Source organism: Durio zibethinus, chromosome 23, assembly GCF_047325235.1.
Source record: "Durio zibethinus cultivar Kanyao isolate XHJ-2024 chromosome 23, ASM4732523v1, whole genome shotgun sequence".
Classification (NCBI taxonomy): Eukaryota; Viridiplantae; Streptophyta; class Magnoliopsida; order Malvales; family Malvaceae; genus Durio; species Durio zibethinus.
This window is the reverse complement of record NC_143184.1, coordinates 10834745-10895692: the sequence shown is the minus strand read 5'-3', so window position 1 is coordinate 10895692 and position 60948 is coordinate 10834745. Positions and strand designations below refer to the sequence as shown.

At 32.0% G+C, this 60948-nt stretch overlaps 1 protein-coding gene and 4 pseudogenes across 4 annotated transcripts; 3 read left to right on the top strand and 2 right to left on the bottom strand.

The window, feature by feature from the left end:
• The first annotated feature begins 16619 nt into the window (after positions 1-16619).
• Positions 16620-17386, top strand: LOC149512204 (lectin 8-like). Its single transcript, XM_089752624.1, has one exon. The coding sequence runs from the start codon at positions 16730-16732 to the stop codon at positions 17384-17386; it is 657 nt and encodes a 218-aa protein (XP_089608750.1). The 5' UTR covers positions 16620-16729.
• A 57-nt stretch (positions 17387-17443) lies between these two features.
• On the top strand, positions 17444-18508 carry LOC111313171 (L-type lectin-domain containing receptor kinase IX.1 pseudogene; annotated as a pseudogene). The gene has a single exon (XR_016332595.1). The product of XR_016332595.1 is annotated as an L-type lectin-domain containing receptor kinase IX.1 pseudogene (transcript).
• An 8307-nt stretch (positions 18509-26815) lies between these two features.
• Positions 26816-29452, top strand: LOC111313174 (L-type lectin-domain containing receptor kinase IX.1 pseudogene; annotated as a pseudogene).
• A 2035-nt stretch (positions 29453-31487) lies between these two features.
• LOC111313169 (LRR receptor-like serine/threonine-protein kinase EFR) lies at positions 31488-40937 on the bottom strand (annotated as a pseudogene). Its single transcript, XR_016332387.1, has 5 exons — positions 40926-40937; positions 40676-40856; positions 32493-35258; positions 31910-32338; positions 31488-31731 (listed from the first exon to the last, which is right to left on the bottom strand). The product of XR_016332387.1 is annotated as an LRR receptor-like serine/threonine-protein kinase EFR (transcript).
• Positions 40938-42724: 1787 nt separating this feature from the next.
• Positions 42725-48135, bottom strand: LOC111313574 (WPP domain-interacting tail-anchored protein 1-like; annotated as a pseudogene). The gene is made up of 5 exons (XR_016332570.1): positions 47938-48135; positions 45439-46965; positions 44540-44721; positions 43161-43391; positions 42725-43011 (listed from the first exon to the last, which is right to left on the bottom strand). The product of XR_016332570.1 is annotated as a WPP domain-interacting tail-anchored protein 1-like (transcript).
• Between the last annotated feature and the right edge of the window lie 12813 nt (positions 48136-60948).

Genomic DNA, 60948 nt, shown 5'->3' with positions numbered 1-60948 from the left:
GAAAAGCTTAAAAATGGGATTACACTTATAGGTAAGCTAAGAAATGAAATCAAGAAATGTAGTTCAATCTACCCAGAAAACCTCAAACTTCTTTCGGTGTGCTCGAAGGTGACAAATTTTGAATGAATTGTATTTTCTCTATAACGACTTCAATCGCTCTTTCATTGACTATAAAGCCTAGCAACTTTTTTGACTTTGCCCCAAAGGTGCACTTAACTGGGTTCAACTTGAGTTGAAATTTTCTTAACCTTTCAAATAGCTTTCTGAAGTTGGTGACAAGATCTTTATCTTCTTGAGATTTTGCAATTATATCATCCACATACACTTCAATCCCTTTATGCATCATATTATGAAAAAGCATTACCATGGCTCTTTGGTATGTTGCCCTAGCATTCTTTAAACTAATGGGCATGACTTTGTAGTAAAATGTTCTTTACATAGTCACAAAAATGGTCTTTTTCATATCGTTTACAGTCATTTTTATCTTATTATACCCTGAGAACCCATTCATAAAAGAGAACATCGAATGCTTAGCTGTGTTATCCACCAATGTGTTAATATGAAGCAAAAAAAAGTTATCCTTTGGGTTAGCCTTATTCAAATCACGATAATCTATGCACATTCACACTTTTCTATCTTTTTTGAGGACTGGTACAATGTTGGCTACCCATTCTAGATACTTGGTCACTTGTAAAAAACCTGTATCAAACTATTTCATCACCTCTTCTTTGATATTTAATAGCATTTTAAGTTTCATTCACCTCAATTTTTGTTAGACTGATTTATATTCTGGCTTTAAGGGTAGTCTACACTCTACCATTTTTGTACTGAGTCTAGGCATATCCTGATAAGATCAAGCAAACACATCTACGAATTCTCAAAGTAGATTTTCCAATCATTGCTTATTTTTTTATGAAAGTGAAGTGTCAATTTAAACCTCTTTCTTATTCTCCTCATCTCTTAAATTCACCAATTCAATTATCTTCTGATAAGGCTCAATCGATTTACTTTCTTGCTCAATCAATCTCATTAAGTCTGGAAGAATTACATATTTTTCATAATCATCTTTGTTATTAGGTGCATTAGTGTTAATTGATTTTTCAAAATTAACCCTTTGATCGTTATCATGATTATTTTTCTGTTCATTTAAAGACTTAAAATTGAATAAAATGAAATATATTGGCAAAATGTATGGAAAAAATGGAAAAATGTAGGCACTAGAAAAAGTGAATGAAAATGCATCCTTCCTAATTTTTATTAAAATAATAAGAGATAAATGGCCCAAACAAGAAAGACCACCCCAAGGCCTTGGGCATAAGCTATTAGGATATACAATTATATTGAATTGATCTCAAGAATAACAGATATTTTGATAATGCTCCAATTGTTTAACTCATAATCTGGCGGACAAAGGCGAACCCACACTTCTTGCTCACACCTATTTTCATTACCAATCGCTTGGATAGACAACTTAACAAAAGCCCTCTCCATACTTTGTTCTAAATCTTCTTCTATAGTTGGGTACAGAAACCTTCTAAGCCTGAAAGTATCATAAAAGTATGGGATGACCATTAGTCTTATTATTTTATTGGCTTGTCTTCCTTTGATTTCCCAGTCTTTTACTTTATAGCCAAGACCCAGCCTCTTATTGTTGTCCATTATTATTGGGAGCTCTCTTATCCCTTGTAAATTTTTGCTCAGCCTTACTCTAGGATACTAACCTTTGTTGATGACTTAGCTTACCATTATCTTTGAAAATTATTGGCTTTTAGGTCCTTCACCTATAAAGCTAACTAACTCAAATGGTCAATAAGAGCATTCCATTGCTTCTTTAATAGCTTTCACATATGAAGCATTCAATGGTTGAGTTACCAGCATGTCTTTTTTTTTAAACACTATCACCAACTGACCTTTCATATTGAAGTTGATCCTTTGGTGTAAGGTAGAGGGGACAACACTTGCTATATGAATCCATGGTTTTTCTAGCAAGTAGCTATAAAGTGGGGAGATATCCATTATTTGAAATTTTACATTGAAAATGCATAGCCTAATTTAGAAGGGCATCTCTATATCTCTTAAGACTTTTCACCTGGTCCCATCGAAAGCTCAGACAATCATTTGGCTATCCTTTATATGTGAGTAGTCAACAACTAGCCTTGCTAAAGTTGACATAGGCATGATGTTAATAGCAGAGCCATTATCGATGAAAACCTTAGCTATAATGTGGCTCTTGCATTTAACAGTGATATGCAGAGTCTTGGTACTTCTCTTTTCATTTAAAAGAATCTCATCATCACTAAATGATATGCAATTCGGCATGACCAGGTTTTCAGCTAAGTGGTTCACATACTCAACAGACACATTATGTGCTACATATGTCTGGTTCAGCACCTTCAGTAAGGTATTTCAGTATGATTCCAAATTTAATAGTAATGATAACAATGAGATTTGCACTAACATTTTATTCAATTGTTTAACCATAGAATATTCATTGTGTTTTATTAGCTTTAAAAATTCACAAGCCTCTTTTTCTAACATCGACTTTTAATGTTCTTCATTAAGCACTACTTTCAGATCATTTTGTTCTTTTTTTTTGGCTTTTTTTTTCTAGCCCTCTTTAGCATTTTTAAAGTGTAGCATTTTTCACTTCGGGTGATGCCCCTTACGCCAATTATATTAGCGACATCAAACTTAAGTACATTTTTCTCTTATCCCTGGACCATCATATCATAGTTATATTTTCATGGCATAACTCTATTGTTCTTGTAAGGGAATGGAGTAGAGACTTTAAAAGTTACTGGCCTGAGAATGAACTTGTTTATGTTGACTTTGACTTATCCCCACAGTAAATTGTTACTGACCGTAGAAATAGTTTTGATGGTTGGTCAGTCATAGACATTTCAACATTTTTTGAATCCTCTATTTCTTCATAGAGTTCAATCTGGTAAGAATCCATGAGCTTTTGTATCTCCTGGCAAAATTGCTTATAAGTTTTGTTAGAATAGCTAGATGTCCCACTATGATACTTGCAATTGCTATCCAATACATATTTTTCATGGTAATTGTGTGGACTCACCAACTATATCATGTTGTCTTTCCATAAAGCATCAAACAACTAACTGAAAGGTATCTTAATTTCTGTCACTGTCTTTTTTAGGTGATGCTCCCATTCTTCACTCAAAGCATTCACATTGTGGTCAGGCAAAAGATTACCACCAATGTTTGGTGCAGTTACCCCTCTTGTATCAAAATTGATCATTCCATCTTTGATCAATTATTGCACTTTATGCTTTAAGACAGTGTAATTTTTAGTAGAATGACTAACAGTCTTATAGTGATAGTCACAATGGGCTATAGAGTCATACCACTTGGGGTAAGGTAGCTTGAGTGGTTTTACTCGGTTAGGAGCAATTAAATGACTATTGTGAAGCTCTAGATACAATTTCGTATAAGTCATGGGAATTAGGTCAAATACTAGTGTTTTACGAGTAGTTTGTTGCTCTCTTGAACCACCTATTAGGCTAACAGGATGAGTCTGAGGTCTCAAGAGAGGTTGAGTATTAGAACTGTATATAACAGTCTAAGGTCTGAAAGAGGGTGGATAGGTCAGAGGGTAGAACGGCTGGAGGTTTGGCTAGTATGGGTAACGGGAAGCATTTTTCATAGTAGGATAATATGAAGAATAACCTTGTGATGGGTAGGGTTGATAACCCTTGAATTATTATCTATCAAAGCTTATAGCTTGAGCTTTAGTCTTTTTCTTCTTTGGGGCTTTTTTAATATATTCTTCCTTTTTTTCTAACTTGTCATTCTTAATGGCACTCTCAATGATTTCACTAGAGATCAACATGTCGATGAAATTCTTTGTTGCATTCGATATAATCTTTTCATAATAGAGAGATTTCAGAGTACTGACAAACAACACTATAGTTTTCTTTTTGGTTAAAGGTGGTTGTACTTGAAAAATTATATCCCTCCACCTCTAGACATATTCCTTGAATGACTCATTTACCTTTTTCTCTATGTTCTGTAAAGATAAATGATCAGGAGCCAAATCTATGATATGTCAATATTGACTGATAAAGTCACGGGCCATATCACTCTAGGAATGGATGCGAGTTCTATCCAGTTAGTTATACCATATAACAGCAGAGCCAATATGGTTATCTTGAAAGGTATGCATTAATAGCTTTTTATTATAGGCATGGGCAGCCATTTTACGATAGTACATTGTAATGTGGGTCTTCGGACACTTCATACCATCATATTTTTCAAACTCTAGTACTTTGAACTTATGAGGAATAACAACATTTGGGACCAGATAAAGCCCAGCAGCATCTATAGAGCCATAAAACCTAATTCTTTCTATAGCCCATAACCTCTTTTCTAGTATACTAATCCTTGAGTCTTCTAGAAATTCAACTACTTTTGCCTTCTCTCTCTTTTTTTCTCTCAAATCATCCAGATCAGGAACTTGGATAAGTTCAATTGCTTTTTCAGTAAAGACAAGATTCACATAGCTATGGTAATGCCCTAAGTTAAATGCTGTGGCATTTTAAGATATGTAGGATATGTGAATTATTGTGGTAAAACTTCTTGTGTAGATTGGGCTTGAGGTGGACTAAAATCAAGTGGATATAGGGGGTCAACCACCTCTTGTAATGGATGGTCCTATTGGCTAGTATTCTTTTCTATTCCTTTCTTCTTGTTTAACTTGTTTAGAGCATCCAGAATCTTACTCAACTAGTTTTTAAACTTTTTTTGGGCTTTTTCTATCTTCTTAAGATAATAAGAGTTTTCATACTCCATTTGTCTAGCTCGGGTTCTTGTGTTGTATCGCTGAGTGGGGTTTCTGCTAGGTGGAGCTATCTTTAAACCTTAAGTACCACAATTATATGATTATTAGAAATTATGTGCTCTATGTTTGATATGTTAATGCATGCGTGAAATGTACTAATATTTACTACATCACTATTATTGATAAAAGAAATCTCCATTTGAAATTTTATTTAATAAAATTTCAAAATTACATCTTAATAAAGCCAAAGCATCATCCTTTATTTCTAATGCCTCTTTATAAATTTTCTAGCTTGCTAGTAATGATTTTGTGCCTCGTCTAAAAAATCAAGCAATCACCGCCCATGAGCTCCCACTAGTTGCACTATAGCCTTCAAAATTTTCACTTTTTCTTTCATTTCAGATGCTTTATCTGTAGCAATGTATAACTGATCGAACAAATGTCTTAGATGCTTTTGTTTTTTTGTGCACATATCTTTCTATAGCTCACTCTGTTTATATTGTCTTCTACATTTATCAAACAAGGCTTCTACTTATATTGTGCATCGATCCACTATCTCCTATAGCATCTAGCTATGTCTATGTGCCCTAGCAATGGCCTTTTGTCTTTCTTTCACCATTGCATTTAGTAATTCATTTTCTTTTAAAAGTTGAGTAAGCTCGGGTGTAATTGATAAATGTGTCATATTTAGATCATTAAATAAAGCTTTTCACTAATCTTTTTGCTCTGTAAGGTTCTTGATTTTCAGTTCTTGAAGTCGTAAACTCTCTTTCATTTCTAACTTCAATCACTTATTTTCTTATTCCAACTTATCTTTCTCGGTTTGGAGTTTCCCTTTATCCGTTTCCAATTTAAGCAAAGGATCTTGAAGAATGGGCTTTGGGGAGTGGCCAAATGTTTGTTTTTGAGGAAACACAATGTCCTTACCCCTCATTGTACACCACACATTATACTTTAGGGTGACATCATAAGTAAGCCTCTAATGGTTTGTTTTTATGCTTTTAAGATATTTTCAATCATCCCATATACCCTTTTATTAGTGAATGAAAATTCCCATTGGTTAAGACCATAAGTTTCTAGAATAAACTATTCATATCCAAATTGTCTTCTTACCAAAGTTGGGGTGTAAGTAACAACACCTTATAGGCCTAATAGAAACATTCAGGGTTGATTTCCATAACTATATAATACTATGTCATGACGCATCCAAGAAGCTCTCCAGATTATCCCTTGACTATCAAGGGCTCAAAAGTAGGAAACCCATTTTTCTTTTAACTTTACTTAAGGCCATGTGCTGTAACAAAATCCCTTGATTTAGACACTGAAACACAGGTATGGTTTACGAAACTAGCTTTTTTCACACTCAATGTGACTCTTCATTCATACATAAAGCAATTGTAAGCACCATTAAATCGACCTTTACATTTCTACTATAAAAGTTTAGAGAATGAATGGTTTCTACTAGAATAGTTGATGCTGCATTGACTTGGTATACTAACTGGTCGACGAAGTCTATCACTACGACATCAACATACCAGATGACTTTTGAGAAGATCACCAATCCATATAGAGCTATAGCCATTGCTACTAACCCCTTATTATCATCCAAATGCCCTTGGATGAAATCTCGTAGAAAACTCCGTAGGATAGCCTTACTTTCACTTTTTGTCTTGACACATACATTAACTTGAGGCAAACTAAGTCTAAGTATTTGTACCAATTTTTTACGATAGCCCACTTTATTTGACCAATAGATCTTTTTCAAGTTTGACAAATCGAAGCGAAGTAAGACCATATTCTCTTTAATTATGGGCACTATATCTGCTTTATTGAAGATGAAACATCTATAAAAAAGATCTTAGAACTGAATGATGGCTCTAATTAGATTATTGTCCATATCCACTTGGAGTAATGATGCTATGTCTCCATGTCTATTCTCAAATGCCTCATGCCTTATTCTACTCATGCATCCCCAAACACTACTTAGGTCAGCTAGATCATTTTGTTAGAGATCAAGATGAACTCTCTTGGGCAATGATGAGATAAAACCTTCAGACAAGTAATCACCCTATTTTTTTTTACCTTTATCTGACTTGATTTTCAATCAATGAACAGATTTATGATGGCTTGATGTAGACTTTGATTGCATTTGGCTTTCCATGGATGTAAGTATGAGATCTAATATATCAATAATTGATATATAGCAAATATTTCTTATGTGAGAATGATGCAAATGACAATGTTAAATCATGAGTATGAAAATGATGCATAGAATGAAATGACATGGAAATGATGTAGATGCACAAAATCAGACAAACAAAATGGTTAGATAAGCAATATACAAGTTGTTCCTTTTTGTGTTCTAATTTTAGGTTATATCTATCAATGGGTATGAAGGGCTCTATCTTAGAAGTGGCCTCTTAAGAGCGAACTATATGCAAGGTTAGGTGATTTTGGCCAGTAAAGGTTCCCAAATTGTTTCTTACATCATCATCCATCATAGACTAATAAAGCAGTTCAATCTTCACCCATCACAGGCCACTAACGAAAAAGATTCAATTTAAGTAGAAGTATTTTGTTGGCCATTGCAGAGATTATCATCTTATGAGAGCGTATGTACTTTACTCCCTCTTAAGAAGGACGAAGCTCAGTATAGAGCTCATTAATGCAAATACACGTGATAGTGTGTGTGAAGGAACATATAGGTTTCATGTCCCAAAAAAAAAGGATAAAAAAACAAAACTGTTAGTAAACAGATAACACAAACCATTACAATTTAAAATCATTAGGCTAAAGAATAGGATAAATTTAAGAGGTTATGGCTTTACTCTCTATAGACTCCCTAGTGGGGTCATCAAATTATCATAATATATAGATCCGAAAATCTATAGCTAGACTTAACAAAAAGAGTTGCAGCCAATCTTTTTTAACTAGGTGTGATTGGTCACCTAAGAAATCTATCTATTTAAGGAGCTCTTAAGCTTGACTAAGGGTTCCTAAAAGAATAAGTTTAGGTCTACAAACCAAAATATGGTTCAGGAGTTTGGTTACATATGAGGAAGGTTATAGCACCTCCATATGCCCATCCATAGGATGGTACTATTTTATTTTAAATTTATCCTAAGGTCTTAATTCTAATGGTTTCAAATTTTTATGTTAAATATTGGAAATAATTCTTAAGACTCTTCATCAATCTAGTAGAATTTTTAAAAATATTTTCTCCCCTCAAGAGTATTCAAGAATCTCATTTATTTTCTTGAAGAGGCTCTATCATCCAAAAAAAAATTTTTTTTTTTGAAAAATACATCAATTATTCCACAATTTGGGCCAAATTAGAAATATTTTTTCTTTTGAATTTCTAAATTTTTCACCATTTGAGCCTATTTAGAAACTCTTTTTATTTTATTTATTTATTCATTTTTTTTGGAAAGAAAAAATATGAAAATTATTTTTCTTAAAATTTCATTTAAATTCTTTCACAATTTGGGACAAATTTAAAGAAAATTTCACACCTAGAGATTTCTTAGAAATTTACAATTTGAAATTTCTATGAATCTCATCCTTAGATAATTATCATATATTTTTAACCCAAATTTGGAAAAGAATACAATTACTTTTATTAAAATTTTGCCTAAATTATTCCACCATTTGGGACAAATTTAGAGAAAATTTCTTACCTAGAGATTTCTTAGAAATTTACCATTTGAAATTTCTAAGAATCTCATCCTTGGGTAATTTGTATTTAATTCCAACTTTTTTATTTTTTATTTTTTGTTTGAAAATAATTATTAGTTATTATTATTAAAACTTTATCTAAATTATTCCATCATTTAGGACAAATATAGATAAAATTTTTCACCTAAAAATTTTATAAAAATTTATTATTTGAAATTTCTATAAATTTTATCATTGGATAATTAATATTTATTCTCAAAATATATTTTTTTCCTATTTTTTTTTAAATTTAATCAGGCAAAAATACTAAAAAAAACCAACACATAAATAAAAAGAAATAAATAAATAAATAAAACGAAAGGCTCGGTTGGAGGGTTCGGCGCACTCGACTTCAAGCATAAAAAATGGTTTGAAGGCCCAACTTGAGGGTGCAGCTTGACTCAGTAGCTAAGTTTGGTTGGGACGCGAGTCAATGGACCGGGTTGCGATTAGGTTGGATCACCCACTAGCAAAATGCATGGATCCTGGATTCTTTTAAATGCCAAAACGACGCCGTTTTGAGGTGATATGAAAGGTAAAAGTTTTCATTTTTTCTTTTAGATTTCCCCTCATTTTCTCTCTCCTCTTTTTTTTTTCTCTTTCCCTCTTTCTACCAACCAAGAAATCTGGTTGAATATTTCATTGAAAACTAGGGACCAGTGCCGAAAACTGGGAAATATTGTTGGAAAAGATGAATCTAGTCGGAAAAGTTCACCAGAATCCGAAAATTTCCAAAAAACTTTTAGAAAAAAACTGTCAAAAATTTCAAAATTTTTTAAAAAATTCTAGAATTGCTTTTTCTCTTCTAAACACTTTTTTTTTACTTCTGTTTTTTATGTCCTTTTAATCTGTTCTTCTGTATGGGTATTTATAGGTTGTGATCAGAAGAGTTTCTGATCAATTCTGATTCCTTCTTTGATTGGGATTCAGTACTATCCAAAAAGATGGGATTTATTTTATTAAAGATTAAATCCTTCTACAACTGCACCAGCCCCCAAATTCATGGCAAAATTAATATTTTTTATATATTATTATTATTTTAATCAACATCATTATCACCTAACAAAAAAATGAAAAACAAAAACAAATAAATGATCAAACTAGACAGATAAAATAAATACATAAACAATAGTAAAATAAATAACATAAATAATAAACAAATAAACCAATGATTATTGGGCTTAACAATTTAACCCCATTAGAACAGGCCTAATTGATTCGAACTTGGACCAAATTGAGTGTCTACGGTAGAAAATCTTACTGATCGTCGTTCTACCATAGGCTATTGTTTCTTTCTTGGTTCTTTTCTTATTTCTTGGTGAAGTAAAAAACAAACTATGGTGTTCTGCTTTAGTACTAAAGTTGAGTATCGAGCTCTTGCAGATGCCACATTAGAACTTCTATGGTTACAATGGCTACTTCAAGATATGGGTGTTCCTTATCACTCTAATACTCTTATATTTTATGATAATCAAAGTACGATTAAGATAGCTCACAATGATGTTTTTCATAAGTGTACTAAACATCTTGAAATTGACTATCAATTCATTCATTATCATATATTACTTAAACTCTTCGACTTGTTCCTATTACTAGTGCTGGTCAAAACGCAAATGTATGATGTTTTTCATGAGTGTACTAAACATATTGAAATTGATTGTAAATTCATTCGTCACTATTTGCTTGCTCAATCTCTTCAACTTGTTCCTGTTACCAATGTTGATCAAAACGCAAATATCTTCACCAAATCACATCCACCTGGTCATTTTCTTGTCCAAATTTTCAAATTCAAGTTGGCCTCTACATTACCATCTTAAGTTTCCTAGGGGGATTGTCAATGATATTCTAATAATATTATGATACTATTCTAGATTAATGATATTATTCTAATAATATTCTAGTAATATTCTAGATTAATTTGATATTGATTTAGAGAATATTAGATATTGATTTAGCTTATTATAAAATTGATTTAGTCATTATTTCTATTTATTATATTTTTTATTTTGTAATATTTTATCTCTGTATAAATAAACTTTAAGCCTCGTTGTAATATATAAGTCATTACAATAAAATTTTCATATTTTCTTCTTTTCACTATAAGTCTAAAATCAAGTAACCTTTGTTTTTTTAATCAACCTGTTCAATGGGTAACAACATTTACTTAAGGATAAACTCCCTAATTTGATTTAAGAAGTTATTTATTTCAAGATTACAATTACCTATCTAAAACCTTTCATGCTTAATTATTTGGGGACGACATGAATTAATCTACGAAAATACATGTCCTAATTCCTTGTAAAAATGATTATTGATATGTAAATATACTTTAAAAAATGCATCATGCATTTAAGGAGAAAGAAGAAATTTCCATGAAGGAGCCTGTTCTTCACACTAGGGATTGGACTAAAGGAGGTTTGCCTTTTTCCCCCGGCCACTTAACAATTTCTTTCAAGCGACAAAAAGCAGGAAACAAGAAGACTTCCACTATAACAAATTCACGTGAATGAAAGACATTCATTTTTTTTCTTCCAATTTAGAAAAAAGGGATTTAAATTTAAATCATTTAATAAAAAAATATATGCATTTATTGTCAATAGCAAATCCATGTTTTTTTTCAAAGATGTTTACTTATATAATATATATATAAATAAATTATTAATGGATTTATCATTTTTTTTTTATGGAAAGAGAGTAAAAAACAAAATTTGTTGTTATCCACGAAAAATTTTTCTTCCAATTTTTTTGGTTTTCAATATTTGGTTGACTCAAAATTTTTTTTTTATGGGATGAAGTATTAGCCTATAAATATGATTCAACAAAACAAACTAAAACCTCAAATTACAATAATTTGGAATCTTTCGCGTTATGGCTACTCGTGGCTTTCATGCCCATCATTTCCTTCATTTCGAGTTTTACTTGTTCTTATTTTATATTGTTCCTTCACTGCATGCAATACAATTCAGCTTCCAGGGTTTCTCACCTAATAACCTGGCCACAAATGGCAATGCTTACATCATGGATGGTGAACTATCGCTCACTGAAAACCGAGTTGATACTACTCTTAAATATAGCGTTGGTCGTGCTATATTTCCCAAGGAAATGCTACTCTCAGACCCTTGCAAGCAATGTAGTCCTTACAAATGGAGTGTAGCAGAATTTGAAAGAAGAATTGTAAACAATTATTAGATTATCGCAAACTCTTTAAAAAAGATGACAATTTCGTAAACACAGTTGTTAAAGTTCAGTGGGAGTTCCTTTAGGGAAAGCAGAAATTGTTGTCCAACTTTCAGAGGCGTAAAAAAAATTGCAGCAGGGGATTTGAAGATCAGTCCACAAAAGCAACAAAACTTTGATATAATGCAGACAGTCAAAAAAGTAGTCTCCGTGTAAAGACAAATGATTTTTGTCAGTGCTGCTTGAAACAAATCAATTGCTAACCTCAGCAACTGTACTGTGAAAAAAAAAAAAAAAGGACAAAACTGATTTATCTACAACTTGCATTTTCTTTGAATATGTTGTCATAATGTAAACCAATTGGGATTGTTTTGCTCAAAATCTTCAATATTTTAGGTAAAAGTTTACTTGATTTCAATGCTTAATTGATTCTGTCCAGGAGAGCAAATAGTGCGATCTAAATATATGGTCTAATGTCGTTTAGAGGACAATGTGCTCTTAGAGCACTTCTTGCCTCTCTTTCCGGTGTTAAGTAATCTACAAAGTAGGGAAAATTAATTAAATATTTTTTGGATGAGAAAGCAAATAAGATAGGGAAATCTGATGCTTTCCATTTTAAACAACAATGCCTATTGGGTGAAAACTTGACTAAATGAAATAAATCGATCAACTGGACAGTGTATAAACCAATTTTAGTGGCTGTTTCTGAAAAATGAATATAATATAAATATATGGTTTTACAAACTAATAATCTGAAGAAATAATTAATGTTCATCTCCGTGTCATAACGATTTCATTTTCATTTTTCAAATGTTTAATGAATTAGATTTTTTTTATATAAAGAAATCATAATATGTGAATAAAAAAATATATACGTTAAAGTAATTTTTACATTTTTCGGATATCATTTTTAAAACGTGATTCAATAAATTATCTAAATTAAATTATGATTAGGATGAATTAAATTTTAAAAACGAATAAGTAAGCAAAAATAAATTTTTCTACAAAACGATCGAATCCTATGCCTTGTTACGTGCGGGTAATCTGGACTAACTACAAATCGATTTGTTTAACTAGATTGTTGCATTCCTTGATAACTTGTTTCACAACGAGAATGATTATCAACATAAAAGTTGATTTACCATGCGCATTTAGTGGGTGGGAGGGGGACAAGGTAGCTAATTGCATTAAAATAATAAATAAATAAATAATATTAAAGCTTTGGAATCTGTTTGGGTTGGAAGAAAATGTGAAACATCAATAAAATAACGAAGATTAAGATTACAGGAGAGAACAATTTAATTTATGATGGCTGAGATGGAAACCTCAATGAATTTTTCCCACTCTTAGTTAACTGTTATTAATGTTAGAGAAGATTCACCGCAGAAAAGGAAATAAAAAATTTCTTCTTCTTCTGTCGGATAAGAGGCTTGTAAAGTAAATCTGAGATTGCGATTATCCAGAGAATTTAGAAATGGAGTTTTAAAAAAACTTTTCCATTCGGTCTGACTTGGCATATTATCAACCACTACTTTTGTTTAATCATAATGTCAAAATCTAAAAATATTGGGAATAAGCTAATTAATCAACTTTACCTAGATTTCAGTGAATTTAACAGCTCAATTGTAGCTCTTTGTATTTTTTGAAAATGTTCACGGCTGAGTTATTCGTCTGGTCCTATTGAATTTCAAATTAAATTTTGGATAAAATTGTAAGTTTGAATATAGATGAAAATATTTAAATGAATAAAAGTATTTTAATTCTAAAATTAATTTAAAAGATTAAAATATTAAAATGGTACTTACAGCGTGATGGCCTTGTAATTATAAAGCAAAACTCGTGAAAAATTAAATTTCTTTTCTGAGTTTTGAACTCTCTAATAAACTTCAAAATGCAGAATCAATTCCATAAGATTAAACCTTCAGTCATTCTTCTTTCTGTTAATTACATTTGAGAGCTAAAGAAAGGAAAAAGCTAGTGATTTTTGAAGTGCAGTCCTAATTTGGTCTGTGAATCACTGAATTGCACCAAGTTTAGTGGTTGAGGTGGGATGGAGTTGAGCCTAGAAAGAGAAACAGTTGGTAATTTGTTTTCCTTGGGCCGACACGACAACAGGATCATGAGAATGCAACAAAGATAAGGCTCCCTATGATCTCACAACAACAAGCATTCCCTTCTAAAGCTAGTCGGCCCACTTGCCAAGAACGTAAGGTAGATTTCACCAAAATCTAAATCTTTGTAAAACCGAGACACAACATGTTTCATACATGTTCGTCACCAGATAAATATAATATAAATACAAAAATTGTCATATCTATATCTACGTAATATGGAAGAAAAATTTTAAGACAATGTAGGAGTTACAACTCCTGTGATCCGATCGTTTGAAAACATAATATTTGGGGTACGACTTTAAGCACCCTTTCATATTTTCTCGTCTTAAATTCTCAATTTTGTTTCTATTCGAATTCCGTAATGGCTAGGTGTTGTAAATAAGGTAGTCAAGTCGACTTCGTAAGATAATTGGGCTGGATTATTGTGAATTACTCGAACTCAATTTTGCTTTTATTCGAGTTCAAACAGCAATTAGTAAATTTTCATATATATATCCAATAATTTTATATTTGATGTAATGTGGCAAATAAATTTTATAAATTATTAGTTAATCGAGTAAATATAAATTTTTACAAATTCTTAAAATTCATATAAAAAATTAGATTTTTTTTAAAAAACTTTTATTAATAAAATAATATTTTATAGATTAATAATATATCAAATATAAATTTATAAAAAAATTATATTTAAATAAATTTATATTTAATTCACTATCAGTATATAAATGCTATATATAGTTAATAAATTATATGATAACACCTCATAAAAATTAGTTTAAAAATTTTTAAATCCTAAAATTCAATTATGCATATATTTAAAATTAATTTTTTTTGTGAAGAGTGATTTATTAACAATATAACATCCATATACTAGCAATGAATCAAATATATATATATATATATATATATATATTGTTTATTAAGGTAAAAGAAACAATGTAAAAGGAAAAGAAAAGTAATGCAAACTTTTGTGATATTTGTGAGCTGGCAAAAAAGTAGGCAAAATGCGGAAAACGTTTCAAAAGGCTTTTTTTGTTTGCACGGCTGGTTTCTTCTGATCAGTTTACACCAGATTAGCCATAGCTGGTCGTTGGTTCGTGTGCAGCTCTACCCCAGCATTTCCACCCAAATTATAAACCTAGCATCAGCACTTAATTAATCAAGGCGAACTCCCTCATTTGATTTGAGCAGTTATTTATGTCAATATTACAATTACAGATCTAAGACCCTCCATGCTATTTGGAGACGACACGAATTAACCTATGAAAAATACATGTCCTTATTCCTTGTCGAAAATGATTATTGATATGTCAATCAATTTTGAAACATGCATCACCCATTTAAGGAAAAAAAATCTTCCGTCACTGAATGGTAGATTCAAATGACAAGGACAATATATTTTTTTTATTGTCCGGATTTAAATTTATTAGAAGATTATGAAAATATAAATTTTCATAAATTTATTAAGTCAACGAAAATAAACATATTTAAATCAACCCACTAATTGAACCAACTTAAAAAAAATATACAAAACAAAACTCAAAAAAAACTTTACCGCTTTAAAAAAAAAGAAGGCTTCCACGAAAGAGTATCTTAGCTTCTTCACTTTTAGGATTGGACCAGAAGAGGTGTGTTTTTCCCCAGCCGCTATTGCATGTTGAAAATACTTCATCAATTTCTTTCGAGTGACAAAATGTTAAAAACAAGAAGACTTCCACAATAACAAATTCACGTGTATGCACTACCTTTTTTTTTTTTTTCTTTAAATTAGAAGAAAAGGATTCAAATTTAAATAAAATCGAAATTATGCGCTTACAGTTGAGTCATTTTGTTTACATGGAATTAAGGATTAGCCTATAAAGTTATCCAACAAAACAAACTAAAACCTCAAATCACAACACTTTAGAATCTTTTTAATATCGCTACCTATAGCTTTCATGCTTATCTTTTTATTTATTTTCGTATTTTACACGTATTTAATATAAAATAAATATAATATATATACATAAATTATCAAGTTTAGAATCAGATAACCTTTGATTTTTTAATTAACCAGTTCAATCAGTAACAACATTTACTTAAGAATAAACTCCCTAATTTGATTTGGGAAGTTATTTATTTCAAGATTAAAATTACAGTTCTAAAACCATCCATGCTTAATTATTTGGAGACGACATGAATTAATCTATGAAAATACATGTCCTAATTCCTTGCAAAAAAATGATTATTGATATGTAAATCTACTTTGAAAAATGCATTTTGCATTTAAGGAAAAAGAAGAAATCTCCATGAAGGTTCTCTTTCTTCACACTATTGATTGGACTAAACGATGTTTGCCTTTTTCCCCCGGCCACTTAACAATTTCTTTGAAGCGACAAAAAGTAAAAAACAAGACTTCCAGTACTATAACAAATTCACGTGTATGTAAGACATTCATTTTTTTTCTTCAAATTTAGAAAAAAGGATTTAAATTTAAATCATTTGATAAAAAAAAATATATGCATTTACTGTCAGCAGATGCTTTTTTTTTTTCAAAAATGTTTACTTATATAATATATTATTATTATTATTATTATTAGATTTATCAATTTTGTTTATGGAAAGAGAGTAAAATAAAATTTGTTGACATCCACGAAAAATATTTCTTCCAATTTTTTTGTTTTTCAATTTTTGGTTGACTCAATTTTTTTTATGAGATGAAGGATTAGCCTATAAATATGATTCAACAAAACAAACTAAAACCTCAAATTACAATACTTTGGAATCATTTCGTATAATGGCCACTCGTAGCTTTCATGCTCATCATTTCCTTCATTTCGAGTTTTACTAGCTCTTATTTCATATTATTCCTTCACTACATGCAATACGATTCAGCTTCCCGGGTTTCTCAACTAATAACCTGACTACAAATGGCAGTGCTCACATCATGGATGGTGAACTGTCGCCCACAGAAAAACGAGTAGATACTACTCCCAAGGAAATGCATCTCTCAGACCCTGTCACGGTTATGGCAACGGATTTTATTACACATTTCTCCTTCAACATATCGGCGCTCAACAAGCAAAATGGAGGGGATGGCTTTGTGTTCTTCATTGCTCTTAATGGCATAAACATTCCGGTTGAAGCTCAGGGAGGACGCATGGGGCTGATTAGCAACTGTTCTAATTTCAATCAATCACTTGTTGCTGTTGAGTTTGACACTTTCAAGAATGAGTGGGATCCAAGTGACATTCATTTTGGTATAAATATAAACTCCATCAGATCAGTAGCCACCGTGAAATGGGATCAAAGCATGAAAAATGGATCCTTAGGAAAGGCAGGGATCACTTATGATTCTCAAACGAGAAATTTAAGTGTCTTTCTTGCATTCCCGGAAAACCCCACTTTTATTAAGGGGAAGACTTCTAGTCTTTCACATCAAGTCAATCTGTCAGAGGTTTTACCAGCGAGGGTCAATGCTGGATTCTCATCTGCTACTGGCTATCTCTCAGAGATGCAGTATGTTCTTTTGTGGGAGTTTAATTCAACGGAATCATCATCAAACAATCAAGAAGGAGTACATGTTGGATCGAAAGTAGCATAAGGTGTACTTAATGGATCTGTTATAGTAGTTGTGACAATTTTAATATTGGTGTTTTACATGTGGAGGAGAAGTCAAAGCGAGAAAAATGATGATTCACAACAAGAAGATTTCATGGACCTGGAATTTGAACATGGAAGTGGACCAAGAAGGTTTTCTTATGATGAATTGGTTCAAGCTACGAATAACTTCAACCAAGAAAGAAAACTTGGTGAAGGAAGCTTTGGGGGAGTTTATAGAGGCTTTCTCCCTGTTTTGAATTTAAACATTGCGGTTAAAAAGGTCTCTAAAATGTCAAAACAAGGAAGAAAGGAGTATATGGCAGAGATCATGATTATTAGTAAATTGAGACATAAGAATCTGGTGGAACTCATTGGTTGGTGTCACAAGAAGAGTGAGTTCCTTCTAATTTATGAACTCATGCCCCATGGCAGCCTGGATTCTCATCTTTTTGGAGATCAAAATCACCTATCATGGGAACTTAGATACAAGATAGCCCTTGGTTTAGCCTCTGCAATACTTTATCTTCAGGAAGAATCGGAACAATGGGCGGTACATAGAGATATCAAATCAAGCAATGTCATGTTGGATTCAAATTTCAATCCCAAGCTTGGGGATTTTGGTTTGGCAAGGTTAATGAGCCAAGAATCAGGACTCAAGATGACAGTCTTGGCTGGAACATTTGGTTACATGGCACCAGAATACACTAGTACAGGACAGGTCAATAAAGCATCAGATGTCTTTAGCTTTGGGGTGGTGGCCTTAGAAATTGCAACTGGGAGGAGAACAATGGAGCATAAAAATGAAGAGGATCCCGTCTCATTGGTTGCTTTGGTATGGAACTCGTATGAAAATGGAAAACTTCTTGAAGTTGCTGATGAGAAATTGTGTATGGAATTTGATATGGAACAGATGGAGTGCTTGATGATTGTCGGATTATGGTGTGCTCACCCTGATCACAATCTTAGACCGTCTATAAGGCAAGCTTTACAGGTTCTAAACTTTGAGGCACCATTGCCAAATCTTTCCAAAAAGATCTCTGTTCCCAACTTTGATGTACCTATCCCTCCATCGAGTTCATCCAAGCTCGAAATCACCAATTCTGTTGTTACTACGGGTCGGTAGGTGATACTTATTCTATATAGGATCTTCAGGTTTTTCCTCTTACTTTCTCTAGTATGATAGGAAAATACCAAGGTTAAACATAATTTGGTTTCAGTTCTGTCTATGAGTCAGCAGGTTTGCATTAGGGTGCCTTTTGTTATATCCTACATGCTTTCTTTGTAATATTTTTACTGCAGCTTGCTATTGAAATAATTTTATAGTAGACACGTCTTGCTTACTTATAGACAAATAAATTTTACACTTCAATAGAATAAAAAAAAATTCTACTCAATCTCCCACATGCAATATTGCTCGAGTTGTTAGGTTTGAAGCAATAATCACAACAATGCAGAAGCAATATATTGTAATAAACCTCACAGCAATAGACAACAATCAATAATAAAAAAACACAAAAAAAATAAAGCACACCAAGACTTACGTAGAAAACCCTCTAATGTAGAGGGAAAAAACCACGGATCACTAAAAAAATCTTCATTATCAAATAATATATATATATATATATAAAGTTCTTCTCTAACTAAAACTAAAGTTAATCAACAATTAGAGAGACAATTGGAGAAATCTCACCAAATAGGTGACCCAACAAATTCACCTTGAACTTGTTCTTAGAGAGCTACAAACCCAATTTTCATTGTTCAGAATATAGAACTCTAAATCATAAACTTACTGACAAAGTTTCAGCTCAATCGGACCATGGATCAATTTTCATTCAACAAACTCTCCCTTCTCTTTTTTTCTCCCTATTTTTCCTGGTTTTTTTTTTCTTCTTAGTTTGTGACAACACCTTAAAATAGCTATACCTCTTTTTATTAAATAGCTAGGGTTCTATATAAAAAGAAAGACCAAGGCCCATGGCCTTTGATTTGTCCAAAACTAATTACATTGGGCTGGACCCCATTTTCCTAACAATCTCCCCTTCCAACCCTGTTAGGAGGAGATTCATCACCATAGCAATTTCATTTGGAACTTACCTTGGCCAAGGAATTCATTTCGATCAAATTACTACAAAGCTCAAATTTTTTCCTAGGAAGTATCTTAGTCAACATATCTGTTGCATTCTCATCTGTATGAACTTTCTTCAACAGCATCTGTTGTTCCTCAATCAATTAATGTAACTAGTGATATCTAACATTAATGTACTTTATTATAGCATGGTACATGGTATTCTTACTCAAATCTAAAGCACTCTAAGTATCACAAAACACTACATACTCTTTCTGATTTAACCCTAATTCAAGAAGAAAACATTTCATCCAAAGCATTTCTTTACCTGCTTTAGTTGTTCCAATATACTCAGCCTGTGTAGTTGACAAAGCAACACACTTCTGCAACTTAGACTACCAAGACATAGCTCCTCTTGCAAAAGTGAACAAATATCCTAAAGTAGATTTCCTACCATCAAGATCATATACCATGTCAGCATCAGTAAACCATTCTAGAATTGGTTGAGAAACTTCATAACTCAAGTACATTTTTTAAGTACCCCTAAAATATCTGAAAATCTATTTTATTGCTTCTCAGTGAACTTTTCTTAGATTAGAAAGAAATTTGCTCACTACACCAACTACATAAGCAATATCAAGCCGTGTACAAACCATAAGATATATTAAAAAACTAACTGTAAAAAAAATAAGGAATACTAGACATAGATAATTGCTCTTTTTTAGCACCAGATAAGATTTCTTACTCAGATGAAAATAGTTGGCAAGTAGACTGTTAACTAATTTAGCATGTTATATGTTGAATCTACTAAGCACCCGTTTAACATAATTTTCTTGTGATAATCATAGTTTTCCAGTTCTTTTATCCCGAATAATATCCATACTAAGAATCTATTTTGCTAAACCTAAATCATTTATGTTAAAGGACTTAGACAATTATTCTTTCAACCTACAAACCATACCAACATCTTGTCACATAATCAACATATCATTAACATATAATAAAAGAATAATGAAGTTACCATCAGAAAATTTTTTCACATACACACAAAGATTCGCTACCGTTCTTTTATAGCTATGGTTCACCATAAAACAATCAAACTTTTTATACCACTGTCGTGAAGTTTGTTTCAAGCCATACAAGCTTTTCTTCAGTTTACAAACTAAGTGCTTTTTCCTTTTCACTTTAAAACCCTCAGATTGATTCATATAAATGTCTTCCTGTAAGTCACCATGCAAGAATGCAATTTTAACATCAACTTACTTAAGCTCAAGATTCAAACTAGCTGCTAATCCTAGTACCACTTGAATGAAACTCATCAAAATCGAGACCTAATTTTTTAGAAAAACCTTTCACCACCAATCAAGATTTGTACCTCACTAGCTTGTCACCATCATTTTTCAACTTAAACATCCATTTATTTTTCAACAACCTCTTCCCTTTTAAAAGTTTAACAAGATTATAAGCACCATTTTTTCGCAATGACTCAGTCTCTTCTTTCATTACTTTTAACTAGTGTTCTCTATTCGGAGTAGCCTATACATATTAGAAACTCTTTAGCTCCTTCTCACTGATAACTAAAATAAAATCTGAACTTGGATACCTAGTAGATAGCCTATGCTCTCTAGTAGATGTCCCAAGCTAAAACTCTACATTATCTGATGTCGAAGATAGCTCTCCCTACTTAAAACTCTAAGGTGGAGAGGATTGCTCCCCTGCTCAAAACTAATTGCATCTGACTCATCATTAATTGTGGTCGACTCATTCATATCTTCAAGTTTTATTTCTTGCTCATTTCTACCATCAGTGGCTCTTTCCTACCAAAACCAACCCTACCAAGACTACAATTGCCTAAAGGCACCAACACCCTCTCCTAAACACACAATAGTCAACCATAACTAAAACCCTTGTCATCTTCCAACTATCTAAACAAATCGAAAACACTAGGGAATTTTGCAAAATTTTTTTAAACTGAATCTTCCTCAAAACCATAGCAAAACAGTACCTAAAAGCCATCCTTTATATCAAACACATCCCTTTGATTTGGGGAGAAGCAACACTGCATAAACTCAAAAAAAAAAAGCAACGATAGCAAAAAAATAATAATAAAAAGGGCATTTTGGTGTAAAAATGCTTTTGGGCTAAAGAGTTTGCAAAAGTTTCAGATCTTGAGGCATGGTGAGTGAAAGAGTAAGGAAGTTTTTCTTTAAAAGGCAACCTCTGTTGTTGACAAAAATGGTGGCTAACAAAGAGCTGTTTAGGTGGTAGCTGTGAGAGGCTTAGATCGATAAAAATCTAAAATGAAAAAAAAGAGGTTTCAACCAAAAGAAGGAAAAGGTAGGCGTAACTAAGAGAAAAAATTGGGAAAAAAGAAAAAAAAAAGAGAAAAAAGGGTAAGCTATTTAGTAATGGCGCCTACAGTGGTGGCGCAATGGTAAGCCCATCGATGTCTGGGGTTTGAGGAAGAGAAGGTTTGGCTTCTAGTTTTTTTTTTTAGGAAGGAATTATTTTTAAAAAAAATAGAGAAGTTGGAATGAAGAAAACTTGAGTTTCTATAAAAAAAATTTACAGAAAAAGAAATGGATCTAGTTGACCCGATCCGTACCCATTTCACACCTAAACCAACTTGTTTACTACTAGAGGCAATGCATATCAATTCCTGAAGAGCCCAACAAACTTGAATCACTTTGATATTTGGTTGATTTTGGGTTCAAACCTAAAGAAAACCCAATTTGGTGCATCCTCTACCCCTTTTTTATCTTGTTATTTTATTGTACATATTTATTTTCCTTATGCTTTTTGACAATAAGTCTTTTATGGATTAATGAAGTTGAAAAAAAAATGAAAAATGAAATGAATGAAAAATGATAATAGTTTCTTAATAAATAATAATAATAATAATAATAATAATTTTAAATTCAAAAATAATCAAAAAATAATTTACATTAAAGTGATTATTTTTTGAAATAAAAAAAATAATAATTTTAAAAAAATGATTTGAGAGACCTTATCTTGATGTTGGAAGGAATTCAAAATCATATTTTAAAAATTTAATTCTACCTAAATGTTGGAGAATTAAAAATTAAAAATAAAATAAATTTCGTTCACAAACCAAAAAATTATAAATAAAATTTCTTTCACTTTTAATTTTTTTTTAAAAAAGGAAATGAAAAGAAATAAGTAAATAGGAATAAAATATGTAAAAAATTGATTAAATTGGTTGTTCTAATTCTTATCTTTCATTGGCATAATTTATTTGTTTCATATTGCATTAGTATAAAACTATTAAGGAAAAAAAAGGAATTATGAAAATCAAATTTAATATAAAAGTCCACCTAAATGTTGGAAATGATTAAAAAAGTTTGCGTTAACGACAATTTCGTTTTTTCTCATAGAAAAAAAAACCCTAAAATCCTAAAAAACCTAAACTCCAAAACTTTAAAATCCTCGATACCTTAAAAACCCTTAAAACCCTAAAACCCTAAAATCTCAAAATCTTAAAAAACCATAGAAATCCTAAACCCCAAAAACGAAACCTCAAACTCTAAAAGCTAGCCAAACCCTAAATATAACTCACACCTAAATTGCCTAGATCCTAAAACGAAACCTTAGACTCTGAAAGCTCACTAGCTAAATCCTAAAACTATCCTAAAATTTTAACGATTCATATGAAAATCTCATATGAAATAATCTATTCCTAAATACTGCCTAAAAAATAGTGTACTTAAGAAATTTTATTTCACCAAGCTTTTTGTGTAATTCTTTAATCCAATAATAATCAGATTAAATAAAAAAAATAAAAAAAAAAAGATCTTTAATATAAATAGTCACTTCTAAATTTTGCCTAGAAGTTTGAGAGTCCAAGTGATTTTATTATATTTAAAAACTCAATTTCAAAATTGCATTTTATCATCATACATATCATCCATTGGCATATATGCATCTATTTATTATTACTTGTATTTATTTCATATATTTATGCCTTTTACTGTTGTGTTTTAGTTAATTGTAGTATCATCTTCTTTTTTTTTTTGCATAAAATATTTTTTATGAAAAGTATTATTCAAAAAATAGATTTTTAAATAAAAATAAATTAACATTCTAAGAAAAATAATTTTTGATATTCTGCCTAAATGTTGAATAGTCACCAAAAATTATTATTCACAAATAATGTTATTTTTATTTTAAGGAATGTTGTGATAAATCTTAAATGAAAAGAGTTATCTATAAATTTTACCCAAAAGTTAGAGAACTTAAAAATTTTCTTAATATTCTTAAATAAAATTTTTTTATAAAATTATATTTTTTTTCATAAGTGAAAGAAATTATTATTAATTTTAAATTAAAATCATTTTTATCCAAAATAAAAATAACACATAATTAATTTGTACTATTTTTAAATAGACGTTGTGAATTTGCTAATTCTTTTCCACACGTAATCAAACTTTCAAATTCAAGTTCATTTTCATATATTAAAAATTATCTTTTTGACAAACTTTAAATTTATTTTATTATTTTATAAAAAAGATAAAAATTTTAAATAACTAATTATACTTAACAAAAAAAATTAATGACAATTTTTTTGTTTTTTTTTTATTTTAAAATTTTTTCAACGTCTCAAAACAATTATGATAGTTTGAATCATGCTATTTTATCTTTGTGCCTAAAAAGAAAAAGGGAAATTAAAGGCTGCTTTCCGTCTTCACACTTAACAGCCCAACCATGCGAATTCGATGCAACCAAGGCCGTGTTAGCCACTTCGACGGAAAATTGAAGTCAATCATGGAACCTTCCTGGAGATGTATTTACACGGAGCTGTGGGGCTCAGTTGACACTTTTTGTTTTTTCCAAGCAGTTGACACCTTTAACAACTTATCCAACACCCGACTCGCCCATTAAAATTTATTTAGACCTATTATTATTATTATACTATTTTATTTTAATATTTTAAATATATTTTAAAATTAAATAAAATTGTATTTTATTATTAATAAAATATATTTTAAGATATTTTATTATTAATATCTTGCCCAATGCTCAACGTAAGTGTAATTTAGCCCGTAAACCCAGCAAGCTGTCTGATCAATAGAGATATCTAATTGAATTCATCAAGGAAATGGAACAAATGTGTTCAGCTGTCTTCTTAGTTCTTATTGGATGCATATAAGAAATAGAACCCCAAAATTCACGGCATGCAGCAGCGTGAAAAACGTTGTTGAAGTAGAATTCTTTGACATCGCTATCCGTAAAACTAGCCGGGTTACCCTTTTAATGAGATTATCAATAAAAGCTGTGTAAAGCCAGCCTTGTATTGATTATTCCTGAAGTGATATTTGTGTCATGTTAAGCACTTCAAGAAAAAGTAAGCAAGGTACTTTAATCTTAAGACATAAAAAAAAAAATCATTTGAGTATAAAAATGTTGATGTTGTATATCTTAACAAGTCGGTTTTGAGGAAAAAAGATAATAACTACATAATAAGTGGTATCAAAATAGGCTCTGAACCATTGGACTCATGCCAAGTATTTTAAGGAAAGTAAGCATGGTAATCAACTTTGTAACAAAAATATTACGAGATTAAATAAGAGAAAATGTCACATCAAATATTTTAAAAAAAAATAAATAAAATACTTCAATCTCACATCAAACATAAAATGAGAATAATTGGGATATAAAAATGTTGACTATACACATCATGATGAACTAATTTTGAAGAGAGAGGATAAAAACCATAGAGACTTCCGCTAGCTTAGATGATCCAAGTTACTTGACTGTACCTCTGCCATAGATAATGTTCCTCTCTCTAAAAGTCTCTCTTATTTTCTCTCTCATGTTTTACAAGTTTAAAAAATATTCTTTGTTTTTATTTCTTGTTTGTTAGCTTCAGTTCTTTGTTAGCTTGAAATTATTTTTAGTTTTTTTTAACTACTTTGTTTGCCTGAAGATATTTCTTCTTTGCTTCTGTTCTTTCTTCTAATTTCTGTATTTTAATTGTACTATGAAAGATTAAGGTGCAGTTTATTGAAGAATTCGATTTATTGACTCTTATTAATCTGTTTTTTCTTTATTAGAACCCTATGCTATTGAGGAAGAATAAGTTTCAAAAACTTCTAATTAGAACTTTTTTTGTTGTTAATTACGTGAGAACTTGAATTTAATCGAGTTTCAGCGAGAATGATTTATCTTCTTCGAGTAAGGTTCAGACAGCCAGGTTAAAAAAATTATTCAAATACTTTCATCAAGCTCCTGTCTCTGTCAGTACGTTCTGGCCTGATTAGTCATCTCATACAAAAAGTAATTGTTGCGGCCCCGCTTTTCATACTGAATTTTTTTTAACATTTCTCTTTTTTAATACAAGACAAGATCAAGGCTTTATTCGGTCAAATTTTTAATGAAAAGATGAATTATCATCGGCCGGATTCATATGTTGACGTTGAAACATATCAATGCTTAGTGGTTTTCTAGGAAAATGTAGTTGATTTTGACGTAGTGAAATTTTGATGGATTGTTCCAAAAAATAATGGATTTGAGTGCATATACGTGATGGTTTATGTTCAATGAAATTTGGACAGTCAAAGATGAAACAAAGAAACAAATTACAAACAAATAACATAGACAAATATAAATTTCTAATTAATTATTACACTTTTCGTTTCAAATTATTTTAGGTTTTTTTTACTTTTACAAAGCTTAAAAAAATTAACTTTGACGTATTTAATATTTAATATTTATTTTTAAAAATTGACGTTTCATGGTTTTTAGTATCAAAAAATTAAAAAAAAATCATGAAAAATAATTTTAAAATATATAAAAAAAGTTTTAATTTTTTTTTAAAGATAACATTGTTTTGAAACATTAAAAAAATGCATGAACAAAAATAATGTGATTAAGGGGGTAAAAATACATAAAAGATTAAAATGGATTTTGTTTCTCAATTATGTTTTCACTTTCACTCACATACCATTATTTCGTTTTCTGGCTTTTGATATTATGTGGTTGCTCTTAGATCATCTGTTTTTTCTGTATGTGAACGCCTATTGAACTTTTTTATTTTGAAGAAGAAAGCCCATTGAAGTTAATCATTAAACAATTAACCCCCTCTCAAGATTTTTAAATGAAATTCCAAAATCTAACTATTGATATATCTTTTGAGAACAGTTTATACAACTTGTTTTATCTCTTAATGAATTAAATACACTTCAGTCCTAATCTTAGTTTTAATAAAAAATACAGCAAACAAGTCCTTAATTAGAACAAATGACTATTTATATACTCTTATGCATCCAACTAATCTGAAAGATGCTTTTGTATTAAAAAAAAAAAAAAAAAGAACAAAAAACTTGGAAGCATTTTGTTGACATACAGGAAGAGAAAAGATGTAATTTGTTGAAAGCTTAAATTGTAAAGTTAAAATTTTAAACCTTTTAGAAGTCAAAGTTTACACATTTCCACACTTCAAATCAAAATGTACGCAAATAATGCAATGTTTAGTGGCTAGAGACACGCTTATATATATCCATGCAAGAATTACTGCGAAGCTAACACCTTGAAACTAGCTAGAAGCTAACATTTCTTTGCCCCCAATATGGCAAACTACAGCTTTCACGCTCATCATTTTCATTATTTCCAATACGTTTTCATCTTCTTTCATGTCCTTCCTTCATTAAATGCACTAATTTTCAACTATCCTAATTTCTCAGACGCTAACCTGAGGTTGAATTTAAGTGGTGATGCTGAAATCGTTCGTGGAAAAGTAGCCCTCACCAATTGTCTAGCCGATGAAGATAGTCTTAATTTTAGTGTTGGTCATGCTATATATCCTAAAGAAATGCGTTTGTGGGATCATGTCACAGGTAAGGCAGCAGATTTTGTTACTAATTTCTCCTTCAAGATGTGGTCACTCAATCAGCAAGATGGAGGCGATGGTTTTGCGTTCTTCATTGCGCCTAATGGCTCAAGCATTTCAGATGATGTTCACGATGGATGTATGGGACTAATTAGCAACTGTTCCAATTTCAACACATCAAAAATGGTTGCTGTTGAGTTTGATACTAATCCGAATAAGTGGGATCCTATTAGTAACGCTCATGTTGGTATTAATATCAACTCCATCACATCAGCAGCCAGTTTGAATTGGGATACAAGCATGAAAAACGGAAGCAAAGGAAAGGTAAGGATCACTTATGATTCTCAAACAAGCAATTTAAGTGTGTTTCTGACTTTCCATGAAAGCCCGAATTTTATAAAAGGAAAGAATTCTAGTATTTCATATCAAGTCAATCTATCAGAAGTCCTACCAGAAAAGGTCACCATTGGATTCTCATCTGCATCTAGTAGTCTCACTGAGGTGCACTATATTCTTTCATGGGAATTCAATTCCACAGATTTGTCATCATCAAATAACCGAGGAGTACAACATGTTGGACTAATAGTAGCAGGTGTAGTTGGTGGATTTTTTGTTGTTGTTGGTATAATTTTAATATCGGTATTCTCTATGAGGAAAATAACTCAAAGGGAGAAAAAAGAGGATTTCGAACAAGACGATTCCATTGACCATGAATTCGAAAACGAAAGCGGGCCAAGGAGGTTCTCTTATTTTGAATTGGTTCAAGCTACAGATAACTTTGCGGACGAAAGGAAACTAGGTGAAGGAGGGTTTGGCGCAGTATATAGAGGCTTCCTGCCTGTTCTGAATCTAAGCATTGCGGTTAAAAGAGTATCTAAAATATCAAACCAAGGAAGAAAGGAGTATATATCAGAGGTTAAAATCATTAGTAAATTGAGACATAAGAATCTAGTACAACTAATTGGCTGGTGTCACAAAAAGGGTGAGTTCCTTCTAGTATACGAGCTCATGCGCCATGGCAGCTTGGATTCTCATCTTTTCAGAGGTCAAAATCTGCTTTCATGGCCACTGAGGTACAAGATAGCCCTTGGTTTGGCATCGGCATTGCTTTATCTTCACGAAGAATTAGAACAATGTGTAGTACATAGAGATATCAAATCAAGTAATGTCATGTTGGATTCAAATTTCAATGCCAAGTTGGGGGATTTCGGTTTGGCGAGGTTTATGAATCAGGAATCAGGACTTGAGATAACAGGGTTGGCTGGAACGCTTGGCTACATGGCACCAGAATATATTAGCACAGGACAAGTCGGTAAAAGATCAGATGTCTTTAGTTTTGGTGTCGTTGCATTAGAAATTGCAAGTGGGAGGAGATCCATAGAGACAAAAAGGAAAGAGGGTCATATTTCGCTGACGGCTCAGGTATGGAACTTATATGAAAATGGAAGACTTCTTGAAGTTGCTGATGAGAAATTATGCATGGAATTTGACATGGAACAGATGATGCGCTTGTTGATTGTTGGATTGTGGTGTGCTCACCCGACTCACAATCTTAGACCATCGATAAGGCAAGCCTTACAAGTTCTTAATTTTGAGGCACCATTTCCAAATCTTTGCAAAGGGATTTCAGCTCTCTCCTCTGATATACCCATCTCTCCATCTAGTTCATTCAAGCCAGTGATCTCCAATTCTGTTGTTTTTATTGGTCGATAGGTGACTCTCATGCTATAGGGATCTTCAAATTTCTCTTCTTTTCTTTTCTTTTTTTTCTTTCTTTTTTGTATGCTAGGAAATTAATTATTGATAATGCAGCCTTTTAATGATGCCCATCGGTGTTGTTTGATCTAGTCTTTTTTCTTTTCAATTAGCCTGCTGATTTGTTATGCTGCTTTTGTTATTTTTTATGAGATAAATGATACTCTCTTTTGTAATTACAAATTTACAACAAATCCTGTACACATTTGAGAAGTTCGAATTTCACTTGAGTCCTGAGAATCTGAAATTGTGTTTTTCTATGTTTACATAGAACAAAGAGGAAAAGTAAACGCTTTGCGGCAAATATAAGTGTTGCTTTCCTCGTCACACTTGCGCAGTGCAACCATGCAGGTTTAATCAAGGAACTATTAGCAAATTTGACAGAAAATATAAAGGCTGCTTTCCTGTTCACACATTGAACCCTGTTGGAGCTGTACCCTACAAGATATTGTCAACTGGGCTATTCTCATGTCAGTGACAGCGAAAGAATGGCTTTGAAAATTTTCTAAGATTGAGCGGAGGAAACTGGGTGGGGTGAGGGGTGAGGGGTGAGGGGTGAGGAGTCTACTTTAGCCGCAACCCGCAAGAAGCACAGCGTTGGTACATGTTTGCATAATTCAAAATGTTGTGACTAATGACTTGTGTCCAAGTTAAATGTCAATATATGGAACAAAACAAACAATAAGGAAAGAAAGTAACAAGCATCCAACAAGAACACAAAATATTATGTGGTTCCGTTTCTGAATCCGACCTCCATAGAGGCAGAAAACATCAAACAAAAAGAAAGAAAATAGAACATATTGTTATGAGCTTACGCTTGTGTGCTTGGTTGATGAGAAAAGATGCAAAGTTTACTTGGAGCTAAATGGGTTGGATGCCTGAAGAATGCATGACAAATCTACCAACCCAGAGAGAAAAAGTAGTAAACCTGCATGGTTGCACTTGCGCAGTGCAACCATGCAGGTTTAATCAAGGAACTACTAGCAAATTTGACAGAAAATATAAAGGCTGCTTTCCTGTTCACACATTGAACCCTGTTGGAGCTGTACCCTACAAGAAATTGCCAACTGAGCTATTCTCATGTCAGTGACAGCGAAAGAATGGCTTTCAGAATTTTCTAAGATTGAGCGGAGGAAACTGGGTGGGGTGAGGGTTGAGGAGTCTACTTTAGCCGCAACCCGCAAGAAGCACAGCGTTGGTACACGTTTGCATAATTCAAAATGTTGTGACTAATGACTTGTGTCCAAGTTAAAAGTCAATATATGGAACAAAACAAACAATAAGGAAAGAAAGTAACAAGCATCCAACAAGAACACATAATATTATGAGGTTCCGTTTTTGAAGCCGACCTCCATAGAGGCAGAAAACATCAAACAAAAAGAAAGAAAATAGAACATATTGTTATGAGCTTACGCTTGTGTGCTTGGTTGATGAGAAAAGATGCAAAGTTTACTTGGAGCTAAATGGGTTGGATGCCTGAAGCAAGCATGACAAATCTACCAACCCAGAGAGAAAAAGGATTAAACCTGCATGGTTGCACTTGTTGGATGCCTGAAGAAAGCATAACAAATCTACCAACCCAGAGAGAAAAAGTATTAAACCTGCATGGTTGCACTTGCGCAGTGCAACCATGCAGGTTTAATCAAGGAACTATTAGCAAATTTGACAGAAAATATAAAGGCTGCTTTCCTGTTCACACATTGAACCCTGTTGGAGCTGTACCCTACAAGAAATTGTCAACTGAGCTATTCTCATGTCAGTGACAGCGAAAGAATGGCTTTGAGAATTTTCTAAGATTGAGCGGAGGAAACTGGGTGGGGTGAGGGGTGAGGGGTGAGGAGTCTACTTTAGCCGCAACCCGCAAGAAGCACAGCGTTGGTACATGTTTGCATAATTCAAAATGTTGTGACTAATGACTTGTGTCCAAGTTAAATGTCAACATATGGAACAAAGCAAACAATAAGGAAAGAAAGTAACAAGCATCCAACAAGAACACAAAATATTATGCGGTTCCGTTTTTGAAGCCGACCTCCATGGAGGCAGAAAACATCAAACAAAAAGAAAGAAAATAGAACATATTGTTATGAGCTTACGCTTGTGTGCTTGGTTGATGAGAAAAGATGCAAAGTTTACTTGGAGCTAAATGGGTTGGATGCCTGAAGAAAGCATGACAAATCTACCATCCCAGAGAGAAAAAGTATTGAATTCCTTCATCATGGGGGCCTTTGACGCCTCCCATCAACCAAAATCCATGATGTTTATCACAAAACTTTAATTTGAAAAACTCCTGATACATCACAAACTATTGATTCAAAAAATTCCTGATATACCACAGAGGTTCTGCAATAATTAACTAGCTCAAAATACGAGTAAAGAAGGAATTGATAGAATAGCTCAAAATGAAAATGAGGAAGAGAATCAGAGATATGATCAATAAGAGTACAATTGTTTATAGGCTTCAATATTATACTTTTGACAAAAGAGAAACATATTGCTTACTCATTGGAACTTAAAATCTTCACTTCTTTATTTTTCTTTCTAGGGAAGACGACTGCTTGCAGCAGAAGTTGGGGATTCTACAAATATAACAGTAACTTATGCTCTTGAATCTGGCAGCCATTCAATTTCCGAATGAAGTCAGGAACTGGCATCTTTTATTTAAGCCATCAACGTTTAGAACCTGGAACAGAAGGAAATAAGTAAATCTCTAAACCGGAAAATTACTTTGACAAATGATCCAAGCAAAATTGCACTTAACATCACATCAGCATTGAATACTTTGCAAATGATGTAAAATTTACACTTGTTTTTTGCTCCAGACTATAAATTCTTGTAACTTCGAGATAGGACATGAATACCTGTTGATTAAACTGTATTTTAAGTTAGCCTTAACTGATGTAGTTGAGTTGGAAAAGGCTTGTTTCTGATAGCACAAAGCTCAGCAGCAATATCACTCATGTTCATTCGCTTGGTGGGTGATTCAGTAGAACAAGTGACTCCTATTTCAAATATTGAAGTCAAACTCTGAAGGAGTATGTTTTGTCTCTGGCTACTCTCGTTGGAATTAAACTTTGCAATTGTTTCTCCAGCGACTCGTTCCTGAAGAAGAATGGGATCAGTAATCTCAACTACTCGTTCTGGCAAAGCATCCTTGACAAGGTTGTGAAGGTTCAAACCATCTTTAAACACTTCGTCAGTAGGCCTCTGTCCGGTAAACATCTCCAGCAAAACTATACCAAAGCTGTAAACATCACCATGTATTGACACTTCACTTCCCAAGCCATATTCTGCCAATCATTAATCAAAAATATCAATAATTGGAGGGGACATATATATATATATATGGCTACTTGGAATTAATTTTGTAGCTTTTCAGTTTCAAATAAGAAAAAGAGTTTTAAGGAATGACAATAGAGAAGGTAGGAATCAATAAAAATGTACCTGGTGGAGCATAACCAATAGTTCCTAATCGAAGGGTGCTTGACTGGCTTGTTGGGTGATTTTGCATATCTACTGAAATGAATTTTGCTAATCCAAAGTCACCTACATGACCAATCATTTCACCATCCAGTAAAATATTGCTCGGTTTGAGGTCACAATGAACAATTGGTGTTTCACAATGATGGTGGAGATAATCCATTGCACAAGCAACGTCAACAGCTACATTCAATCTCTGATGAAAATTCAAACTTTTTGTTGGCTCCTGTGCGTCATTCAGATCAATAGAGGGATGCAACCAATCCTCTAGGCTCCCATTAACCATGAACTCATAAACCAGAGCCTTAAAATCATTGCCATGATAATCAACACTTGAACATGCTGTTAATACCTTGACAAGATTGCGATGTCTAATGTTCCTCAAAGTCTCGCATTCGGCCATGAAACTTCTAGAAGCTCCGGGATTGAAAAGATTAAGCACTTTGACAGCAAAAACAATTCCGTTCTCTTCAAGAATTCCTTTATATACAGAACCAAAGCTACCTACACCCACCAAATTTTCTGCGGAGAATCCATCAGTAGCCTTAAGGATGCTTTTGTTAGATAATTTTAAAAGTGAATGTTCGGCCAAAGTTGATGCAGGCTGCGTTCTTTTCTTTCTAAACCAAAAAATAAGAAGAAAAGACAATACCAAAATTATTCCTAGAACCCCACATATAATAGAAATTATTAATTTGTACGAACTGCTTGAAGAACTTTTGAAGTTGCATCGTGGCAAGTGGAACTCAGGTGTGCCTCCACAAAGCTTAATGTTTCCCTCCACCGATGTAGCATTTGCATTCTTAAATATTCCATCAGTTGGTACCAAACCATCGAAATCATTGTAAGAAAGATTCAAATATTGCAATGACTTAAAATTCAGAAAAAATTCAGGAATTTTCCCAGAGAGATTGTTGTGGGAAATGTCCAAAACTGCAAGACCTCTCAAAGAACTCAAAGATGAAGGAATATGGGCCATGGAAGAAATTGCCACTCATTAATAGTGTCTCTAATCTTATACAGCTACCGAGACTGCTTGGAAGCACACCTAATAACCTGTTTTGAGAAACAGACAATTTACCTAAATTTTGTAACTTTCCTACTTGGATAGGAAGCACCCCAGTTAAGTGGTTTGAAGATAAGTCTAGGGACATAGACAAGGATGAGAGTCAGACAACTTCTCGGGGTACAGAACCACTGAGGTTATTACGTGAAAGATCCAATACAACCAGATTTTCACACTTCCCAAGACTTGATGGAATGGTACCTTGAAGATTGTTGTGACTTAGATCGAGCAGGTTCAACATTTTTAAATTTCCAACAGAAGGGGGAATGGTGCCGGAGAGAAATTATCATGCAGATCAAATTCCTTTAGATTCTGAAGCCTCCCAATGGAAGAAGAAATGGAACCCGATAGGCGATTGAGATCTACTAGAAGCATCTCTAAGCCGATGAGATTTCCAATCGCAGCCGGAATATTTCCTGATATGTAATTGCCTTCAGACCTAAATAGTGCAAGATTAGTTGACCAATTCCTTATGCACTCTGGTAACAACCCCCCAAAGTTGTTTCCGCTCATATCCAATACATAAAGGCCGGTAGCGTTGGTCAAAGAGCAAAGAAAATTCAAGTCATTTGCTCCCCGACTCCCGAGAAGGTTGTTAGTTATGACAAATGAGTCAAGCTTATTCAACTTTTCGAAAGAGGGCAAATTCCCGGTAAATTTGTTTGATGCAGCTTGAAAGCTTGTGAGATTTGAGGTATTTGATATTGAATGAGGCAAAGTCCCAGTGAGTTGGTTTTCAGTAATGTCAAGGTATTCAAGATGTGGCATAATGATTCCTAAATCTGAGGGAAGAGAACCTTGAATCTGGTTTGAGCTAAATTCAAGCACTCTAATTTTGGAGAGGTTGAAAATCGAGGAAGGAAATATACCAGAAATTCTATTTAAGCAAACACTAAAAATTTCAAGATTTGTCAGCTGGCCAAGAGCTTCGGGAATAACCCCACTCAATCCATTTTGACAGACGGAAATTTTTGCCAAAGATGATAAGTTCCCTAATGAATGTGGGATACTCCCTCTTAAATTGTTATGGTACAAACCTAGAAGTTGCAGGTTTGACAATTGGCCGAGCACACTAGGAATTTCTCCAACTAACTGGTTTTCTCCAATGTTAAAGATTCTAAGTTCGGAACAACCGGATATGTTGGAAGGAATTTCACCACCAAATGAGTTGTTGTTTAGAGTCAATATTCGCAATCTACGTAAACCACCAATTTCCCGAGGGATTTCATGACTAAAGCTGTTGTTTTAAAGATCTAACACCCTAAGGAAGCTCAAATTACCAATATATGGTGAAATAGATCCCATGAGATTTAGGGATCTTAACTCCAACTTGGTGACTCGCTGATGTCGGTGGCCGCATGTAACACCAGGCCATTGGCAAAAATGGAAAGTGTTGTTCCACAAGAGCATGAACCTGAGCGGATCACTGGTTATCCTGTCCTTGAACTCGAGCAACGCTTGTTGATCCGTGCCATTTCCTTTAGCTTCGAAGGTTGCTACACCAAGTACCTCAGTACCCTGCAGGTTAAAGCATGAGAGGAGAATAACAGCAAAGAAGACAGGAAAAAGAAACGAGGACACTTCCAAATGCAAGCCTGACAGCTCGATCGAGACAACAGACTCGAGGTAGTTTTCGTATTTGGTGCTTGGTTCGCCAAGAAGAACTAATTAAGAGTGTAGGGGAGCTTTGGAACTCTGAGTTTTTCCAGCCAAGTCGCCCTTTTCCCCACGAAATTAGTGATTTCTAATGAACAGTGAGACTTTGTTAGTCAACTAGTCTAGTATTGTCCAATGTTTTGTATTACTTACAGAAAATAACAAAGGAAAAAAATATGGCCTCAAGAAAGTCATCAATCAAACAGAAATAGAATTAAGGGCAGCCTAGAGTCACATTCAAGTATTTAATAGGATCTATCATTCATAGTTGCCCGATTCGACCAATTTGCAGGTTTGACAACTGGCCAAGCAGGTCTGAAATTTCTGCAACTGATAAACTTACAAGTTACCAATAGTCAAGCTTGCAATCTATGCGAACGTCCAAGTTGTGGAGAGATTCCTGATTCTGACAGAAGCTATTATTCAAAGATTTAACGCCTTTGGAAAGCTCAAATTTCCAATATATGGTGATATAGATCCCACAAGTTTCAGGGATTGCGTGTCCAAAATGGTGAACTCAAGCAATTCTGGTTGATCCACGTCATTTCAGCCGAGTATATATGAAGGTGGCTAATCAAGCAAGTTAAATCTTTATAGGCCCTTGAACTCATCGGAGAAGTATCCAAAGTTTGATTTATATACGTACAAATCGACATCCTGTGAGTCCTAATAAATGCTTGACTTTGTAAGTCAAGTGGCCACACACTTAGAAACAGTCTAAAATTAGGGAACGATTATACATTGCCCCAGAACACGGCCAACTTATCTTTGCACCACTTGGGCTGGTTGCACTACTTGACAGAAGCTATAGGACTGGAGTGGGCTCCTTGATCGGAAATTTCCTGTTGCCTTGTTTCTAGCTCTATGAAAACACCCTCGACTACCTCAAATACCTCGTGAATAGATTTTTCACCATCAGCCTAATCGGACAAAAGAAAATGAGTGAAACAGAATCAGCTATAGTGGCATAAAGACTTCCCAGAAATGTTACCTTTCGGACCATTGTTCTATTTCGAAGATAAATGAGACTGACCAAAAATAGGGAAAAATCGAAGAGAAATGAGACTGTATCGAAAAAAAATAAAAAGAAAAATTAATGAATCAAGTCTATAATCAAATAGCTATTTCGTATGCCTAAATTTTTAAATTTGAATACCACAAACTAAAAGCTCTCAAATACACACCCTAAATCACAGCATCAAAATTCAAAAGAACCAAATTTGAAGCCCTTACAAGAAAATTTGGAACCCCTAAATCAAAAACTAATCCCAAAATGTATAAGACTTTCAAATATCTTACGTTGTTGTTATGAATACAAACAAAACGTTGATACAATTGTTGTTTTACTCAATGTAAAGCCCATGTTCCTTTAATCCCGAACCAGCTATTTTGAAGACAAATTGGCTTAGGAAATTTTGCTCCTTAATCTGAACCAACAAGAGTAAGAATTGGTTTTTGGATTTTTTTTTTCATAACTTTGAAAAGAAAGATTTAATTTTAATCAGACGAGAGAAAGAGATAGGTTGATTTGTGGTAAGAGGGTTGGATAGAATTCAGATGCTTGGCATTTATTCTCGACATGTACGGTAAATGTGTAGCTTTGGCTGAACCATGCCGTGTTTTGTAATTTGCATGAAATGCAGAGAAGGGATGCTATTTCTTGAAAGGGATAATATCTTGTTTGGTCCTTGAATTTTTTTTTTTATGTAATATTTAAATAAAAAAATTTAATTTGATATTTAAATTATATTTTCGTTTATTAAATGGTTCAAACATTGAATATCGCTAAAAATTCCATTGATATAGTATGAATATTTAATAAGATATTAATGCATGGTACTACGTTAACATAAAAAGAAATTTTCAAAAAAAATTAAAAAGAAAATTTCTAAAAAAATTTTTTTAATTTTAAAATTATAAAATTTCAAAAAATTTTAAAATTTTCAAAAAAAAACTTCAAAAATTTTCTATAAATGTTAGAATTGTAGAATTGTTGTGTTCCTTGATTGTGTTTCTTCTGAAGGTGGTCTAACTATGGACTTTGACTGGAGATTCAATTTGTATACCGAACTCAATCTTTGTTCGGGATTGCTTTGGGCTAGTGTTGCGGCCTCAATAACTTCCCTATTTGATTCCTTTTGTGTGCTTCCAAGGCTTTGCCAAAAATTTTTGTCTTTCAATGGTTTCTATTTGATCTTGATTTGCTATTGTCTGACCTACTTATGTATCTCAATTTGCTAATCAATATTTAATTGAGACTTAATTGTTGCGCCAAATTACTTTTCGAATTTTTTAGAATTTTTTGAATTTTTTTATAATTTTTAAAATCTTTTTAGAATTTTTCAAAACTTTTTAAAATATTAAAAAATTTTCAAAAATTTTTTTAAAAAAATTTTTTATACTGACGTGATATTGATGATGTGATGCTAATTGAATTTTTTAATGCTAATTGCACAAAAGATCATTGAAAGTCATGCAACAAATCTCATTTTCAAAATGCAGGTAATACTTAACAAAAAAATAGTTGATCATGGTCTTGACCTATTGGACTTCATCCCCAATATCCTTTTCTTCATCTTTTCCAAATTCCCTACACAGCCAAGCTATTTAAAGAAGCTTTGGTGCTCTTTTGATACTTATGCTAACTCTACACCATTGTCATTGAGTTTAACGCTTTTGAAGTCACCTTTGCCACTGTGGTATTAACTAACACTGATTATCTGCATGAAGAAGATATTATACTTGAAAAATTCTTGAGATGGTTCAACACATTGCACAAATGGTTCAATCTCACCAAACACATTCCACAGCACTACCATGTTATCTTCATGTTTCATTGGCCCTGTGAGATTTATGATGGTTTTGCCATTTTCTAAGAACGCTCAGACATTTATGTATGCAATCCGTACTCCCTATACAAATCGATCTTCTTATATACATATCAGTATAAGCTTCTGATGAAAAGACTCTACAAAATCAATCAAATCCAAATCCCTGCAAAACTCCTTCTTTAAAAAAGGAACCACAGTGGTGGTACCCTCTAGAGTACATATAAGAACTACACAGTCACCCTGACAAATGGACTCTTGAACCTCCTTTCAACAACTAGTGGAGTGACCTATCTCGAAGACTTGTAAACTTTGATTTTCATAATCCAGCAAAATTAGCCCAACTTTCAACAAATCTTTATTGGCAAAATTCAAAAAATATTACAAGAATAAAAGAAAGATTTGAAAACAAAATGTATAGCCAACTGTTCCAAAACTGTGACAAAGATCTTACAGACTTTGATAAAAAACTATTTCAATGTGCAGACAATTGTTTATCCATCCAATATCTTGAATATTTTCTAGAATGATCCCATCAAAAATTCAGTTATAGTGCTGAAGCAAGAAAGATTCCCTGTTCTAGTCCAATTATGTTTAATTATGTGTGATGATTTTAAAAGATGCTTTCCAAACTCCTCAAAAGACTCCAAGATAAGATAATGGCACATCAAGCTTTGCTTTTATAAACATCAACTTTGATGTCACTTTCATGTTTACTTTAAGTCGTTATCGAGTCAAGTTTACTTTTTTAAAACTACAAAGTAAAAAAAATCTTATCTTTACTTTATTAAAGTTGCTTTAAGTCAAGTTAGTTACTTTAGTTTGTCATGGACCCAATGTCATTATTAAGGCCCCATTAGGTTACTATTTGTTTACTTTTCTCTTGTATAAATTTGTAGCTCCTTCTCCTAGAAAGAACAAGTTGAGAAGTCATAACATCTCCAAGCAGTTCTCTTTTGTAAGAAATCCTTTCTTATAAAATATGTTTGACTAAAACATTTCCTCTATTTTGGTCATTCTTTTCTCCTTCTTCAATAGTTAAGTTTAGAAACAGAAATAGTTTTTCTATATCGTAGTTTACAATGATACAAGTTAAGCATGCTTTGCAGTTGCCATTGTATTATGGATTTTCTATATTAAAAAGCCTTGTAGAATTGTCAAACAGACAATTGATCCACTCTCAGCCAAAAAAAAGTTAATGTACCAAGATCTTACTAAAATAGGCTACCATAATGAAAGATATATCTCCATAAAAGTTAGGCCACCAGTTCAACGTCATGCCAAAAGAGTGCTTAGTCTTAATCATCGACTAGAATACCTTGATTATATATTTGAACTATGGATTGTTTATGTTTGATATTATTTTGATGTAGGCAATCGATCCCTACGCTTGTAGTTGGGACTAAACATAAAGTAACTGACTTGACTTAAAACAATTTTAATAAAGTAATTTTAATAAAATAAATGTAAGATTCCTTTCGTTTTATCAAAGTGGCTTTAAAAAAGTAAACTTGACTTAATAACAACTTAAAATAGACATAAAAGTGACACCAAAGTTGATGTTGACAAAAGCAAAGCTTCACGTGCCATCATCTTGTCTTGAAATCTTTGGAGGAGTTTAGAAAGCATCTTTTGAAATCATTACACGTAATTAAACATAATTAAATAGGAATAAGGAATCTTTCTTGCTTCAGACCACCATTAATTTCTGACAAGATCAACATCATCTTTTACAACAGTGTGTGTGTTCTGAGGAGAGATTTAGATAAGAGTTATCTGCATCAGGGATGAAACTATAACTCATATTTTCTAACCTTTGATCTGAGTCAAAATCTTCATAAAGGTCTTATGAGTCTTATCATTCCATTTCTATGATAACATCAAGAGGTTTCCAACAAGGGTTCCATTCTACTGGTCCAACATTATCAAGTTGACTGTCCTGGTTATATCATACACACCGAAGGCAAAGTTGGTTTGTTTCTGGTTTTTGATGAGCTTGGATTTTGCAGGGTTTGGGAAGTGATTATGACTTTTTGTTTTTTTTAAGATAAATGACATAATAGCTAAACTTTCGTAGGATTCACCAAAGATATTAACTTCAGGGTCTTATTCTTCATCGGCATAGTTGCCGGATTTGACCAAATTGCAGATTTGACAACTGAGCAAGCACGTCTGAAATTTCTCCAACTAATAAGCTTACAAGTTACAAATAGTCGAGCTTGCAATCTATGCGAACGTCCAAGTTGTGGAGAGATTCCTGATTCTGACAGAAGCTATTATTCAAAGATTTAACACCTTTGGAAAGCTCAAATTTCCAATATATGGTGATATAGATCCCACAAGTTTCAGGGATTGCGTGTCCAAAAAGGTGAACTCAAGCAATTCTGGTTGATCCACGTCATTTCAGCCGAGTATATATGAAGGTGGCTAATCAAGCAAGTTAAATCTTTATAGGCCCTTAAACTCATCGGAGAAGTATCCAAAGTCTGATTTATATACGTACAAATCGACTTCCTGTGAGTCCTAATAAATGCTTGACTTTGTAAGTCAAGTGGCCACACACTTAGAAGCAGTCTAAAATTAGGGAACGATTATACATTGCCCCCAGAACACGGCCAACTTATCTTTGCACCACTTGGGCTGGTTGCACTCCTTGACAGAAGCTATAGGACTGGAGTGGGCTCCTTGATTGGAAATTTCCTGTTGCCTTGTTTCTAACTCTATGAAAACACCCTCGACTACCTCAATTACCTCGTGAATAGATTTTTCACCATCAGCCTAATCGGACAAAAGAGAACGAGTGGAACAGAATCAGCTATAGTAGCATAAAGACTTAAGAAATGTTACCTTTCGGACCATTGTTCTATTTCGAAGATAAATGAGACTGACCAAAAATAGGGAAAAATCGAAGAGAAATGAGACTGTATCGAAAAAAAATAAAAAGAAAAATTAATGAATCAGGTCTATAATCAAATAGCTATTTCGCATGCCTAAATTTTTAAATTTGAATACCATAAACTAAAACCTCTCAAATACAAACCCTAAATCACAGCATCAAAATTCAAAAGAACCAAATTTGAAGCCCTTACAAGAAAATTTGGAACCCCTAAATCAAAAACTATTCCCAAAATGTATAAGACTTTCAAGTATCTTACGTTGTTGTTAGGAATACAAACAAAACGTTGATACAATTGTTGTTTTACTCAATGTAAAACCCATGTTCCTTTAATCCCCAACAAGAAGTATTTTGAAGACAAATTGGCTTAGGAAATTTCGCTCTTTAATCTGAACCAACAAGAGTAAAAATTGGTTTATAATTTTTTTTCATAACTTTGAAAAGAAAGATTGAATTTTAATCAGACAAGAGAGAAAGAGAGAGGTTGAATTGTGATGAGAGCGTTGGATAGAATTCACATGCTTGGCATTTATTCTCGACATGTACGGTACATGTATAGCTTTGGCTAAACCATGTCGTGTACTGTATGAAATGGAGAGAAGGGACGCTTTTTCTTGGAACGCAAACAGAATGGAAATGAAGAGGAAACACTCTCATTTTGTTTCCATACTGCATTCTGGAATGGACCTAATGAGTTCACGTATGGCAGTGCCTTAAAAGCTTGTGCTGGTGGCCAAGCCTTGAATTATAGCATAGAGATCCATAAATAGAATCATCAAATCTGGAATGGGATTGCATTCATTTGTTTGAATTGTGCTTCTTGTTATGTATTTCAGGAGTGGAATGATGGAAGAAGCAGAAAAGATCCATGACACAATAGAGCAACAGACCGTGGTTTGTTGGAATGCAATAATTTCTGGATTTTCACTTCAAAAAGATAGTGAAGAAACTGATCAGAATTTTTTTTCTCAAATGTTGGAGATGGGTGTAAAGCCAGATCACTTCACGCATGCAACAATTCTTGATACCTGTGCTAATTTGGCTACTGTTGGACTTGGTTAGCAAATTCATGCTCAAATTATCGAGCTAGAATTGCATTCAGATGAGCACATATGCGGCTCCCATGCCGGTGGTATGTAGTCAAAATGTGTAAAAAATTAATGCATGATTCCAAGCTAATGTTTGAGAAAGCAACTAATCGGCATTTTGTAGCATGGAATGCCATGATTTGTTGCCTAACATGGTCTCGGAGAAGAGGCCCTTTCTAAATTTTTGAGGATATGATAGTTGAGAATGCAACGCCAAACCATTTGTTTTCAGTCCTTCGAACACGTGTTTTATGGTAAACCATGTACCACAATAAGGATACAAGTAGATTTATTGCAGATCACAAGAAAGAGGATAAGTTGGAACGTTTACATTTTATGACACAGTTGCACTGTTAATGAAAATTTTGGTCACAAATTACACAGCTCAATCCTTCACCTGCCTGCAAATACATAGCAGTGCTGGAAGATCTACTATTGCAAGAACAATAAGGCAATGCAAGCCACCAAAATGCATACTTCAAATTCACACCACATGCCTACTTCAAAGGCACTATTTGTTATTTCCTTCTTTATATTTTCCATATTTCAAACCAAACACAAAGAAAAACAACTTTCGTTCCTCAATTTCATCTTCCTTTGCTCACCGTTTTTGCTCCCTACTATGATCCTTCCTTCCTACCAAACATAGTGCAAAGTTCAAGTTTTGCTAAAAGAAACATCTGAAAATATATTGACCATTACTGAGTATAAAACTTTAGCTAAAGAATAATCCTTAAATCTACATATGGGCACATCATTGCAATTAAACCTACAACATCAGAGCAACCGTCTTGGAACTCAACAGAGCTGGTTGCCTATGTTTTTATACTACAAGTCAGAAATGCATTTTGTAGAAAAGTAATGAAAAACCACTCTTCAACTGCAGCAAAAATTCCTATGCGTTCAAAGGTTTTCATGGTATTAGCTTCCCCGACTATCACCTCATATTCTGCAAAAAAAAAAACAAAATCCAAGGAAAATTTTAGTGCAAAAGATTGCATACACTAAAGGTTTGAGGCTTCATACCATTTTAGGTAGGTAGAAATCAAATTCTTAATTTCCAACAGATTCACTACAGGAGAGAAGATGAGTACAAACCTTGTCAAGATTAGATGACAGAAAGGACGAATGCACATTTCATCAATAAAATGAGCATTCCTGCCTCTGGAAATAATAAGCTGCAGCTGAAATTAACAAGATCACCAATGCCAAGGAAAAATGCTCGAAGGTAAGCAATCTTGCATCTATTCTCCTCACAGTCTCATTCTCAGAAGTGGCATTTGCAGGTCTCACTTCAGACTTGCCAACAGATTCATTAGTCTTGTCCACCTGGAAATAGTATGTCATACCAATAACATTTAGAACAATGTTTAATTTCCTTCAATTTTGAAAAAAAAAAAAAAATCTACGCAAAACATGGTGAAAAGAAAAAAAATTGGGTTGTTGGAGGGCGACCGCCTAAGGATTTTAGACATACCTAGCTAAGAAAATAGGACTTTATCAAATTTTAGGAGGGCTTTACATTAAGGGTTTACATAAATCATAAAATTTGTGATTTAAAGGCTATAGTCAATCAATTTTTGGATTGTTGAGAATCAAATATAGACTTGAGAATTTTCCCTCTTGTTCTTGTGCTCTTTCTTCTCCTTTACTCTCTTTTTCTATTTTCTGTTCTTTCTTCTTCTTTACTCTCTTTTTCTATTTCCTATCTCACGTGCTGCTGGTGCAATTTAAGTGATCATCTATCCTTCTCAGCCAGAATTTTAACTCCTTCAAAAGTAACCAAATATTATCTACAAAAGATAAGATCCAAATACGGAAAGTATTAAGCAGCTATAAAATAAGCTATCAATCTATAAAAATCTCTCCAAACATTAACTACTCTTACACAGGCTATTTCTCTTTGCTCTCAAGAAATGCTAAAATTCATTTACCGTTCCTTTATTCCATCCCAAGATTAGGATACTCAAACCATCATCTCTTACATTCATTAAGGAATTTATTTCTCCACTTGCCAGCATACAATACAGTATATGCAAAACCCACTTAAACCGTAAATAAACACGGAATCTAGCAGTGTTAACCAGGACAACCAATTCCTTGGCAAAGCAAACTGCAAGAATAGCAAGTTTTACTGGCAACTAGCCAATTTAACAGCAAAACTTTCAGATAGCACAGCCTTTATTCCAGTCCTCTATTAACATATCCTTCAGCTATATACAATCCTCCTAAAATCTAATTGACAGTCAAGGTTGATAGATGGCCATAAACTCAAACACCCTAACAACAGAAGACATATTTGAAGCGATTTATGCCCAAACTAAATATCATCAAGAAGAGTATTCTATACCATGAAGCATAAAATAGTAATTAAATTCATGGGGAAGACATGTAAAATGAAGGAAACAATTACTTCAATTACTACTAGATATGCAACTCCACTAACTAAAATGAGAAATAAATTGGCAAAAACCTACCTCAGAAGCACTGGCTGACAACTTGGTTATTTCTTCCACGCTTTCTCTTGCAAAAGCAATACAGGAATCTTGCTTCAAAAACAAAATTTCCTTGACATTTCCTCTATTCTCACAGCTCCGAACTTGTCTTTTTGCTTCAACTTCACTACCAAATTTTTATTTTCCAGAGCTAGTCCAGATATCTGCTTAACAAGATTGATATTGCTCAGAAAGAGTGCTAAAATATTAATGGTAGTCAAAAAACCATTCTATCTTCAGCAGACATGTTCAAATCTTTACTTGGAACAAGAAGTTAAATGTGATTAAAAAAACTCTTAAACTGCAATTATTATAAACCTTAAAATCAAGTTGACAGCATTTAAGCCTATGCTGATTTGTCATAGTGCAATTACCGGACTATAAAATTTGCATCCTAGATCACTCAAAAGGGAATGCATATTGGGGAAATGCTTATTCGTATTTCAGTTCCACAAAACATTAAATGGTTTTCAAGAACTTTTAATTCAGTTTTGAAACAACTTCTTCCACATGCTATAACACCATATTGGCTAATTGACAAGGTTTTCATGAAGGTTAGAGAGGGTTCGTGTAGAATAACTAAAAAAATTATTTGAGTCTTTATTGTGCTCATTAAGGTGAACCAATTAAGATTATCACCGATACTTCTAGACAAAGGAATGATTCATTTTCAATCTTAATATAAGCCCATGCCATATTGCTGTTCATTCAGACTTTCACCTTGTTTTTTATTACATAATATAAGACCTTAAAAAAGAGATGGTAACACAGCATACAAGTGATCAAGAGAAAGGCAAACAGGAGGGGGGGAGCATGTGTCAGTTACAAATCCACATTTGAAATGAAAACTGAATAATAAGTTGGAGTAAAAGCAAGCATACCTGCTGGTGAAGGCGCTCTCTTTCCATGCCAAGTTGCATGAGCAAATTTGCTATTAGTTTGGTATGGATGCCTATGTCCCTTGCAGTTGCCATTTTCATTTCCTCAGCTCGATTTAAAGATGCCTCCAAGAAACCCAGTCTACTCCTCAAGAAGCTCAGTTCTTCTCCTAGCTCTGCATTAGTTTCAGAGAATATGATACACTTATCTTCTGCACTATCAGCTTGATTTTCAGCTTTTGAAGCCTTCAATTTTAGACCCTCAATTAAATTTTCCATATCTCCAATTGTAGAATATAACATATTTTGCTTCTCCTGACTAGCTTTGGCGTAAGCCACAGCATTCAATAAACGGATCGCAGATTCCTTCAATTGCTTCTCAAGTGCTTCCAACTTTTCAGAAGTTACAAGACCTTTAAGAAGACCCAGCTCTTCATTAAGTTCCATGTTAGCCTGATCTAATAATTTGCATTTGGATTCAGCATTATCTGCTCTATTTTCTGCTTTAGATAATTTCTCTTTCAAATCGGCAGTAACATTTTCCAATTCGTGGAGCTGTGAACATAAAGTATCATATTGTTCCTGTCTTTCAGCAACAGAGGCTTTTGCATTCAACAAGTCTAACTCAGATTCTTCAAGTTGCTTCCCTAATAAATCTGTCTTCTCACGCAAAGTGAATGCCTCAGAATCGGCAAGAATGAACTTATTTTCAGCCTCTGTTAACTTAGCTTTTAAGTTGTCTACCTGTGCTAGAAGAAAGTCATTGACTCTATTTTCACCACTTTCAAGCTTCTGCAATACACTTTCTTTGGCTTTCAACTTCTCTGTGGAATCTTCAAGCTTTGATCTTAGCTCAGTTTCTCAATGAATTGAACTATTCAAATTAAACTGAACAAGTTGAAGTTGACCCAATAGCTCCTTTGAAATCCCCATAAACACCTCCGCTGCATTCTCTGCTTCAAACAACATTTCACTAACATCCATTGCCTCTTCCTCCATGCAGAGTAACCCTTGTTCTAAAGAAAGTAACCTTGGTTTCATCTCCTCCTCAAGTTGCCTAGATTCTGCTAACTTCTTTTCCAGATCAAATACATCTAATCCATGTTATAAACTTGCCTCATGGGAACTAATAATGTCCGTTTCAAGACACTCCATAAACTTATCCAGTTCTCTAACCTCTGAATCTAAAATTCCAGATAAGAGATCAAATTCCAGAGCCTTCTCACCGGAATCAACCAGCATATAGTCTTTTTCTGACATAAAGGATTCAAAGTCAGTTTCTCTAGTTGCCACATGCATTGTAAGTATCCTTAGGTTAACCAATTTCTCAGAGGAACATGCTAAATCTAATTCTACTCTTGTTATAATCTCGCTAGCCCTTCCTAATTCTCCATTCACCTATCCAACAGATGATATCCCATCAAGTATTTCACCTCTACTTGATCCTGCCTCTGGTTCCATACTGGTGAAGTCATCACCAGAAACAACTTCGCCATGAATGGCATCAGCATCCATTTCAATGGTCAGTCACTGTTCCAATTCAAAACCAAAAATCAGTTAGTAAAACCGAGAAATTGGTTAGAACAAGTCATGAGAAAAAAACGAAACTAGATTCTGTGTCAATCATGAGTTGCCTTAATTCCATTTTAAAAGTTGACATATACATGTCTGTGTCACCTTCGATTTTCTCTCTGAAGTTTTTCATGCACGTGTGTATTTTGAAATTGTATTGCTCATGATTCTCAAACTGAACACTGGGAAAAAATTACTGAAAATCATGCAGTATCTACCTAACAAAAACAATGACAAAAAAAAAACAATCTGCTTTCTGGCTACATAGGAATTCATATCACAACAAAGATCTGAATGCCAACTCCTCTAAAAACTTATTAGATTAAATTTACTTTATTATCCACGCATTTTCAATTCCATCAATTCTCTTACACCGCAAAAAGCTAACGCGAATTGTATAAAATACTTATACAAATTTAGTGCCACAATTTACAATTTCACATAAGTTTATGACATAACAATTTATACAACACTATAGATACAAACCTCTTCATCAAGACACTCAAGTACTATTCATACACATATTTGTCAGATATAATTCTTCCCAACCAAAATTTTCATTTTAAGATTTTTTTTTTTCTTTTTACTTAATTACAACTATAAGAAACGAATAAATTAAAGTGTGATCCTCAAAAAAAAAAAGACTTTAACATGTGACAATAATTCAATTTTTTCAAGAAAATTCACTTCCTAGTCAAATAAATCAACCCAGTTCCCCTAATATTCTCTAATTATCATGATTAAACTAAAAACAACAAAAGCCAATCTCCAGATTGCCTTTAAGAACCCGACCAATAACCTAAAATACCCATCTTGCACATTCAAACAAACCTTTTAAAAATATAAGGAAAACATGTTTTTTCTATCAGTTTCTCAAGAAACCCAAGTCCCAAAAAAAAAAAAAAGCAGAGAAATGTGAAATTTTATTACCCTTTGGAACGTTGCAGGGTGTTCAGCCTTGATAAAGTTGCAGAGAGAGAACAAGAAAAAAAAAAAAAAAAGAGAAGATTTGCGATGAAACAAAATAAACAGAACTGGGATTAAGAAAAGAGATTAAACATTATAATTCCGACAATAAAGTGAGTTAATGAGTGACACATGTTAACGTTAACTTTGCTCTGCTCTTGCCGGTGCAAGATACAAGGACCGTGTTGGCCTGTGTTCGGTCACCGCAATGGAAATGTTCGGATTCGAATTGGATTCGGGTTCGGATTTATCTTTTTTTCTGAGTTAAAAAACGTTTTTTTTCTATTTATAATGAAAATAAATAAATTTGTATAGGTGATTATTATAAATTTATAGTAATATATAAAGATGTAAATTTTACTAATATCTAATGAAAATTTTGATTTTTTATCTAAACGGAGATAAATATTGCATTACAAAAATAGAGATGATTTTAAATTTTTATTAAATATAAAAATAAAATCGATAATATAACACTCATTTCATATGCATATTTTATATATATTTATATATATATATTTAGTAAATAAATTTTTTATTAAATTATATAAATTATTATTTTAAATTAATTAAAATTAACATATTTTTATTAAAAAATATGTATTAATATATATTTATAAAAAATTAACTAAATATACAACATAAAAATAAAAAGAATTAAAAACATAAATTTTTGTTTTTTTTTAGATAATGATATGAAAATTATCATATCCATAAAATACTAAAGATGAAAATAAATTTAAAATATCTATTTAGTATAAATATAATATAAAAATAGAGATAAAAAATATTCTACTCTTCTTATACCTCACCCGTTAAGATCCCTAATAATATGTTTATAAGAGGTTTTTTATAGCTAAAATAAAAAATAATTCTTACGGAAGAGAATATATTAAAATATTAGATCTTAATTATTTTTTAAACAATAGTATTTTAGACTATTTATTTTTAAAAAATCAGAAAACAATGATGGTGGAAATTTAAAAAAATAAAAGAATATTCAATTTTAGTTTTATTTCTAATACTTTTTTAGTTACTATGATTTATATTTTAAAAATAGCAATTCAAATTACCTGCTACAAATGGTTGACTTTTACCAATAATATGTCTTCACATTGTTTCAATGACTTTCCATTGTTCATTTTTTCGAAGGATTTTCCCTTAACTATTCAAATAAAAAAATAAAATGTTAAAATTTACCTGATTAAAACTTTTGCCTTAATTTTTAATAAAAATAAACCCAACTAATGCTATATTGCTAGCATCAAATGATAAAACAATACACATTTTGTTAATCATGATGCTTGAGAATGAGATAAAAAGTTATTTTGAATTCGATATTTAATTCATTTGATTTTTATCATAATTTTTAAAAAAATCAATAAATAAAAGATTTCAATCATGAAAACATATACTCGATATTACTTATTATTATCTCTTTTCTTATTTTCTCTTGTAACTAAAAAGGAAAATAATGCACGTTAAATTATTATTATTAATTTTATTTTTTATTATTGTTAAATTATTATTATTAATTTTATTTGTGTATCACTTGTATCAATTGATATATTTTAATTATGTCAAAATATAATATATCTAAAGGTAATTTTTTATGAGAAACATGCTACTAGTTAATATCAATTGTTTTTATTAGTTTCAATAAATTTTGATTGAATAATTTGTTTTGACTTAAACGTGAATTTAAAACATATTTTGTCATTTTTAATTTGTTTCTTATTATTTGATTATTTTTAATATAATAAAAATAAAACTGATAAATAAAATAGCTCTTGAAAATAGGGTTCTTCTATTTTTATGGTACTTATTTTTTTATATATTTTTTTAAATTAAAGTTTACAAATATTTCAAATTTTTTCAAAAAAGCAATTGTAATCTATCTCTAAAGTTTAAAAATGCTAAAGTTAAAATTAATTTTTTTTTCATCTTTTTGTTCTTGTCCTAATATATTTTTACATAAAAAATATTTATTTAAATATCATCAGATTAAATATTTAAAAATATCATATTAAATTAATAATATTATTTGTTATATTTTTAAACTTATTTATTTAGTTTTTAAAAATAATGTATATTTATTTTGGATATTTTTAATAGTATTACTACATACAAATCCATGTATAGTTATAAATAATTTATATTAAATTGAAAACTCTAAAATAATATATTAAAACAATTAATACACACACATGTATAGATATATATATATATATATATTATATATCATTTTTTGAAAAACGTTAAACACAAAAAAAAAAAAAAAGCGAAATTGAAACCCAATTTATTGTATAAATAGATTCAGGGAAGCCGTCTTTCTAACATCAAATAATACTTTTCTTCTGACACAACAATGAAATTCGTAATTGGAGTAACGATTTATTTTTTCAAAAGAATAAAAATATTTTCAAATAAAAATTTAATAATTATTTAATCTCTTCATTTTTTATATTTTATTATAGTCAATCAAATCTTAAATTTTTTTATTTTAAATTATTAAATTTTTAAATATTTATTTTCATTTAATTAAACCTTTAAATATCTATTTTTATTTCAATTAAATTTATGATTGTACAAAAATAAATATTGATAGTTAATCAATTTTCATTTAATAAGAGTTGAATTGATAAAAATAAATGTTTAAAGACTTAATTATATATAATATTATATTACAACAAATATAAAAACTTGATAAGATCTGCTACTTAGGTGCTTATGTAGACAGTTTCTTTGAATGACACATAAAATAATAATAATTAAATTTTATTTTTTTTATTTTTTAAAATTATAGAAAATTTTAAAATATATATAATTATCTTTTTATATATTTTTTAAAGAGTATACATATGATACATTATCGGTATATAAATTTTATGTACTGTCGATAAATCAGATGATGATACTTAATTAATTAGCAAATATTAACCTTTAAAATAAAATGTATACAAATTAAAACTTTTTAATAAATTTATTTATTGATAAAATATTATTATATGATTTATCTCGTTAATAAGTTATTATCATCTGATTTACTAACAGTGTATAAAATTTATACACTAATGGTGTATTAAGTATAAACTCTTTTATAAATATATAATTTAAATATATTTTTATCAGCAAAATCTGTAAATAATAATTAAATATTGTTATCAATAAAATCTAATTTAAATATATTATCTTTTTAAAATTTAAATGAATTTCTTAATAATCTAGACAATTTCTTTTTAAATTTAAAAATATTTTTAATATATGATATTTTAAAATAGATTTCTTAATAACCTAAATATATATCTATTCTTTTGAATCTAAAAATCCCAAAAATAGTAATATATATATTTAGATTATTTACAGATTAATTTACTTACACATATCCACTCAAATCACAAATTTTCTAATGAAATAAAAACAAGAAACACTAACTGTATAAAAAAATCAAAATTTTAAAACATTGAAGTAAATTTTTTTAAAGAGAAGAATAAATTTCAAATGTAAAATATAGTATTTTTAAAATAAATTTATTAATGATCTAGATTTACATATCCTTTTAAATATAAAAAACTAAAATGTACTCATATATTATCTTTAAAATGGATTTCTTGATTACTTCAAAAAAGTTGAATTTTTTATAATTTAAATATATATCTTTTAAATTTCAAATTCTTAAATGTAGTTTTTATTTTTAAAAATTTCATAATAATCTTTTATTATTTGATTATTTTTAAAATCAAAAGGACCAAATATCACATATTATAATAAATAATTTAATGAAACTCTTAAAGCCAATTATATTTCTTTACTTTTTTTCTCAGCTTTAGGAATGCTTACTTCATATTTTGCAAAGTATAAAGTTACAATTTACAAAAGTATTTATTTTTCTCTTTTATAAGTGTTGATGACATATTTTTATCTTTGACTTACAAATATCCACATTAAATTTGTTTTTTTGATAATCACTTTAATTTTTAAAATAGGTTTTATGTTTTATAATGCTACTAAAAATGATGATTGATAAATTTACTTGCAGATCTCGAGAGGCAATATCATGTGCAATGATAATATGCCACTGGTTTTACGTGCATCAATCTCATATAAAGAGTAATGACAGGTAGATGTTTTATTACTCTATTTTAATGTTTATTTGCATCTTTCTCTTTCGAAATATATAAAACTCTTTGTTTCCAAGCATGGCTGTATGAGTGCTAATAAAGAATTGATGGATATGTGTTGACATCAATTTTGTCCTCAAAAATAAAAATAATAATATTATATGAAATACAAAAAAAATAAATATCAAAAAATAATATAAAAAGATAGCAAAAAAATAATTGGGGATGGCAGTGGTGTCATCCCCGGCACCACTGCCACCAGGCCCACCACCCATCACATACTTTGTTCATCCTACCCTACTACCAAAAAATACAGAAGAAATAAAGAGGCACGGGGATCGTGTTTACATCCTGTGATCGAGCCCCATGCCCTTCCCTCCAAACACATATGGCTGGAGCTCTATAAATAGAGCTCTTAGCGAAGCCAAAATGAAAGAGAAGAAGAAATGAGAGATTCTGTCAAAAACAAAAAAAAACTACAAAAAAAAAAACAGAAACCATAGTCCTCGTCGAATCGGCGAGGAACCCAGCACCAAAGAGGTACCTACAACAAAAAAAGAAAGTGAGTATTTTTTATAAAAAAAAAAAAAAAGAAGAGCAAAAAACTTAGAACCCGATCTACGTCGATCGAGATCATTTTCAGTGAAGAGGAGACCAGATCTGGAAAGATCGCGTCGAAAGGAACCTCCTGGTCTCTTTTGAAGTTTCCGACCACCGATGACGGCGGACAAGGCGACGGCCGGCGCGGTGCTCCGGTGGTCGAACGGCGAGGGCGCCGGACCTCTGTCCAGAGCCTTTCTCACCTTTTTTTTTTTCAAAAACAGAAAAATGAACTGAAACAAAAAAAGGGACTGCTTTTATAAAGAAAGCACAAAAGTAAAACGACGTCGTTTTGAGCATAGGGCCAAAACGACGTTGTTTCAAGCATTAGAAGATCCGCGCGTGGACCGAAACCGACTTGAGATCCGTGTAAACTAACTCGCCAACCCGCTTCAGCCACCCTCCAACCGATTCGGACGAACCGTTGGATCTCCCGAACCACCCATTGAACCGAACCGGTCAGACTGGTCCAGACCATCGTTGACCGATCCGGTTCAGGTAAAAAAAATTTTTTTTGAATTTTTCTAATTTTTTTATATACATTATTATTTTTTTTATTTTAGGTATTTTTACATATTTACGCATGATAAGTTTTTAAATTTGTTATGATAGAGTTTTACTTGTTTTAATAATAATAAAATTGAAAACAAGTAATAATTAAAAATACATATTAAAAAATGCTAAAAAAAATTATTATTATTATTTTTTCTGCCTAGATGTTGGAGGGAATAAAAAATATTTTTTCTAAAAAAATAATTTCGCCTAAATGTTGGGGAATTATTATTAATAAATTTTCATAAAAAATAAATATAAGAAAATTTAAAATTAATTTTTAAAAATCATTAAAATCGAACTTGCTTCGAAAATCTGCCTAGATGTTGGAGATTTTTAGAGATGTTCGTATTTTCTTAAAAACGAAACCTTAAACACTAATTTTTAATTTTCAAAATCCCAGGTTTCTAAAACTCCTAAAATTCAAACCCCTAAAATCCAAAACCTTCTAAAATCCAAACCCTTAAAAATCTAAAATCTCTTAAATCCGAACCCTTAAAATTCCAAAACCCTAAAATTCAAACCCCAAAATCCAAAATCCCTAAAATCCAAACCCTTAAATCAAAACCCCAAACCACAAAATCCAAACCTTTAAACTCTTAAATTCAAACCCTAAAATCCAAAATTCCTAAAATTCAAGCTTTAAAACCCTCTAAACTTTAAAACCAAACCTTCGAAACCTCTACTCAAGCCTTTACTCAAAACCTCCTAAAAAATCTTAAGGACACGTGTGAAAATTTCATTTGAAGCAATTTGTTCCCGAATGCCGCCTAGATGATGGAGTATTTAAGAAATTTTACTTCGTTAAATATTTTAACACGATTTCTTAATTCGCCTTAATAATAAGATTAATGAATAAAAGTATAATAATAAAATTGGGATCTTAAATATAAACAGTCGCACATAAGCTCTACCTAGATGTTAGAGAGTCGGGGTAGTCTCATTATACTTAAGAATCCAACTCTTAAATTGCATTTCATTGTAAATGACATTTATTAGCATACATACGTTAGCATGTTATCATCGATAATTGATTGCATTATTCTCTCTTTGATATGTTGTTCAATGATAAAATATTTTATAATAAAAAAAGAATGATACTTTTTAAAAAAAATTATGATATTATAAAATAAAATAAATATAACATTTCGAAAGAAATAATTCTTGATGCTTTGCCTAGATGTTGGAGAGTCACTAACAATTACTTTTTATAAAGATTGTTATTTCATTTTAAGAATTATTGTATTAAATCTTAAGCGGAAAGAGTCATTTTAAATTCTGCCTAGATGTTGAAGAATTTTAAGATAATTCTTTAACTTAAAGATTTTCTCAATATTTCTAAATAAAAATTTTTAGCAAAATTTTATTTTTTCAAATGAAGGGAATCAGTGTTAAATTTCAAATTAAAACTATTTTTATCCAACATCAAAAATAGCGCATAATTAAATGGTACCAATTTTATGGGCGTTGTGGGGGTGCTAATCCATCCCCACACATAATCGACTCCCGAACCCAACCTGATTTTTTAAGACCAAAATTCATCTTTTCGATAAACTTTAAACCCACTTTTATAGTTTTATTGAAAAGATAAACTTTTGGATGGCCAATCACACCCTAACAAAGATTGGTGGCGACTCCATTTTATTTTTTTCGATTTTAAAAACTCAATTTAAGTCTGACGGTCCCAAAACCGTTACGACAGCTTGGCGACTCCACTGGAGACTTTTGAGAGTCAGGCTAAAATTTTAATTATACGCTATTGACAATGGTTGGATTTAATTGATTTTATTTTATATTTAATTTAATTTTTTTTATTCTATTTTTCAAAAACATTCATGTTAATAAATAAAATAAATTATGTGTTAGTTATTACTTCATTTGATTTTGTTTTTGGTTATGATTTATTCATGTTATTTTGATTAATACATTACCTTGCACACACTTTGCATATTCACTCGCATGCATGAGCTCTATACCCGGGCTCTATCCTTTTTAGGAGGAAGTGAAGTAGCTACGCTCTCATGAGGTGATAACCTCCGCATTTGCTAGCAAAATACTTCCACTCAGATTGAACCATTTCCGTTAATAACCCATAATGAGTGAGGATCGTGGAACCTCACTAGTCTATAATAGGCGATGATGTGAGAAATAGTTTGGGAACCTTTAGACATATAAATCTTAACCCAACATATCATGAGCCATAGGAAGCCTGCCTAGGATAGAGCCATGCCACCTTTTTAGAAAATTACCAAAAATTAGGACATTATACGTTATATTATTTTGTTGTATGGTTGTTATATTATTTCTCTTACTTGTTTGTTTTGAATTCTTGAGTTATTTTTTTTTTTTTTTATATATTCTTTGATTGTGTGCATTATATTTGAATATGTGGTATTTATTTTAGGTCAATCATTGAAAAAAAAAGAAAAAAAAAGACAAAAGAACATTTTCAAAGATTAAGGATTTTTCTTAAATTCTTTGTTTATTGGCCGAATAAAGCTAATTTTCAAGCCTTATTTATTTCATTTTTCCTTCTAAAAAAAATTATATTTTATTTCATCCTTCGCATTTCATACATCATACATGTATCTCATCTCATGCGCATTATAATAAGATAATACGTGCATTTCATCACATCCATATCGATAGGTAGCACACGCATTTTACATCATGCTCATGCATCCCATGCACTTCTTGATAAGTAGTGCATACATTCTATCTCGTTACGTATCTTAAGGCAGTGTTTACCTTATTAAGCCAGCACAACACATGCATTGCATTTCATACATAAATATCTCATACATACAGTAAGTCCGTGCATTCCATACAAGTATGCTGCATTAGTCATAAAAATACATCTTATCATTCATGTAAATATGTCATTGCATTTCATGCATATAAATTCATGAATGGTAAGGTCGTATGGAACAAACGTTGCATTTCATATCCCACTATCTTGGCAATATAATATTCCTTACATATACAGTCATGGTTGATAAAAATTTTCATTTGGGTCATTTGTACATATAAAAATTCATTGTTATAGGCATATATGCATTTCATGACATTCTTTAGCCATCATATTCATGTATTCATACTTCGTGTGTCATTGTTTTTATGATATTCATTCAATAAGGGTAGTAATCTAGAATTTTTTGTCTAAGTCTTGGAATAAGTTGTCTATCTTGGTGGGAATCAGAGTCACGAAATGAGAGATCAATTGGAAGCAAGGATTAGTGCTTTGGAGTTGAATCAAGAGGAATTATGGCTTGAGCTTCGAGAGATGAAATGACAAATGGCTCAATTGATAGAAATGGTTAAAAGTAGTGGTATAGTTGAGTTAGTTGCTCCTCAAAGACCATTGTCACTTTCGTCAAGTCAAGGTCAATTAGCTCCCATTAGTTCTAGCATTCTGCCAGAGCATGCTAAAGCATTGGGTGATATGAACAATGACCAAGGTTTAGGCGAACTCAAGAGAGGAATGGGTGAACTAGCCATGCAAATGACTGAGCTCAAGAGTTTGATTTCTAAAAATAAGCCAGCTGGCTTCAAACAACCTCCACAAACTATCCCAAGTCCAAACTCGCACCCAAATCCTTCTTATGATCATTTTCAACCTCTTTTTCAAGTACCTAAGATTAGGCCCCTAATTTTCATGCAACCACCAAGAATTTCACACTTGAACCCATATCCACCATCTCATATTTCACAATCGCCTGTTCAGCATGCTATACCATCATTACCTTTTGAACCCAATCTTTGAACCAAAGTTTCTCAATTCACCTCAAGACCAACTAAACTATCATCTTTTCAGCAAAGCAAACCAACCGTATGATAGAAAAACTTCGGTAACACCAAAGAAAAAATCCTTGTTGATCTAATACCCATGTTCTACGCAGAGTTATACCCATTACTTCTAAAAAATTATCTTATTGCCCTTATCCCTGCTGAACCTCACAAACCACCTTTCCCCGAATGGTATGACCCCAATGCTCGATGTGAATACCATTTTGGCATCATTGGCCGTTTTATGGAAAATTACACAGCTTTGAAACATAGGGTGCAAGGACTGATGAAAGCTAGATATCTGAGTTTTGATACCAAGATGAAGCCAGTTATTCACAACAACCCTTCTTTGATCCATGCCAAAATGGTAGGCAATGCTGCAGGCAATAGTAGGGTTGGTCAGGATAATGAATAAAATACTTTTTAAGCAAAGAGTTATCCTCCCTAGTAATCATAGTCAACTATTTTTTAAGAGAAACAAAGGGAAGTGGGATTAGGTTTGGCACTTTTTGGCCACAGCCCTAGAATAGTTCATGATGTGTAAACTTGATGCTTTTGGAAATGAATGGAAACTTCTTTTAACCTAGATTTTCTATAAATTGATGCATCTGTTTATTTTATTGGCATGCCTAAAAGAGTATAAGAAAGAATGATGTTACAAGTATATTTTCACCAAACTTTTGAGACAGAAGGGATATATCTAGATGACCCATTTTGAATATAGGATGAAATTCAAGTTTCCCCTCACCAAAATAACAAAATTTAACTTGCATATCATGCATCATTTGCTTGAATTCATTACTTTTCATGCCAGCTAAGGACAAGGAATGATAATTGTAAATATATTTTCGTCAAACCTTCGAAGCAATTTTTTTTTATATACAATAGAATTCATGCCATGCATTTCTGACTTCTGATGATTAATAAAAGGTTCAAGGATAGCTATCCTAGGAAATAAGGTCAATTGAGTCTGCACACTTATAGCCCTCGAGTCAGTACTATAATCATGAAAAATGAAGATGCCAGTCAAATGGACAAAGTAAAAAAAACCCAAAGAGAGATCGGTGAAACAGTTACAGGAATGTAACAAAACGTGAACAGACAACTGGCAGAATTAAAACAGATGATAGTGGAATTGACAAAAGGAAAAGAAGTTGTTGAGACACACAGGACAAGGGAGGAAACAACTATCGAGACACCATTGTATCCATCTAGGTTTATATATGTTCAAGATCCCCATGTGTCACAAACACTTCCAACAACTGATTAACCTTATATTGGCCATTTTGTCAAGTTACCATCAGTTCAGACAAATATCAATCCTGAGCATACTTCTCACGACTTCACTACTGTGCTTAATATGGATCATCATAAAAAATTAAAGAAATTGAAAAGGGTGCCAGATCCATCAAAAGATATAGTGATAAAAGATAAGTATATGATCTGTTGGAAGGGAGATTGAAAGCAATTGAAAGCCATAATGTCTACGAGAATGTTGGCGCCAACGAGTTTAGTCTAGTGCCTGATCTCGTTATTCCATCAAAATTTAAAGCCTCGAATTTTGAAAAGTATAACAGAATTGGATGTCCTAAAATACATTTGGTTCAATACTGTCACAAAATGGTTAGGTATGCTGGTGATGAAAAGCTGCTTATTCATGTCTTTTAAGAAAGTTTGACTGAGACAGAAACTAATTGGTATCATAGTTTGAAAAATAGTCAAATTCGTACTTAGAAAGATTTATCACGGGCATTCTTGAAGCTATACCAGTATATGTTAGAGTTGGCTTCGGACCGATTAACCCTCCAAAATATAAGAAAAAACCATAATGAAAGCTACAAAGAATATGCTATTAGATGGAAGAATATGACATCACAGGTACAACCACCTCTTACCAATAGGGAGTTGAATTCCCTGTTTGTGGATACCCTTTCTTCTCCATATTATGATAATTTGATCAGCAATACTTCATCAAAGTTTATGAGTTTATTGTTTGCTGTGGGTAGAATTAAGGATGGGATAAGAAGGGGAAGAATTATAAATACTGGTGATGAAAAAAGAAGAGATATGTTTACAAAACAAGTTCAAGAAATAATTGTTAAATGGTAAAATGAGAGAAATCTCACCATGATGTAGGAAGATCCAACGAATGATTATTCACAATGGCTACCATATTGCCCCCAACCAATATTTTTGATTGATGATTTTCCTCGACCACTTCATCTGTGTGCTCAAATTCTTTCACCACGAACAAAACCAAGGATCAACTTAAGCCATTCATAGAGTCGTAAGAGAAAGATAGCCAAAGTGTATCATTCACTTTCAATACCTTACGCTAAGCTCTTTACTTTACTAATAGAGAATCATATGATCTCTGTTGTTCCTGTAAGACCCAGAAAGTCTCTGTACCCGAAGTGGTATGATTCTAATGCTAAATATGAATTTCATGATGGAGTTAAAGGATATTCCATAGAAGATTGTACTGCCTTCAAGGATAAAGTTTAAGCTTTGATCGATGCAGATGCTGTAAAGTTTAAAGAGCTAGTTGGTGATTTTGATGATTGATAGTAGTAAAGTTACAAGTTAGTGATGCTAAAGTTGAAACATCAAGGGAAAAACTTTTGTTTATGTAACTTTGAATATCACCTCAAGAGTATGATCTAGATAATAAATTCTTTTTGGTCAAGTCTTAAGGTTTGCATTGCATGAGTAAACATTGTGCATCATAGTGTTTTATTTTATGTAAGTTTTGATATATAGTTAGTTTTTCTAAAAAAAAAAAAAAAGAAGGAAGATGTTAGATGTGAATAAAGCCCCATGTGGTTAAGTACCAAGACTAGAAAAATTCTCTTGAAAAAAAAAGCAAAAAAAAAAGAAAAAATGAAGTTTTGAGTCTAAGATGAATTGGCGATCACTATTAAAAATTTTTCAAATACCTAAATGTCAATTTGCTCATTCAGTTGACCCCATTTCATCAATCATGACCCCTTGATAGCCTTAAATTCGAATTTGTGAACCTTATTTTCACCTGATATTGTTGGCAATATTCTTTTCTAAGGCAATGAACAAATGAAACAGCCATTAACAAATGTGTGGTTCATAGAAAATCAAGTCTATATGACTTTTTTTTTTTAGAATTCAAATGCAATAATTGAATATGATAAGATTATGCTGCAGTTCCAAAATTTTCAAATCCAAAATACACTTAAGCATACTACCATTTCAGTTTTTTTATCCCAAAATTAACCCAATCCTTTGTCTTGAGGTATATTTGTCAGAAAATAAATATCTCATTACCTCTAAGGCAACTTGAGTTATGATTAACCCTTTTATTCTCTTTTTGTGGAGTAACTTAGATCATTTGATACCTTAAACATGTTTACCCCACATAATCTTTTTCTTATCCATTTCATATGACCCTTCTCTTGTAATTACTTTCATTATGGGTGATTTGTTAAAATGGGGCATCTTCCATGAAACGTGTTACTTGCAAAATGAATCTAGGTGTGAGCTATGAGGGCATAAAAAAAAATAAAAACAACAAAAAAAAAAAATTGGTTATGACATCATGCACTAAAAAATTTGAGCAAATCCAAAAAGATCATGACAAAGTCAAGGTTTTAAAAAAAGAAAAAATAAAAAAAAATTTTGAGATTAAAAAGAAAAAAACCTTTTTCCAAGTTCATTTTCCTGAAGAGTAGTCCTCAATTTAAGTGTTTATGCTTGAAGTGACAAATGGCCATATTTCATTATCTCTTCACAAAAATAAAAATTTATCTCTTGTTACCCCTCTGAGCCTGATTGAATTCTTTTAAAATAAACCCTGACTAAGGATCACTTTTCATATTTGAAAAAAAAAATAAAAAAAAAAGAAATACGTTTGAAGGATAAGAATGAGAATGTCTAATGGAATCTC

Excerpts from the sequence above, each read along its gene's own strand:
- LOC149512204 (XM_089752624.1), top strand. The coding sequence starts at position 16,730 with ATGGATGGTGAACTGTCGCCCACAGAAAAACGAGTAGATACTACTCCC.